The sequence below is a fragment of the Cervus canadensis genome, chromosome 2, assembly GCF_019320065.1.
Source record: "Cervus canadensis isolate Bull #8, Minnesota chromosome 2, ASM1932006v1, whole genome shotgun sequence".
NCBI lineage: Eukaryota > Metazoa > Chordata > Mammalia > Artiodactyla > Cervidae > Cervus > Cervus canadensis.
In genome coordinates this window covers 106,799,632-106,868,537 of record NC_057387.1, presented here as the reverse complement: position 1 = coordinate 106,868,537, position 68,906 = coordinate 106,799,632, and the positions used below count along the sequence as shown (strand labels likewise).

Below are 68,906 nucleotides of genomic sequence, written 5' to 3'. Positions count from 1 at the left end.
TCCAAGACCACAGTTCAAAAGCATCAATTCTTCCGCTCTCGGAGTTGAGTAGACTTGGTGTCCATAGTTGGATCTGGGCCAGTCTCCATGTGACTCACCGTCACTGCGCCCAGTCCAGAGCCCATTAGCAGTTCAGAAAGTTCTGCATTGTTTACGATTTTCCATACCAGAACTTTTTGCACAGGTTTTGGCAAAGCATTTCCCTGCTCTTTTGCCATCCTAGAGAAAAAAGGGACGCGACACACTGGGGAGTCGAAAACTGAAGGAAAACTGAAGGCGGGGAGCCAAAATCAGAGGGAATATACTAGAAACACTTTACAGTTTGGAACGATGATGCTAACTCAGAGCAAAATGAGGGCAGGGAAACCAATTATGAGGCCACTGTAGACTCCCAGGAAGGAACCAATGAAAGCCATAACCATGGAACTGAAGGTAGGGCTTCTGGTGGGGCAGGTGGTCATACTGTTTTTCTTGTCCCTGCGGATGGGGTCTGGAGCCTCCACCCCCGGGGTCTGCCTGGAAGGCTTTTTTCTTTTCCCCCACGCATTTGACAATATTAACTGGGTATCTGGGATTCCTTGCTGGCTCAGATAGTAAAGAAACTTCCTGCAATGCAGAAGACCCGGCTTCGATCCCTAGCTTGGGAAGATCCCCTGGAGAAGGAAGGGGCAACTCACTCCAGTATTCTTGCCTGAGAAATCCCACGGACAGAGGAGCCTGGCAGGCTACAGTCCATGAGGTCACAAAGACTCAGACACAACTGAGCAAATAAGCACACATGCACTCACTGGTATCTACTATGTACAGACACAGTCATGAGCACGTGGGCTGCTAACCCCTGGTCTTAAAAACAATTAAAGCTCCTGATCAGCCAACACTTACTCTGTGCTGCACGTGGCACTAGGAACTTTCCATACACGGCCTCACTTGATTTCCCCCAAATCCTGCGGAGTCTTATTTAGTCTTCCCAATAGCCTGGGAAATACCCTCACCCTAACCAGAATCAGGATACCTGGAGATGGAGCCTGGGGATCTCTATTTTAGAAATAAGATGTTCTGGAGTGTCCCATGTTTGAAGTTTACCAAGAAGGTGGATCTTGTGACCCTAACTTTAAAGATGAGGGTCTGTGCAGGGCAGAATTTGCTCAGGGGATCTCTAGTCCTGTGGGTCGCCTCACTGGACCTGCCCCTCAGAGGGGAGAAGGCAGGTGAGTCAGGAGCCTAGAAGGAGGGACAGTGTGGGGACCCCCCTCACTAATGTTCCAGGTGAGTCCGCTGTGGACTTCTCCACCCACATCCCAGGGTTTCAGGAGACAATGAGATCTTACAAGCTTTTAGTTAACAATACTCTCTTCTATCAGAGAAGGCAATGGCACCCCGCTGCAATACTCTTGCCTGGAAAATCCCATGGACGGAGGAGCCTGATGGGCTGCAGTCCATGGGGTCGCTAAGAGTCGGATGCGACTGAGCGACTTCATTTTCACTTTTCGCTTTCATGCACTGGAGGAGGAAATGGCAACCCACTCCAGTGTTCTTGCCTGGAGAATCCCAGGGACGGGGGAGCCTGGTGGGCTGCCGTCTATGGGGTCACACAGAGTCGGACACGACTGAAGCGACTTAGCAGCAGCAGCAGCAACTCTTCTATACAAGACAAACTTGAATATGGATTTAAAAGTGAAAAAGTCACTCAGTCGTATCCTGCTCTTTGCAACCCCATGGACCCTTCATTCCATGGAATCCTCCTGCCAGAATACTGGAGTGGGTAGCCTTTCCCTTCTCCAGGGGATCTTCCCCACCCAGGGATCAAATCCAGATCTCCCGAATTGCAGGCAGATTCTTTACCAGCTAAGCCATAGTGAGTTCAGTTCAGTTCCATTCAGTTATTCAGTCGTGTCCAACTCTGCAACCCCATAGACTGCAGCACACCAGGATTCCCTATCCATCACCAACTTCCAGAGTTTACTCAAACTCATGTCCGTCAAGTTAGTGATGCCATCCAACCATCTCATCCTCTGTTTTCCCCTTCTTCTCCTGCCCTCAATGTTTCCCAGCATCAGGGTCTTTTCCAGTGAGTCACTTCTTTGAATCAGGTGCACAAAGTATTGGAGTTTCAGCTTCAGTGTCAGTCCTTCCAATGAATACTCAGGACTGATTCCTTTAGGATGGATTGTTGGATCTCCTTGCAGTCCAAGGGACTCTCAAGACTCTTCTCCAACTCCACAGTTCAAAAGCATCAATGCTTTGGTGCTCAGCTTGCTTTATAGTCCAACTGTCACATCCATACATGACCACTGGAAAAACCATAGCTTTGACTCGACACACCTTTGTTGGCAAAGTAATGTCTCTGCTTTTTAATATGTTGTCTAGGTTTCTCATAACTTTTCTTTCAAGGAGCAAGCATCTTTTAATTTCATGGCTGCAGTCACCACCTGTAGTGATTTTGGAGCCCCAAAACACAAAGTCTGCCACTGTTTCCCCATCTATTTGCCAGGAAGTGATAGGACTAGATGCCATTATCTTAGTTTTCTGAATGTTAAGTTTTAAGCCAACTTTTTCACTCTCCTCTTTCACTTTCATCAAGAGGGTCTTTAGTTCTTCTCTGATTTCTGCCATAAGAGTGGTGTCATCTGTATCTGAGGTTATTGATACTTCTCCTGGCAATCTTGATTCCAGCTTGTGTTTCGTCCAGCCTGGAATTTAACACGATGTACTCTGCATAGAAGTTAAATAAGCAGGGTGACACTATACAGCCTTGACGTACTCCTTTCCCAATTTGGAACCAGTCTGCTGTTCCATGTCCAGTTTTAACTGTTGCTTCCTGACCTGCATACAGATTTCTCAAGAGGCAGGTCAGGTGGTCTGGCATTCCCATCTCTTTCAGAATTTTCCACAGTCTGTGGTGATCCACACAGTCAAAGCCTTTGGCTTAGTCAATAAAGCAGAAATAGATGTTTTTCTGGAACTCTCCTGCTTTTTCAATGATCCAGCAGATGTTGGCAATTTGATCTCTGGTTCCTCTGCCTTTTCTAAATCCAGAGTGAACAGCTGGAAGTTCATGGTTCACATACTGTTGAAACCTGGCTTGGAGAATTTTGAGCATTACTTTGCTAGCATGTGAGATGAGTGCAATTATGCAGTAGTTTGAGCATTCTTTGGGATTGCCTTTCTTAGGGATTGGAATGAAAACACCTTTTCCAGTCCTGTGGCCACTGATGAGTTTTCCAAATGTGCTGACATACTGAGTGTAGCACCTTCACAGCATCATCTTTTAGGATTTTAAATAGCTCAACTGGAATTCCATCACCTCCACTAGCTTTGTTCCTAGTGATGCTTCCTAAGGCCCACTTGACTTCGAGTTCCAGGATGTCTGACTCTAGGTGAGAGATCACACCATCATGATTATCTGGGTTGTGAACATCATTTTGTATAGTTCTTCTATGTATCCCTGCCACCTCTTCTTAATATCTTCTGCTTCTGTTAGGTCCATACCATTTTTGTCCTTGATTGTGCCCATCTTTGCATGAAACATTCCCTTGGTATCTCTAATTTTCTTGAAGAGATCACTAGTCTTTCCCATTCTGTTGTTTTCCTCTATTTCTTTGCACTGATCACTGAGGAAGGCTTTCTTATCTCTCCTTGCTATTCTTTGGAACTCTGCATTCAAGCGGGTATATCTTTCCTTTTCTCCTTTGCCTTTCACTTCTGTTCTTTTCTCAGATATTTGTAATCCTTCCTCAGACAAACATTTTGCCTTTTTGCTTCTTTTCCTTGGGATGGTCTTGATCACTGCCTCCTGTACAATGTCACGAACCTCCATTCATAGTTCTTCAGGCTCTCTATCAGATCTATTCCCTTCAATCTATTTGTCACTTCCACTGTATAATCATAAGGGATTTGATTTAGGTCATACCTGGATGGTCTAGTGGTTTCCCCTACTTTCAATTTAAATCTGAGTTTGACAATAAGGGGTTCATGATCTTAGCCACAGTCAGATTCCAGTTTTGCTTTTGCTGATTGTATAGAGCTTCTCCATCTTTGGCTGCAAATAATATAATCAATCTGATTTCGGTATTGACCATCTGGTGATGTCCATGTATAGAGTCTTCTCTTGTGTTGTTGGAAGAGGGTGTTTGCTATGATCAGTGAGTTCTCTTGGCAGAACTCTGTTAGCCTTTGCCCTGCTTCATTTGTTCTCCAAGGCCAAATTTGCCTGTTACCCCAGGTATCTCTTGACTTCCTACTTTTGCATTCCATTCCCCTAAAATGAAAAGGACATCTTTTGGGGGTGTTAGTTCTAGAAGGTCTTGTAGGTCTTCATGGAACCATTCAGCTTCTTCAGCATTACTGGTCGGGCACAGACTTGGATTACTGTGATAGTGAATTTTTTGACTTGAATTGTTTTACTTTAGATGGAAGGCCTCTGAGGGATTTCAGGCATTAACCAAAGAGAGGGAATCGTTTGGACACAGAAGACATAGTGTGAATGAAGACCATGGCTTTAGGGGAACTTCAAGTTAGGTCAGGGTCACTCGGCTGAGAAGGGATAGGGCTGGCTTCTGTCGGACTCTGAAGCCTGTATTCCTTCTTTTCTCCTGGATTATCTTGCCATTGTTCATCCAGCCACCTTTCCTAGGTTCGTAGGTGTGAACCTTGTGTCTCCTGCAAATCACTTAGGTACTGCCTGTGACACAAGGAGATGCCCTCACCCCACAAGAAATGGCCTTAGCCAGGGGCCTTCTGGTCCCTCCATAGGTGTATCTTTCACCCAACTGGTTATCTCAGTACAAGAGGTACAGGAGGAGTATCAGAGATGTAGGCATGGATGGTGGTAACAGTGACTCGGCATTAGGAATGTACTTAATGCTATTGTATGGTACACTCAAAAGTGGTTAAGATGTTGCATTTTATGTTACATGTATTTTACCAGAATAAAAAAAAAAAATTTTAAGGACTGCTAGAAAAACGGCAACAGGTGAGCCTCCTACAGGTAGGGTGGGGAGAGGGCTGTCGCTCAGCTGCACATGGTGTCTGCCTCTTGTGCCTCTGAAGGCAGCTTTATGCATGATCCCCATCAGCTCCTCCATCCCCGGGCAGGGTTGAGTAGCCCAAGGGTGGTCACCAGGGCAGGCACTCTAGAGCGTGGAAGAGACAAGAACAGATGAACTGCACTCATGAATTTGAACCTAGGAGGACTTCTCATAGAGCAGAAGATGAGAGGAAAAGGCAGCAGGGACACCAGGAAAACGTGACCCGGCTGTGCCAGAGGCTGCTGATTGCCTCCCAGCATCCATCACCCCAGTGCTGGCAAACATTTAATAACAGGGTCTTTGGGCAGATTGGGATGGTGGGGTGGGTGTGGGGTACCCAGATTTGTAGTGTCTGCCAATTTCCATGGCGTCAGTACTCCTACTAAGGCCGGTTTCAAATCATGTCAGTGAATACAGAACTGGGGGGAAATTGCATGCAGTTGGCTCCCATGAGCCTCTGTGAGCCAGCTCTAGACAGCACCGACCTCTCCCCTTCTTTCTACTAATAAGAAGCCCCTTTTGCGTTCCATCAGAGCACATGGCCACTTGGTTAGAAACTACTTTCCCAGCCTCCTTATTTTAGCTCTGGCTAGGTAGGTATGATCTGATCAGCAGTCTGTCAGCAGATGGGGGCTACTTCTCTGTACATCCTCTAAAGGAAAAAGGGTCATCCTTGCTCTTCCTTCCTGCAGGCTGGAATATGGACCTGGGGCAAGTGAGGAAACCCTGTAAAGATAGCAGGAGCAGCAAGTTGGAAGGAACCTAGACCTCTGGGCAAGCTCATGGAGCAGAACTGCCTAACAGTCCTGAGTTGGCCACTTCTGTCCACACTATTTTATGGGAGAGATTAATGTGTATCTGATTGAAGGCTTATTTGGGGGCGCTTTCCTGGTGGCCTGATGGTTAGGAATCTGTCTTGCAATGCAGGGCACACAGGTTCCATCCCTAATAGGGAAACCTAGAGCCCACATGCCTTGGGGCAACTAAGCCCATGTGCTACAAATCAGACCCAATGCAGCCAAAAATAAAAATAAATAGATATTTTTAAAAGATTTTAAAAGACTTCTATTTTGGAGTCTCTTTATTATGGCATCTTACCCTGATTGCTAATTAATACTTCACCCTAGGACTCCCTGGAATTTGATTCATTTTGCTGATATCCTTACCACATATCCCATTCTCCCTTTTAAGATGTTGCCAGTGACACTATTCACAATAGCCAAGACACAGAAGCAACCTAAATGTCCATTGACAGATGATGGATAAAGAAGACATGGTGTATATATACATACACACACACACACACACACACAAATATATATATATATTTACACAATGGAATTCTACCCAGCCACTAAAAGGAATAAAATAATGCCATTTGGAGCAACATGGATGGACCTAGAACTTCTCATACTACCTGAAGTAAATCAGACAAAGACAAATATCATATGATATTATTTAAATGTGGAATCTAAACAAATGACACAAATGAACTTATTTACGAAAAAGAAATAGAGCCACAGACATAGAAAACTAACTTATAAAACTAACTAAAAAAGGGGAAAGGAGGGATAAATTAGGAATTTGTGAGTAATGTACACACTAGTACATATAAAATAGATAAACAAGGACCTGTCTAGCACAGGGAACTGTACTAAACATTTTGTAGTAACCTATTTGGGAAAAGAATCTGAAAAAGAATATATATATCACCTTGATGTACACCTGAACCTGACCCACATTGTAAATCAACTATAATTCAACAAAAATTAAATTAGTTAATTAAAAGAAAATGTCCCAGTGAGCCTGTCTATAAGTAAAAGATTATTAGTTGGGCTTGGCTGGGCTATGCAGCAGACATCACCCTACAATCTTAATGCCTGACAACAACAAAGGTTGCTTTCTCGTGTTACATGACAGCTGCAGGGTATTTGAGGTTCTGTTTCATGTATCTTCACATTTCTGTGTCTCAGATTGAAGGAGCAGCTCCTATAGCAGTCAAGAGACAAAAGGAAATATACTATGGTTAAACCTTGCAATGGTTCTTAAAGCTTTTGCTGGGATGTGGCATAGATTACTTCTACTTACATTCCATTGGCCAAAGGAAGCCCATGGCCCAGGCTGACCCAAGGAGGCAGTAAGGTATACTATCCTCTATCCCCACAGAGAGGCATTGCAAGTCTCATTGCAATGGGCAGAGATGAACAGTCCTCTTACCTAGAGTCCAGTAAATAATCGAGAGTAGTAATACAACCTACCCCAAGAGCATAAAGTGAAAAATATGCATTTATGTCAGAGCAGGTGCTATTCTTATTCCCATTTTGCAGATGAGAAAGCTGAGGCTTAAAGAGGATAGGGGCCACACAGTCCATAGTCTTATACTGGCTCTAAGTACTGGTCATTTCTGAGAAGCTCATCTCAGTTTTTCTGCTATGAGTCACGTTGTTGTCAATAAAGCCTGGCAGAGAGTACAGAACCCCCTCTGCCTCCTATAGTCTGTTTTTGGAAACCAAGCTTAGGAGTCTGTGAAGAGCCTTCTCAAGCTCAGCAAGTAGAAAGACAGGAAAACACTGCAGACTAGAAAGTTAGGAGATTTAGGGCTAGTCTAGGGCTCTGCTACTAAATCACTGTTCAACTTCAGAAAGCTATTTAACCTCTCTGAATTTCAGTCATCTGTGCACAGAAGAGCTCAGAGTGTGTGATTATTAAAGTGAATTTGACTCTAGGATGCTAATATCTAGTTACACTCTTCCTAGTAGAACTTCAGAGGTCCCTGTTAAGAAGCCTTGATCTTTCTTTAGAAACTATCTTGGGGGCTTCCCTGGTGATCCAGTGATTGAGAGTCTACCATGCAATGTAGGGGATGCTTGTTCAATCCCTAGTCTGGGAAGATCCCATATACCACGGAGCAGTTAAGCCCCTGCTCTGCAACTACTGATCCTGTGCCCTCAAACCACAACTACTGAAGCCGGTGCACCTAGAGACTCTGCTCTGCAGCAAGAGAAGGCCATGCACGGCAACTAGAGAGTCGCCCCTGCTCCCCTCAGCTACAGAAAAGCCCACCAACCAAAAAAGACCCAGAGCAACCAAAAATAAAATAAATAAAAAAAGAAACTACCTTGAAAGACTCCCATCTATGTCATTCATTCATTTATTCTTTTATTCATCCATCCATCCATCCATTGAAGGTTTCAGGCACTCTCTGCCACGCCTGCTATTGCTGCTGCTGCTAAGTCACTTCAGTCATGTCCGACTCTGTGCAGCCCCATAGACGGCAGCCCACCAGGCTCCCCCATCCCTGGGATTCTCCAGACAAGAATACTGGAGCGGGTTGCCATTTCCTTCTCCAATGCATGAAAGTGAAAAGTGAAAATGAAGTCGCTCAGTCGTGTCCGACTCTTAGTGACCCCATGGACTGTAGCCTACCAGGCTCCTCTGTTCATGGGATTTTCCAGGCAAGAGTACTGGAGTGGGGTGCCATTGCCTCCTCCAGGCCTGGGCTCTAGGCAATGGGAGTGCAGAGACAAGTCAGATCTACCCTTTTGTGTCTGGGAGCGCAAATCTATTAGTGGAGAGAGATGGAGAAACAGGTAATGGTAAAACCTGCAGTAAATGGTCCTCATTACAAAACAGGGTGTGAAGGAGGTGTATGAAGATGCTGCACCAGGCCAGGGAGGAAGGGGCTTCCTCAGCCTGGGTGTGGTGCCAGCCATGCGGGGAGAAGAGCAGCTGAGAGGAGAACACGATGCATTCAGATGGGCCCCCCTCACCCCGGGACACACTGCTGCTGCTGCTAAGTCGCTTCAGTCGTGTCCAACTCTGTGCGACCCCATAGATGGCAGCCCAGCAGGCTCCCTCGTCCCTGGGATTCTCCAGGCAAGAACACTGGAGTGGGTTGCCATTTCCTTCTCTAGTGCATGAAAGTGAAAAGTGAAAGCAAAGTCACTCAGTCGCGACCCCACGGACTGCAGCCTACCAGGCTCCTCCGTCCATGGGATTTTCCAGGCAAGAGGACTGGAGTGGGTTGCCACTGCGGGGGAGGCATCCACCAGGCCATCAGATAGCTAGGTCTGAGGCTGAGGGAGCTGTAGGGTCAGCATGTGGACTGGGCGTCATTTCCAAGTCCCCGGGCCGGGAAGATCCCCTGAAAAAGGGAATGGCTACCCACTCCAGTATCCTTGCCTGGAAAATCTCATGGACAGAGGAGCCAGGCAGGCTACAGTCCATGGGGTTGCAGAGTCAGACACGACTGAGCGACTAACACACACAATAGCTGGTCACTGAAGCCATACAAGATTGCTGGGGTTGTTTTTCCTTTTGTACAATGTCCCGATCTCCCTGCCGCCTGACCTCACAGAGTGGCCACACACACTAGCCTTTCCCAGGGAGGGTCCTGCAGGGGATTGACCTAGGCTGGGCGTGACTGTACACGTCGGTCCTGATAGCAGCAAATGTCCAGTGCCAATTCTGTTTTACGGCCTTGTCTGATGCCGAAACACGTAGAGAGGGCACAGGACATCCTTGGTGCAGCGGGGACACAAATCAGGCAGCGCCCCGCAGGTCTTAGATTGTGTTCCGTGATGAGACACAGACGTCTGACTTGGACAGCACACGGGACAGAGAGCTATTTGCCTAAGTGGAGAAGGTAACAGTGATGAGACTGGAACAGCGATCGCTACCTTCACTGAGGGCCACGCACTATGTCAAGCACTTTATATGCATTCTGTCGTTTTAACCATGCAGTAACCTGAGGCAGGTTCTATTACTGACCTCATTTTGCAGATGAGGAAAGTGAGGCTCGGGGATCGAATGACTTGATCAGTAGGGGCAAGGACTACTCACTTAGGTAGTGGAGTCCTGACTTCAAACCCAAGTCTGTCTACCTCCAGAAAATGAGTTCTAAAGAATGGCAGACAGTAGGCCTAGGCAGCCTCTTTTGTTGGAAACAAAACAACCATCTCTCTAAATAATGTGCCTCCCTCAGGACTTGAGCAGTTCTACTATGATTTCCCTTCAAAGGGAGCAGAACACCATGGAGGGGAATCAGTTTCTCTCTCCTCTTAGAGGTGAAAAGGTCAAGGCCCAGGTCAAGGAACCTGCTAGTCAAGGCACTGACAAGCAGTCCAGCAGATCATGAAGAGGCGGTCAGAGGCAGGCCCTGCAGTGAGAGCACCAGCCCAAGTGATGTCCGAGGCAGAGCGGAGGAGGCAGCCTGAGCCTCGGCCTTGATTGACGCAGAAACTGCCTGAGGCAACGCTGGGCCTCCCGGAGATACCAAGGGTCAAGGAACCTTGTGATGGTTCTGAGCCCAGCAGTTATCCAGGCTAGGGAGGGGGCAGTACTGAGCCGGCAGAATGCGTGTCCAAATGAAATTGTCTTCTCCTTCGTCCTTGCAGTGTGGTTAGGCCCCTGGGTGTCCAGGTTATCTGTGTAACACAAAAGGAAGAAGTCATTCTCACCTCCCACCACTGCAAAGCGTCTAGGGCAGCAGTCCCCAATCTTTTTTGACCCCAGGGACTGGGTTTATGGAAGACAATTTTTCCAGGGTTGGGAGCGGGGTGGTGGTTCAGGAGATAATGTGAGCATTGGGAAGTGATGGGGAGTGGCAGATGAAGCTTTGCTGGCTTGCCCACTGTTCACCTCTGGTTGTGCAGCCCAGGGGAGTTGGGGACCCCTAATCTAGGGGGCTCGGGTCTGGGGGGATCACCGGAAGGTTAGACAAAAGCCCAGCTGTTTTCATTTATTCATCCAACCCATGAGAGCCTGCTGTGTCAGCTATGACCAGCAATGAAGCGGAGGGCAGTGGCCCTGCTCAGGTCCTGTGCTGTGGGTATTTCAGACAACAGTGGGATCCGGTAGGAGCAGCTATGAAACTGTGGATCTGAAGGATGGGTCAGCTTAACAGAGGAGTGTGGCAAAGCCTGAAGTCAGCAAGATGGCAGGGCTGCTGTGGGAGCAGACTCGTTCCTTTTTTTTCCAATGAATTAATTATTTTATTTTTTAATAAGTTTTTGGCTGCCTGGGGTCTTCGTTGCTCTGCACAGACTTTTCTCTAGACGTGACAAGCAAGCGCTACTCTTCATTGCAGGGCTCCAGCTTCTCATTGCGGTGGCTTCTCTTATTGCGGAGCTTGGATACTAGGGCACACAGGCTCAGTAGTTGTGGTATGTGGGCTTAGCTGCCCCAGGGCATGTGGAATCATCCCAGACAAGGAATCAAACCTGTGTCCCTCCCCTGCATTGGCAGATGGATTCTTAACCACTGGACCACCAGGGAAGTCTGAAACAGACTCATTCTTGAACATTGGTGAAGTGTATCCTGGGAACCAACAGAACTTGGCAGGGATGCTTGGCAGGTATCTGGAGGTATTCTGATCACTCAAAGCCCCTCTCACAAATGCACAGAGATCCCTGCCTCTCTTCCCTCTCTCTCAGCAGTTGGGTCCTGGTAGCAGGTAGAGGCATCCTTCCACCTCCCCCTTCCATCCTCTGGGACTCTGTTGCCAAGGGGGAACGAGTCCTGCATATTTGTAGAAAGTGACCACCACATCTCAAAAGGAAAATGGGAAGAAGCTCTTCCCTATAGGAAGGTTTTGGATCCCACCTTGGATAAGATTGGGAGAAAGAAGCCCCTGAAAGAGGGAAGAAGTCATCTGGGAGACAAGTTTCCTGGGATTCAGGGAGGAAAAGATGGTTCAGAAGAGGAACAATATGAGAAGAACACAGAGGCATAGTTGAAGAAGTTCTGTGTGGTGGGAGCAGAAGCGGCATCTGGTGGAGGATGGGGTTGGAGGGGAGGCCAGGGATCAGGTGATACTGCAAGACGTCACATGCAGTATCTTCCCTGCTGCTGGGAAGAGTCCGAGCTTGGCCTGAGATGACAGCCATCTAGAAGGACTTGCCACTGGAGTCATGAGATGTGTAGGAGATTGCGATGTCTGCTGACTACTGATCCACTGCTAGATGGCCTTCCAGCTTGTGCAATGCTCACACAATTTCCTAGTGCTGCAGCTATCTATCACTGTGTCACATACCAACTCCAAACAGCAACGTCCATTTTGCTCCCAGACCTGCAGTTTGGCCCCTGCTTGTTTAACTTATATGCAGAGTACATCATGAGAAATGCCAGGCTGGATGAAACACAAGCCAGAATCAAGATTTCTGGGAGCAATATTAATAGCCTTAGACATGCAGATGACACCACCCTTGTGGCAGAAAAAAAAGAGAAACTAAAGAGCCTCTTGATGAAGGTGAAAGAAGAGAGTGAAAAATCTAGCTTAAAATGCAACATTCAGAAAACTAAGATCATGGCTTCCAGTCCCATTACTTCATGGCAAATAGATGGAGAAACAGTGGAAACAGTGGCTGACTTAATTATCTTGGGTTCCAAAATCACTGGAGATGGTGACTGCAGCCACGAAATTAAAAGACGCTTGCTCCTTGGAAGAAAAGCTATAACCAACTTAGACAGCATATTAAAAAGCAGAGCCATTACTTTGCCAACAAAGGTCTGTGTAGTCAAAGCTATGGTTTTTCAGGTAGTCGTGTATGGATGTGAGAGTTGGACCATAAAGAAGACTAAGTGCCAAAGAACTGATGCTTTTGAACAGTGGTGTTAGAGAAGACTTTTGAGAATCCCTTGGACTGCAAGGAGATCGAACCAACCAGTCTTAATGGAAATCAGTCCTGAATATTCATTGGAAGTACTGATGCTGAAACTGAAGCTTGGCCACCTGATGGGAAGAGCCGAATCATTAGAAAAGACCCTGATTCTGGGAAAGATTGAAGGCAGGAGAAGAAGGGGGTGACAGAGGATGACATAGTTGGATGGCATCACTGACTGAATGGACATGAGTTTGAGAAAGCTCAGGGAGATGGTGAAGGACAGGGAAGCCTGGCGTGCTGCAGTCCATGGGGTCGCAAAGAGTCAGGCACGACTGAGCGACTGAACAACCAGTTTGGGCGGGGCGCAGTAGGAGCAGCTCCCCTGCTCCACTTGGCATTGGTGGGGACGACCGGGATCCTCCGAGGTCTCTGTCACTCACCTCTCTGGCAGTGGATGCTGGGACCTCAGTGGAGGCCATGAGTTGGAAACCTTCCCTGACCTCTCCTTGGACCTGGAATATTTCCTGTGTTGCCTGGGTTCCAGGGCTTCCCTGGTGGCTCAGTGGTACAGAAAACTGCCTGCCACTTCAGGAGACGTGATTTTGATCTCTGGGATGGGAATATCCCCTGGAGAAGGAAATGGCAACCCACTCCACTATTCTTGCCTGGAAAATTCCATGAACAGAGGAGCCTGGCAGGCTACAGTCCTTGGGGTCATAAAAGAGTCAGACATAGTCAGATGAAGAAACTAAACAAACAGCTGGGTTCCAAGGGTGAGTGTCGTCAGAGGAAGAGCCAGGCGGAAGCTTTACCAGCTTGGCCTTGGGAGTCAGATCCCAGGACTTGCTCTGCACTCTACTTGTTAGCAGCTAGACACTAAGTTCTGCCCAAGTGCAAAGGCGGAGGAATAAAATTGCACGTTGGGTTGGGAGGAGGGCCCAAAAATTGTGGACGTGTTTTTATTTTCAAAAAAACTTTTTGTTTTATATTAAGATATAACTGATTAACAATATTGTGATAGTTTTAGAAGGACAGTGAAGGGACTCAGCCTGACATATGCACGTATCCATTCTCCCCCCAACTCCCCTCCCATCCAGGCTGCCATACAACATTGAGCAGAGTTCCATGTGCTATACAATAGGTCCTTGTTGGTTATCCATTTTAAATATAGCAGTGTGTACATGGTGGACATGTTTTTAAAATACCACACCCTGGAAGTAGATTCGATTAGGTCTACATTCTAGAGACTCTAGGTGACTTGCCAAGATCACACAGCCACCAAGAAGCAGAACCAGGTTTAACTGTGTCATACTTGAACACACACAAATCAAGTGCCTGCTACTTCTAGCACATTACAGCATTTGACCCTGTCAGTAGGATATATAATAGTCATTTTTTTTTCTTTTTCTTTCTTTTTTTTATAATAGTCATTTTAAACTTAACATTTCCAAAGTTGAATTCCCAAGTTTCCTAAGCCTGTTCTCCCACAGCCTAGACATCATCCGTGATTTTCCTTTCTTCCACACCCCCACATCAAATCAATTTTTAAAAAAAAAAATATCGTTTTTATTTATTTGACCGCACTGGGTCTTTGTTGTGGTATGCAGGATCTTTAGTTGTGGCATGTGAATTTTCAGTTGTGACATGTGGGATCTAGTTCCCTGAACAGGGATGGAACCTGGACCCCCTGCATTGGGAGCTCGGAGTATCAGCCACTTGACCCCCAGGAAGTCCCTCAGTCAGTGTTTTAAGTTCTGTCTTCAAAGTACATCCAGAGTCTACCCATGTTTTTCCCCACAGAGGTCCAAGCCCACATGACCTCTCACCCGAGTTACTGCAATAGGTCTTTGCTTGTTTTTATGCTGTGGTCTCTCTCACGGAAAGCCCTAACCATTCACTAGAGCAGCCTCAGTGATTCTTCAGTAGTATAAATCAGATTACGTCACTCTTCTTCTGAAAACCTGCAATGATCCTGCGCCTCACTCAGCTTGGCCAAAGTCCTCACCTTGGCTCTCTCACTCTGTCTCCTACAAACTCTCCTGGCCTCTTCTGCCTCAGTCACCTTGGCCTCTTGGTTTTTGTTCTAAAGGGCGAGGCACACTCCCACCCCAGGGCCTTTGCATTTTCTTTCCCTTCTACCTGGAACACACCCAGGGAGCTGCATGGGTTTCAGGCTTCTGCTCAAATGTCACTTCCTTAGAGAGGTCTTCCTGGATCACCCTATTTAATGTTGCAACTCCCTGCCCATTTCTGCTTCCCTCCAATTCCCTTTTACTGTTTTATTTTTATTCCTAGAGTTCACTATTATAATACATACTATGTATTAACTTTAGAATACGTGTATTACTATGTATTTACTTCTCTCCTGCATGAAAAGTAAGCCCCATGCCGAGGGATTTTACGTGTTTTGTTCAGTGCTTATTCCCTAACTCTTAGGAAAATGCCTAGCACATAGTAGGCTATCACTTGTCAGGTGAATCAATGAAAACTACCACTGTGTTTCTGGGAACTTCTTTTTATCTTTGTAAAAGCCATGATTTGTGTGTTTTGTTGCTCTAGTAATAGAGTTTTTAATTTCATGTTATTATTTCAGCATAATCTTGTTTAATCCCACTTAATGATATGGTCTTAAATTCTATTTTGTTTTCTCTCTTCTTCCAGCTCATTTTTGATCTTCTTCTTACAAAGTTGTGGTCTTTTTTCACCCATTGCTGGAAAGACTTCGAAGTGTTTCCTTTGGTTTAGGTTCCAAGTCATGTTATCTGCTAAGAAAATAGAATGGGAGAACAGAATCTCTAGGTGGCCTAGGAAAATTGTTCTGTGTCAGGCAGAAATTTCCTACAGTGGTGACTCTTATGCAAAGTCATTAGTATTGTAGTGTTAACTTGTTACTTGTAAACGCACACACATACTCAACCTTCCAAGGTGGGTAGAGCTTGCTAGGCAAACGAAACAGCTGTTGCAAAAGCCCTTTGGTGGCAGTAGGCCTGGCCCTTCTGATGAACAGAGAGAGACTAAGAATGGCTGGAAGAGAAATAGAAGGAGGAAAAAAGAGAAAGACAGGTATGCGTGTGTGGTATTTGAGGATGGCAGAGAAGTAGGCAGGGGTCAGTTCAGGGAGGACATGTAGGTCAGAGTAAGAAATTTTTATTCTAAATATGATGGGAAGCCATGGAAGGGCTTAGGAGGAGGGTGATACGTCTGGTTTGTATTCTCAGAAACTCACTCTGGACTCTGCATGGAAAATGGGTTGCAGGTGGCAAGAGTGAAAGCAGAGAGGCAAGTCAGGATGTCATTGCCCTCCTCTAGGCGAGAGAAGATGGCCACGTGATCTAGGATCCCAGAGACGGAGATGGAGAGAAGTGGGCAGATTCAGGATGGGTTCTGATGTGGCGTCCAGAGGGCTAGCTGCTGGGGGCAAGGAGCAAAGAATCAGGAATGACTTTCAGGTTGATAGATTGATAGAATGACTTTCAGGTTGATAGATTGAGCAAGTAAGTGGATGGTGTCGTGCTATGTACTGAAACATCCCCCCTGAAATGAAGGCACTTGGAGGGGAGCTGGCTGGGGCAGGAAGAGCAGGGCAGAAAATCAGGAGCTTGTTTGGGCTCAGTTATTTCAATTGCCTGTTTGACCTCCAAGTGAAGGTGACAAAATGGCGACTGGAGACAAAAGTCTGGAGCTTGAGATAGAAGTCAGCGGTGGTGATGTAGATTTGTAAACTCACTGGCAAATAAATGATATTTTAAAACAGTGAGAATGGATGGAATCACGTAGGGAGAGAATACAGAGGAGAGACGAGAGCGTGGCGGTCTCTGGGAACAAGCCCTCATTAGACAAGTTTGAATGAGAAACGGGAGCCTGGGGAGGGCATGTCTCCCGGGACTGGGGGTCCAGTGGAGCAGACAGAGGTGATAAGTGACAACCACGTGAATTGGTGGAATATGTAAGAATTCTCCGTGATCCTTGGGAAAGAGAACTCTGTAAGAGACCAGGTTTCCAGAAATCCTGCAGACTGAGGGTTCAGTTTATCGTTGCTTGTGCATTGAAACGACATTGACCTGTCAGCCGGAGAAATAAGAGGGCCTCTGGGTCATTCCTCTTTTCATGGGCTTGTCCCTCCCACCTCCCACGAGCCTCCCAAGGGCAGGCCCTGCGTCCTTTGCCTCTGTACCCTGTGCCCCCTCAGAATAGCTGTGGTGTGAATGAGGGAATACAATGGACGTCTAACAGGCCTTGTACAGACTTTCCAAAAAGGAGACAGTCTAAATAACGAGGCCAGCAGGAGAGGGGACACTGAGCAGCTGGGGCCAGATGGCTCCTTACAGCCCAGCCTGCGAGCCCTCTTCGGGCATGAAGCAGAGGCAGGCTTTGCTGCTCCTCCCGAGCAAAGGCACATTTTGCATCCCTCTCTAGAGTGATGGAGAGACCCATTCATCCCCGAGGGGCATCCCGCAGTCTCACAACACAGACAGGGAACATACGGAGCGGGATTGCTCAGAAGTCCCCAAGGGAGGAAGATGCTGGCTTCTCCTCCTTCTGAGCTCCCACCTCGGATGCTGGTGGAGGGGGTGGACGGGTGCGGGAAGCATCCACACCAGTAGTGGGAAGGGCCCTGCAGCAGATGGGGTGGGCGGTGGGAGGAGTGGGAGGGGGTCAACCAGAGCAGGGAGGGATGGAGCTTCCACCCCCTCCAAAGCTGGCCTTTGGGTTAGTTCAGCCTGGAGTTCCTTTGGGATGGGGCGGCCTCATCAGCCATGAGAGCACAGAAGCAGAGAGAGCTGTTTAGGAGAAAGGGAAAGGCTGAAGCAGAGATGAGAGAGAACTTTCTGAAAGGTCTCTGATGGCTGTCCTTCCTGACTTCAGGCCTTCCCCAGACCCAGCTGGTTTAGGGTTCCATGAGATACCCCCATCTCCTCTCCCAAATTGTGCCTGGGGTCGTCTAAGTTGATTTCTGTTCCTGAACACAAACAGAACCTCCACGAAGACAACAAAATAGCCCAGGCCACTCTTGGCCTGGCTTCCTTCCCTCTCGCAGGAGGGCTGGTGCCACAACAAGACCACAGGGAGCTCTTCTCTGAAAGTTCTGTCCAGCTGCCCCTGGCCAGATTCCCATTTGTTCTGTGTATCAGGGAAAATACCTCCTCATCTTGAGACCCTTGTTTAGACCCTGCTGTCTGTCCTTGTGATGTTTGGAATAACAGAAAACAAGGCCATCCTTTGCTCAAGCCCGTCTGGGAATTACACCTGGAAACACCAAAGCCACAAAGGCAATAATAAGAACGAAGGAACTCACAGCTAAGCCCCAGCTGTCCCCTGGAAACCCAAAGGGGGAAGTAATAGGGCAGTCTCACCTTTTAAAGAGGAGAAAACTAAACCACCCTGGGGACTTCGGAGGGGCCACTGATCTTCCTCTGGAGAATGTTTGTGGGATGGGAAGGCACACACGCCGGGTCATTAGGACGAAAAGAGAGCATGGTGTCTGGCACATAGTACGTTCTCAACAAACGTTACTTGCTTTTATTATTTGAAGGGATTCTGAGTAGTCAAAAAAAAAAAAAAGTGGGGGGGACTCTGGGAAATAAAATACTTCTGGGTTTATATTATTTGAAGTGCTTCTCAGGATGCCTGGCATATAGGAAGGTGTAAAAAATGGTAGTTATCTGTTTAATGTTGGGACAAGAACCAAAGTGAACTCAAACAGGTCAAAGACATTGGATTTGGTGATGGTGGAGCTGTGAGTCAACTCTTTCTTCTTTTTGGTTAGAATTCTAGAGATGTTCCCTGAATGTGGTTATGTAACATAATCACCAAAAATCTGTTTATTAAAGATTATATCTGCTGATTGCTTGGGTTTGCCAGAAGTTCATCTTCCAGAAGGACAGAAAAGGAAGTGGTGGAGACAGGATGGAGGAAATGTGTGGGGGAGAGGATCTGCTGAGCGTGGGAGCAGGAGAGATGGGTGAATGGAGAGAGAAAGGAGAAAGCCTCTCCAGAAAGTGGCCCCCTGATGAGAACAAAGGCGTCTATTTTCTTTTGTTCTGTTCTAGTCTATCCTATCCTATTGTATGTCAGGTCACATTCATTCATTCCATTTGTTTACTTGCAAAACTGGTTTGTCAGTTCTCTTTTCTTCCTAGAGCACTTCTTGGGCAGCTCTGGCCAGACCACAAGATGAGATCCGGTCTGACTTCAGCCTCCTTCCATAAACTCCTCACATCCCAGCCCAGGGAAGGGGTAGTGAGATCCCTCTCCTGAGTGTGTGAGAGGTGCTGAGGGTGGCGGGAGGGGTCTTCTGGATTCCAAGAGCTTCACTTCACTTCCCATGCAGAGTGAAGGCTGCTTGTCATCACTAACACTCCATCCCCACTCGGCTCGACCGTGACCCTGGATAGGTTCCCAGCTCTGCCACCTGCCCGCTGCATGGCCCTGGAAAAACCCCCTTGTCTCTGGGTCTCGGTTTCGCCATCTGCAAAGGGAGGTATTGGACTGAATAAACTCAGAGGGCCTCTCCAGCTCCGTTGGTCTGTAAGTCTCAGAGATTTCCAAATGACTAGGATAAGAAAAGACACTGGGGCCAGGGATCCCAGATCCAACCACCACCTGGGGAATTAGGATAAAACAAGTTAATCTGGTTACTGCAACAGAGGAAAACTGAAGCAGGCCCGTTATAATAGCTCCTTTTTACCTGACTGCAAATGTTACTCTTCTCACTTTCTTTCGGCTGTGCTGGGCCTTCGTTGCAGTGCGCAGGCTTCTCTAGTTGTGGTGGGCAGGCTTAATTGTCCCACGGTAGGTGGGATCTTTAGCTTCCTGATCAGTGATCAAACCCCCTCCTCTGAACTGGAAAGCAGATTCTTAACCTGTGGACCGCCAGGGAAGTCCCCTTCTCATCTTCTAAATAGGGAAAAGCCGGGTGGGCAATCAGCAAAAGGATACAGTCTATCATTTTGAGTTCTCAGTGTCCGGTGTGTGCCTGTAAAGTCGCTTCAGTCATGTCCTACTGAGACACCGTGGAGTGTAGCCCGCCAGGCTCCTCTGTCCATGGAATTCTCCAGGCAAGAATCCTGGGGTGGGTTGCCATTTCCTCCTCCAGGGGATCTTCCTGACCCGGGGATCGAACGGGGTTCTCTGAGTTCTTCACCACTGGTGCCACCTGGGAAGCCCATATGTCCTAATGAGTGACACAGTTGGGCGTGGACCCAGGGGTCGTGGTGTTTTACAGTGATCTGTTACGTATCTCTCACTTGCTAGACCAAGAGCCCTCCAGGGGCAGAGACTGTCACATTTAGATGCAAAACAGTAAAAAAATGTTAGTGGGTTGAGGGGCCTCCTTTCCACGCCTGACTTTTGAATCAGTTGAGAAGTATGTCAAATAAAAAACTCTTATCTTTCCTACTGTAGAGCTGGTGTTGGAGACTATGTCTTAGACCTGCAGCCATAATGGCGAACACTAGTTTCATTCACCCGGTTGGAAATGGCAACCCACTTCAGTATTCTTGCCTGGAAAATCCCATGGATGGAGGAGCCTGGCAGGCTACAGTCCATAGAGTCGCAAAGAGTCGGACACGACTGAGCGACTTCACTTTCTTTCTTTACAGCCAGTGAAAGGCACATGCACCTATCCCCACTGAGGTCTGTCCTTACAGAACTTGGTACATGTAGAGGTGAACGTGTCCCCTCAAAGGGAAAGGAAAGAGGAAGGCACAGAGCTCCACACTCATGTTCTAGCCCAAATTCATCAGTAATTTAAGTTCTACTTTCTCCCTGCGGGAGGTGTGAGGGGTAAAGACCCAAGAGTCTTTCCTGATGGGTTTCTTTACATGGAAGAAGGAGTGGGTGAGGAGTGTTCGCCCCAAGCACACAGTTCTAGGCAGGTATCATGAACTCAGTATGTTTGACATAGTGCAGTGGATACTTATGTTTTTGGCTGTCCAGTACCCAGGCCTCTTTATGTTTCTTTATCTATGGTGGCACTGGGTCATTGTTGCTGCACGTGGGCCTTCTCTAGTTGCAGTGATCATGGGCTTCTCTTCATTGTGGGACACAGGCTCCTCATTGCAGTGGCTTCTCTAATGCAGGAGCTTGGACTCTAGAGCACAGGCTCAGTAGTCGGGGTGCACGGGCTTAGTCGCCCTGTGTCATGTGGAATAGTCCTGGACCAGGGATTGAACCATGTCCCTGTGTTGGAAGGTGAATTGTTAACCACTGGACCACCAGGGAAGTCCCTCGATGCTTCTTCTTAGGGAAAAGAGTTCACTCATCCATAGGGAGGTAGGGCTTGCTTCTCACTAGCAAGACAAAAAATATTAGAGGCTTGCATCTCAACCTCCCTTGAACTGTGGTGTAGGCTCATGGACTAGAATTACCAATCAGCTAAATCTGATTTTAAATCATAAGGTCAAAGTGCAAGTCACTCAATTGAGTCCAACTCTTCGCAACTATACAGTCCACGAGATTCTCCAGGCCAGAATACTGGAGTGGGTAGCTTTTCCCTTCTCCAGGGGATCTTCCCAACCCAGGGATCAAACCCAGCTTTCCTGCATTGCAGGTGAATTCTTTACCAGCTGAGCTACCAGGGAATCATAAGGTAGTGACACTAAAAAGTAAGGATGTAGCAAAATGCCTTTTTGGTAATGGGAGTGGCCCTGAGTCCGGTTCTCAAGCTCCCTTCTAAAGAGTCCATGAACTACCCCAAATCCTTTCCATAAGTTTCTTTTCTGCTTTAATCAATTAAAGTCAGTTTCTATTGCATATAATTAAAACCTGACTGGTGTAGAGGGGTATAAAAGGAGTGGATGTAGACAACAGACCCTCAGGAAAGGAAGAATCTAAGGACTGATTATTTGGGCCTGTTGGGATTAAGGGCAGTGAAAATCCAGCTTTAAAAAATTAATCAGTTAATTAATTTTTGGCAGCACTGGGACTTCGTTGCTATGCGTGGGCTTTCTCTAGTTGCAGCGAGTTGGGCTACCCTCTAATTGCAGTGTGCAGGTTCTTGAGTGTGGGGGCTTCAGTAGTTGCAGCTCATGAGCTTAGTTACCCTGCTGCAATGTGAAATTTTCCTAGACCAGGGGTCGAACCCATGTCCTCTGCATTGGCAGGCAGATTCTCAACCACTGGACCACCAGGTAAGTTTGAAAATCCAGCTTTAAGCAATGGAACTCTGACAGATCAGACATACACTGGTGAAACAGTCAGCTAAATGAAAACTAACTTCCAGTCACATGAAATGAAGTGCCTACTGAAAGCAAGGCTCTCAGAGGCTGATGGCCATTCTATAGAGCAGCATGAGGGGCAGAGAGACTTCAAGCTCATTTACTAATTACTAAGCTCAAGTGTCGGAGAAGGCAATGGCAACCCACTCCAGTACTCTTGCCTGGAAAATCCCATGGACGGAGGAGCCTGGTGGGCTGCAGTCCATGGGGTCGCTAGGAGTCGGACACAACTGAGCGACTTCACTTTCCCTTTTCACTTTCATGCATTGGAGAAGGAAATGGCAACCCATTCCAGTGTTCTTGCCTGGAGAATCCCAGGGACGGGGAAGCCTGGTGGGCTGCCGTCTGTGGGGTCGCACAGAGTCGGACACGACTGAAGTGACTTGGCACTAGCGTTCACCAGAAAGCTAAGGACTTTTAATGACCATGATTGAAAAATCTCACATTTCTTGCAGAGGCAGGAACTAGGGGAAGAGGTGTCTTCCTGGGGCCTAGCACCCCAAGTCAAACAGTGGAAAGCCAGAACTACAGCAGGTCTGTTGGAGCTGGCATCACAGAAGAGTTGCAGCTGGTGGTGGTGGTGATATGAAAGCAGAGAAGGAGGGGGAAAATCATCCCAGCTTCTCCCTTTCTCCTGCCCTCCAACCTCTTACTCCCACAGAAGTCAGAAAATATAACTTACTTATGACAGTTTACCTGTGACATGGAACAGAGGAGGGGAAGGAGAGGAAAGGATCTGAGGAACACATTCAGACATGATGCAAATGGGAGGCCATTTTTTCCTGCAGTCTGGAGATGTGTAACTACTGTCAGATTTCAGTGAATCTGGAAGGCAATTATAAAGTCAAACCCAAGAGGAGAGGCAAATAAGGGTAAAGTTTTGTTGATCTGTGTTGGCAAAGTCTAAAGAACACATGTGGAAATAGACCCTGAGAGAGCATACACTGACCAGAGATCCTTATTTCCAGAGGCTATTTTGAGTAGCCGGAAGAGTTCCAATTGTTTGCTTGGTTGATTGGCTGAGTCTTGGACCAAGTAGTATTCACTAAACAAAGTTAAGGTGTCATAAATTTGTTGGTATAAAATAGAGTTTGGAGAAGGGATAGAGAAGGGAGATTGGAATACTGAAGACATTTCCATGTTCAATATTTTCCTCCATTCATGAGCTGTATTTCTCAAATGGTTCCAGAGTGTTTGAGGCCAAAATACTGGAGTGGGTAGCCTTTCCCTTCTCCAGGGGATCTTCCCAACCCAGGGGTTGAACCCAAGTCTCCTGCATTGCAGGTGGATTCTTTACCAGCTGAGCCACCAGGGAAGCCCCAAAATACTGGAATGGGTAGCCTATCCCTTCTCTATCAGATCTTCCTGACACAGGAATCGAACTGGGGTCTCCTGCATTGCAGGCAGATTCTTTACCAACTAAGCTATCAGGGATGCCATGATAAATACGTGAGTGAGGGAAACACTGTCATTTTTGAAAAACACTGTCATGGCTATTCTCTGTAAGGCTGAGGATAGTCATTGGATGCTGTGTTAAAATGGGCTCCCTGATCTCACTAGGGCTACCAAGATCCGAGGGTGGCAGACTCTTAGCAGGAACACTAAAAGCCAGGTGGACATGGTCATCAAACAGGCCCAGGAATGGAATTCAGGTGCAAGACGAATAATAAATGCCCACGAATATCTACCTCTTGGCTTGTCCACTGACATAACTCTTTCTCCAAATACTTACACTTCAAAATAAAGCTCCCAATAAAGCTTCCACTATAACACAGTCAATCATTTAAATTGGCAATGTATTCCAATCATCTTGAAAGGATTTAGCCTAATTATCATCAGTAACTGTATTTAGATGAGATCGTTGGATGGCATCACCGACTCGATGGACATGAGTTTGGGTAGACTCTGGGAGTTGGTGATGGACAGGGAGGCCTGGCGTGCTGCGGTTCACAGGGTCGCAAAGCGTTGGAGATGACTGAGCGACTGAACTGAACTGAACTGTATTTAGTTGCATGTTCACAGTCTGGGTGATTGATGGTCACCCCTCTGACAACTGTTATTTTGTCTAAACATTCTATAATCTGAACAATAAATTGTAAAATTGACCACCCCAACACATTTATAATATGAAGGAAAGAAGAGAAAAATTAGTTTAAAATAGTTACATGATTGCATTTGATTGAATCTAAGGATCAGTTGCTGAACAGCTTGACTCACAGATAAGGAAACTGAAGCCCAGGGGGGCGGGGTGCACTGCCCAGGACAACAGCAGAGAGAGACCCTGGACCTCTGACCCCACACCGTGTTCTCACAACAGGGAAGAGAGACCTAGGTCCCACCTCCCACGAGGTGTCTTTCCTTGACCCTTGGGTCCTCAGCTCTAAGCACCTCTGAGTCTAGCTCCACCCTTGCAGCAGTTCTTCAGCTTGGAAGCACTGTGGCCCTCTGACCTTGCTTCCAGGCCCTCCTGGGTACACTGGGGGGGTGTGTATCCTGTGGGGTGTTATGAGTATTGTGTATGTATGTGTGCAGGGGGTAGGGGGATGGCGTCTGGGTTCCTCTCTGGAAATGGGAGGGGAGCAGAGACGGGAGGGTTCTGATGCTGTTTACTTGGTGGACCAGGTTTGATGCTGAGCTGGGTGGTGCTTGCTGATGCCTGGTCTCCTCCTGCCCCTTCCTCTGACTGCAGGCTGGACAGCTTCTGACTGCCTGGTGACTGAAGGCTCCTGGTTGCCTCTGATCTCCTGCTTCTTCCTGATCTTCCCTGTTGGGACTCCAGCCTGCCCCGCCTTGCTGCATGCTCCTCAGTGACCAACCTGACATGGGCCCTGGAGGTTGTGTCCCAGAGCATGGCGGAGCTCTGTCTTGCCAGTTTCACTTCTGCTCTGTGCCTGAACGCCTTCTCCCACTTCTCTGGGCTCAGGGTCCTGGCCCCGAGTCTACGTCTCCCTCAGCTTCTGCTAGGAGCTCTCAGTGGCTTGGGACAGCTCTTCTTCATAGGCTTCTATACAGATTACCTACTCCCTGATGGCAACCTAAGCTTCCTCCAGCACCTCTTTTTCTTGGGCCCTTGCCAGGATGGGAACATGGGGTTCTGGTTGCCTCCCAGTCTATGGCGGCTAAGGGTCAAGTCCAGCTGCCTTCAGAATGTGGGGGAGCTGGTTGACATATTCCCAGACCCAGTGCTTGGCCCCTCCTCTGGGGATGCCTGGCCCCCAGGGATGTTAGAGCTGTCATTCAACTGTTGGCTGAACATGGCCAGTCCTGGGGCCCTCCAGGGGCTCAAGCTGGGGACTCTGTGTCTGGACCATATGAAGGTGAAGGTAGCTGCAGGGGAGGACTGGGGCTGCAGAACCTGGACATGCTGTCTGTGATCAGCACTGACATGGCCGAGCTGCCCCCTTGCAGCTGCAGGAGCTGAATTTGGCTTCCCCTCTGGTAGGGCACACAGAGCTAGAGGCTCTGGCTTCCTGCCATGGCCTAAAGAGCCTGAGTCTTACAAGCAGTGGCCTGATTGACCTGTCACCAGGTGTCTTGGCTGCTGTGCCCAGCCTTCAGAAGCTGAACCTGAGCAAGTGCCATGCTGGGCACAAATAAGGCAGGGCAGTGTCAGGACTGCAGGCCCTGGCCTCATCCAACAAGGGCTGCATATTCTGTCTCCAGCTACCTTTTCCCCTTTGCTCCAGCTACTTCAGGGAAACCAGATAATTTGTCTGAAGGGCCAGGCATTCCAAGGCTTAAGGGAAACCAGCTAATTTGTCTGGAAAGCCAGGCATTTCACGGCTTAAGGAGGCTGAACTTGGCCAAGAATTTACTGGTAGCCCTGGGTAGGTCTTCCCTGGTGGCTCAGTGGTAAAGAATCTGCCTGCAACCCAGGAGACCTGGGTTTGATCCCTGGGTCAGGAAGATCTCCTGGAGAAAGGAGTGGCATGGCAACCCACTTCAGAGTTCTTGCCTGGAGAATACCATGGACAGAGGAGCCTGGTGAGCTACAGTCCATGGGGTCATAAAGAGTTGGACATGACTGAGCTACTAACACTTTCTGGTGAGGGCTGGTTGGCTCTGCTGCCTACACTGACTACCCTAAACCTGCTGAATATCTGAATGTTGCAGAGCCTGCCTGGGGCTTCTAGGGTCCAGCACATCTGCACACCTTGAGCCTGCAGCCCCTCTCTGGCCCTTCCAGGGTACTGTTTTCCCCGCCCATGAGCTTGACTAGCTTGGAGTTTCACGTGGTCTCAGGCAGAAAGCCTGGGAAGCTGGCTTCTAATATCTTTCCAGTCTTGGCAGATCTTGACTCTAACAGGCTGGGGACTGCAGCTGGGGGCCTGGATGGTCACCAAGGTCTTCCCTGCCCTTTGTCAATGCTCCCTGCTTGGGGAGAGCTTCAGGCACTCTGGTCCAAGGACACCCCCAGTCTTTTTCTCTGGCGGCTCCCCCAGGGTAAGGGAGGATGGACATAGCCCCAGGCCCTGCTGCATCTCAGGACTGGCTAGCCTACAGGAGCAAAAGCTGCAGGCCCCACCCAGTGTGGCTTGAGGAGTTGATGGGTGAGGCTCAAGGTGCTGCTTCTGGTCAAAGTGGGGTTGGAGACACCGTGTGCTGTTGCTTTCTGGGGCTTGGGCAGTCTCCAGGTCTTAGTGCTAGACAGGGAGACAGGCCTCCAGCCAGGTGACAGCCTCCAGGAGCAAAGTCCCCAGGTGGCCCAGTACACGTGTATTCTGAGTGTGTCCTTGGCTTGCTGGTGTACCAATGCCTGGGGTCCTGGCTTGAGTGGTCTCTCCAAACACACATGCACATGGTATCACACCAGTGAGAAGCTGGGGACTACTCCAAGAATCCTGTTTTCCCCTTTCTCTGGAGTCACTGCCCCAAGACTTTGGACTTGGAACTCTTTTGGGCAGGTCTGTCTGTTGCTTCTGCTGATCTCTTTGCCCTTCCTACAGGAAACCAGGAACTCCATTTCTAGGCCTCGTTCAGGATCTGAGAAGCTGGAAGGGTCAGGGTAAGAGGTTCCTTTATGATGTGTTTGTGTCCCCCAGCAGGCGAGACCAGAGCTGGGTGATTGGGGACTGCTGCTTACCCTGGAGGGCTGTCCTCTGATGGGCTGGGGGCTGTGCTTCTGCCTCCTGGGGGAGGATTTTGAGCCAGGCAAGGATGTGGCTGACAAGTTGGCAGAGAGCATGGCAGGTAGCCAGGTCACGTTCTATGAGCTGAGTTGCCAGGCCCTGCATACCCACGCTACTGCCTGGAGCTCCTCTCGGCTGCCTCCCTCCTGCTGGCAGCCCCCACCCCCTGGGGCTACTGCTGGTCTTCCTGGAGCCAGTCTGTCTCCTGCCACCAGCTCCCCTGCGGCTGTAGGCTGGCCTGGCTGCTCCACCCAGGAGACTACTGCATTGTGGCCCAAGGCAGACGAAAGAAAGGATGAGCTCTGGACTTGGCTGGGGAGCAGTGTGGGGCAGCCTGGGCTGGGCTAGAGTGGGAGCATGTGTGTTGGAGGATGGGAAGAGGAAAAGCAAGTCAGCCTCGCAGGGAGGTCATGGATACGTGTGGGTGCTCGAGACTGACCTTGACTTCTGGTGAGGGGCCAGGGTGCTGTGTGTGCAGGGAGAATCAACCTGTGGGTTTGAGGACACAAGCTTTGAGAAGGCTCCATCAGGGGATATGGGAGATGGCTGGTGTATGGAAGGCTCCATCAGGAGATTTGGGAGGTGCTGTATGTGATATGATCTCAACATCTCCAAATCCTCAGTAAATCTATTAAATCCATGAAATTCTTGGCTTAACTGGATGTTTTCTTTTTGATGGAAACCTACGTGAGGCAGAGAACAAAGGGGCTACAGTCGTGGAAATTGTAGCTGAGAGAGAAACTAACGTTGGGGATTGATGAAGAGTATGGGAAGGAAGGAGGGCTCTGAGCACTCATAAGCTGTGGAGTGGGGTCCAGGCCAAGTTCAACTCAATCTTCAGGGGGCAAATGGGCCCCCTTTGCCATCTGGGCTATAGAGGAATTGGCAGCCGAGGACCAAAAGGCTAGGATGCTGCCCAAGAGGCAGCACACTGATGGCCTGTTCCCTCCACACGAACATGAAGGCACAGTCATTTCTATCATCTTTGAGCCTCATAGGAATACTGGGAAGGGGAACCCGCCCCCTTGACACTCTGGGCTCCAGCCACGCTAAACAGCTTGTAGCTCTGCCATTCCTTCACTCAAGAACACCCTTTCCTCCAATTTCTTTCCTCCGGGGAGGAAAGCAAAAGTGTTAGTTGCTCATTCGAATCTGATTCTTTGCAATCCCGCGGACCACAGCCCTTCAGGCTCCTCTGTCCATGGAATTCTCCAAGCAAGAATACTGCAGTGGATAGTCATTCCCTTTTCCAGGGGATTTTCCTGGCCCTGGGATCGAACCCCAGGTCTCCATAATTGCAGGCAGATTCTTTACTGTCTGAACCATCAGGGAAGCCCCGAAGTAATCTATAAGTATCCTTTAAGATTTAGTTCAGCCATAACTGGAAATCATCTTGATCTCCCAACATAGATAAGCTGCTGCCTCTGGGTTCCCACAATTTCCTGCATTTGCCTTTCTCCGAGCACTGATCACACTGCCCTCACAGGTCTGGGAACCCCTTGAGCAGTGGTCTTCAAAGGAGGGTGCACAAGACGAGCCACTGGACCTTTGGAAGAAAGTGCTAAAATTTCTATTTCTTTTTGATCTATACGTGTCAAGATATATATAGACTTAGGTCAAGCCTAATTAATTACTCTATAGTCCATCATATAAATGTTCCATATTTTATTTATTCATCCCCTTATTATTGGACATTTACTGTCTATTATAAACCTGACTTTATACTCTCACATACCTGAATTCGAGAAAGAAGAAGAAAATATTATTACCATTTTACAACAAGGGAAGAAATAACAATCATAATTATCATTAAAAAACTTTCTGTTTTATGTTTTTGGCTATAAATAGAAATTTATTTCTCCTAGTTCTGGAGGCTGGAAGTCAAACCAAGATCAGGGTGCCAGCATGGATGGATTTGGTGAGAACCTTCTTCTAAGTTCCTGGTGTGCTGCAGTCCATGGGGTCACAAAGAGTTGGACACAACTGAACGACTGAACTGAACTTTTTTTAGGTTGAAGACTTCAGAAGAAGTCTTAAGACTTATTGTGTCAGGAGAGAGTAGCAGGAGGAAGCAACCTTAATTGTGACTTTTTAAAAAAGAAAACCTTTTTATTTTATAAGAATATAGTCAATTAACAATGTTGTGATAGTTTCAGGTGGATAGCAAAGGGATTCAGTCATACATACACATACATCCATTCATTCTCCCCCAAACTCCCCTGCTATCCAAACTGCCACATAACACTGAGCAGAGTTCTGTGCTATACAGTAGGATCTATCTTTTTTTAAATTTCACTTTATTCTGAAGTTAGACCGCCTGCATTTTAGCCATATGGCTTTAGTAATATTGTATAGTACTAGACCCTCCCTCAAAGGGTTTTGAGAGGCCAAATGACTTAATATGTATAAAGCACTGAGAGCAGGATCTAATAATGCATTGTAAATGTTCAATAAAAAGTTAGCTTTTCATTTAATTATATATTTATAACATGTGTATTACTTATAAGTAGATAAATACACATATGTTGGGAGCGTGTGCTGACAAATGTTTTGCTCATAGGAAACACTGCTCATTTCCTAATAGAACACTCAATTGGGCAAGTTAGAGATCAGGCTCTGAGGACAGGGGCTAGGTTTGATTCATCTTGGCATCCTTAGAGCCTTGTTATAGCCCCACACACAAAGGGTCTTGATAGATAATTGTGGACAGAAAAAAATGTTGGTGGAGATTGGAGCAGAGAACTGGGATCTAGTTCAGGCTCTGTTGTTATTTCCATACAACACTGGGCAGGGCACTTGTCCCCCTGGGGCCTTAGCTTTCCGCTCCTGGAACATGCCAGGCATTAATTAAGACAAAGGCTAAGGGGTAAGCAAGGAATAATTCCAGGCTGGAGTTAGGGTGAGGGGCGCCCTCTTGTGTCCTAATGGTGTTCTTCTCGCTTTGCAGCCTCGCCTCCATCCCTCCTCTTCAGGGAGGTGATCCTGAGGGGTAGGTCCTTTCCTGACCCTTGCAAAGCCACCTTTCCAGCTCCAGAGCCTCACAGTCTGAGTGTCAAATGTCTTCAGCTCTCCTAGCCCCTCACACTGCTTCACTTTCTCTCTCAACTTTCCTTATGCAGTGTGGGGCCGAGAAGAAACCTTTGGAGTCAAGTGCCCTGAAGTTCAAATCTCAGCTCGTGTTAGCTATGTGATCTTGAGCAGATCACATCATCTGTCTAAGCCCTCATTTCCTCCTTTTAAATTGGAATAAAACCCACCTCTCAGGGTTGTGGCGAGGTTTCAACAGCAAGGAGTGCTTGTAGGTTGCTGTTAGATTCACTGAGTAAAATCACATGAATTATTACTATAAACGGGCTGGAACATATTTCACAGAGGAGAAGAGCTTTGAACTGGGCCCTTAAAATTCAAATATAGATTTTTTCATAATTTTAAAAACCGCTAACATGTGTTGAGCACGTGCCATATGCCAGGTATTGTCATTTCCCCTAAGTCTCATAACTATCAGTAAAAATAATAAGAGCTAATTATTTTTAGGGCTTCCCAGGTGGTGCTGATCTCAGCGAGGCAGCAAAGAACAGGGGCATAAAACGAGATCTTAATTCCCTACCCAGGAATTGAACCTGGGTAGCCTGAATGAAAACTAGGAATCCTAGCCTAGCAAGGGCTAGAGGCTAGAAGCTAATCTTGACTGGATCTTTGCCTCCAGTGAAAAATGCATTTATCACGGAGGCAGAAACTGTAAATGCAGGTACAAAGTTTAGTATCAGAGACATAGCAGAACATGTGGGAGAGCACATAAAGAAACAGTTTGTTTAGTTGAGATAGAAGCAAGGCAGAGATGCACACCCAGAGAGTAAGGGTGTGGGCGTTCCCCCTAGTGAGGAGGAGCGCCTTAAAGAGGTGGTTAAGTCATTTATATCAGGCAGTTCTTCCCGGTCTTTGTCCTCCTTCAGGCCAGTCATCTGGTTTCTTTTTCTACAGCTGATGCACCCATCAGCCAAGATGGATCTCGAAGTGAAGGCTTCTGGCAGGAGCAAGGCTCATTGTGGCCTGGAATGAGTCCTGGAAAAGTCCTCTGACTTCTGACTCCAAGGATCCTTTCTGCACTTGTGTAGTGTCTCCCTTATCTTTTACTCGGAGGGGTCTTTGCCTCTCTTCCTCCTTGCCATGATTATTCCCTTGAGGTGTTAACAAGCGATAAAGACTGGCTCTTCATCCTGTTTCTGCTGTTACTTCCATTTCCGAGAGCAAATGGGGGGCTGCTTGTAAATTTCTCAATGGAGCCCGCCTATCTCTTATGCAAAGAGGAGGCTGGCTAATTGTAAATGTCCAACCTGGAGATTGTCTATCTCCTACCTCAGCGCTAGCAGTAAAGAACTCGTCTGCCAATGCAGGAGATTTAAGAGATGCGGGTTCAGTCCCTGGTTCAGGAAGATCCCCTGGAGGACAGCATGGCAACCCACTCCAGTATTCTTGCCTGGAGAATTCTATGGACAGAGGAGCCTGGCGGGCTACAGTACATGGGGTCTCAAAGAATCAGGTACGACTAAAGTCATGTAGCACGCATGCAGTTATTATTAAACTCCTTTGCCAGATGTGACAGGCCCTTTACATATTTTCCCCATTTATTCCTAGCAGGTAGATGACATTAGTGTAATTCCAATTTTATAGGTAAGAAAACTGAGGCATAAAGAGGTTAAATAATTTGCCCCAGGTTTCACAACTAGTGAAACCAACTACATCCTGCATATGAAAGTACGAAATGTCAGACACAAGCAGTTTGACTTCAGAGACCTTGCTTTCCCTGCATTATCTCATCTATCTTCACAATACCCTGCAATGTAAGTTCCATCACTTGCATTTTACCTACCAAAAAACTGAAGCCAAAAGAGACGCAGTCATTTGTTCAAGGCCACATAGCTGTGAAGTCACTGGGCTGGAATTTGGATCCATGTCTGACTACAAAACCCACATTCTCAAACCCATGTTAGATTGCTCTTACTCCAAAGTATTCATAACGGAACAAAGCAACTGCATTTATATTAAAATTATTCTGCTGATTATTACTCTAATAACGATTAACACTCTTCCAGCACGCAGGAAGTGCCAAGCTCCCTACTATTTACATGATAATAGCTAATATTCCCTGTGTATTATTAAGACCCCGGGTCTGAGTTAATCGTTTTATGTGTATTATCCCAGTAAGTCTCACAAAAACCCAGCGACACGGATGCTATTATTATCTTCACTTCACAGGTGAAGAAAGCGAGATTCACAATTGATCCAAAGTTACGCAGCTTAACTGTGAACTGGAAATTGAACCTACCATTGTCCAACTCTCTCCCGCCCTCCAGGTGGGTCACCTCTAGTCACCCTCTCTCCTTATTTCTTATTGTTTCTGCTTTGATCTCCCCCCGGCCTCCAGATCTTGCTCCGCGCTTCAATAGACTCCGCCCCTTCGGCTTGAATGCCCGCCCCCTGGGCGGTGCCTTTATTCCAGAGCCTGTGGAAAGGACAGGGATCACAACAGGCCCCGCCCCCATGCGTAATAGTTTCTTTCGATTTGTTCCGGTGCTGGGAACACGGAGGAGATGGTGCATCTATTGGCTGACGACACCTGCAAGACCGCAAACGAGAAGGGGGCGGGGCCAGACGCTTGCGCTCACGCGGTTCCTTCTGGGAGTTGTAGTCACAGACGCGCCATTCACGGGGTGGCGCGGTTCGGACTCCGCGTCCCAGCATTCCCTGCGCGAGTCCTGGAGCACTTCCGCCCTGTTGTGAAGTGGGTGTCTCGGTGGGTGAGTCCGGGTGGCTGGGCGGGGGCAGCTGAGACTCAAGGCTCTGGGCTGGAGGAGACTTAGGACGTGGTGGTTATCATAGGGGGTCGGGGAAGGTGAGACGGGAGAAAGAAGCTTTTATGTGGGGTGGGGAGTGAGGGACGGTCAGAGGATGAAGCGTCCGGAGATGGAAAGGGTCATAGAGGGGTCGGGGTATAAGGAGGTAGGTAGAAGGCCCTGGTAGTGAGGAGATTCTTAGAAAGCTCTGTAGGTGAGGAGGATCGGGAGAGGTTCTGAAGGTGGAAGGGTCTAGAGACCTCATAGGGAAGAAGAGAGGGTTCTGGGGCCCTGGCAAGAAGTGAGGGAAAAGGGCCTGAGCTTGAAGCCTGACCTTAAAGATAGTGTTCGAGCCTCTACCTGCTCATCTAAAACAAACATTTGATACCCCCATACACTTACTCTGATGGTCATGACCTCTGGAACCCAGAGGGTGGGGATGGCTCTTGTGTTCTGCGCTCAACCTGCACTTATTTCCTTCTGCCTGATGGAAGTGAATGTACCAACATCCTCTTTACCCAGGTGCCCTCTGATTCCCCTTGCATTCTTCCACATCCAGAGATCTTCAGATCTTTTAATTTCGTTTATGTATCGAGTATTTCCTTGTCAGGGATTTTGTTGAAACCTACACTTTGTCACCTTCACAGGTTGGACAGACATGTTGTAGCTGCTGTGATCTGTTGAACCCACAAATCAGATTAGGCCTTCTACTTAAAAACCTTCATTAACTCCCATCACCTATGGAATTAAGTCCAGATAATTTAGTCTGACATTCAAGACCCTTCATGAACTCCTTTTCCATCCTAGTCTTTGTGCTGACAAGGTTATGGCCATATCTTGGGGAGGCTGTTTGATTTTTCACCATTATACACGCTGTTCTCTCTGCTCAGAATACACGTTCCCCCCAATCTCTGCTCAGAGACTCAGTCTTTTTTTCTTTTTTCTAGAACCAAATTAAAGGTTACTTTCTTAATTTAAGTCACCCCCACACCCCAGCTCCCACAGACCTCTTTTATTGCATTTACCACATTTGATCATAATTGTCTGTGATTTTTCTGTTGTTGTTGCTTCCACTATACTGTGAGTATCTTCAGGACAGGAACAGTTTCTGCATCACCTCCATTTCCCCATTGCCCAGCCCAGAGTAGTAAGTACTTAATATAAATCAAGTAAATCAGTAAATGCTTGATGAATATGTGAATAAAGACTGTCCAGGGTGAGCATTGCTGTACCAGGCTTGAAGACTGCTACTTCCAGTGAATTTCCAGGGCTGTGAGCTTTAGTCTCCTGTCAGGGTTGTCTTTGCTGGCAGCTGGTTCAGTGCCAACAGGACTTTAAACCAGACGTGGCAAATGCCCAGAATGTGTGCTCCTTCGCCCCCTCCTGTGTCTGGCGGTCACAACTTATTGGTCACAGTACATGTTCACATGGGATGCAGAGTCCTTAGCACAGTTGACTGTAGTTGGTGCTTTAAATGAAACCTGTTTGCTGTCCCTGGTTTAAGTCCTTAAGTGTAGGCTTGGGCTGCTCTAAGCAGTAGCCTGGACAGTCAGCCAAGTGAGCTTGATAGCCTTTGGGAACTCCCAGTTTCTTTCTCTTTGGAGGTCACAGACTAGTCTTGGCCTTTCCCAGGAGACTGGGGCACATCTTCTCTTGCAGCCTGTTGTTCACTGGGACGACGCCACTCCCCATGTCTGCATGCACACTCAGGGAGCCAGGATGCCTCCCTGCTTCCCTGGGTTTGTTTATAAAGGGAGCCTGGCTCTGATGACACATCCTTCATTGCTGAGGGACTCTGTACCCTTTCTAAATCTTCCTGGCTATTGGAAGAGACCTTTGAGATCATTTAGCTGAAAGGTGGCAGGGTAACAGCCCATGCTGAATGCAGCCTACCATCACGCTCTAGTTAGTCCTCATAGTGTTTGAAACAGTTTTGAGTTGGTTGCCGACATTTCGGAATCCAGAGTTCTGGCTCCTCTGAGAAAAGCTGGAAGGCCTGTGAACATGGGCCAGTTGTGACCTGGTGCTCTGTAGTTAGCTGCAGTCGCTACTCCATCCGTGTACTCATTTACATTGCCTGACCCCATGCCATTCACATGTACAGCCACTGGTTCTAGTCTTCCTGTCCTTTGCTATGCACCGTCTTACTAGTTGGGGAGCCTGGGGCACCCGATGAGTAGGGTCTGGCTACTGCAGTCTGGATAGGCGGCCACCAAGGCCATGTGACCTGCCCAAAGTCACGCAGCTGGTAAAAGGCAGGGGTGGAGCTGGTACCCCGATCTGCTCACTCCTGCCTTCATGTTCTCTCCACTCTCCATACCGTCTTCTCAGGTGTTTGGATGACTGGCTCAGCTGTGGAATGGTTAGGAGAAGTGACTGGAGAAAATGAACCTGGGCTTAAATCTCAACTCTGCCACTTGCTGGTGGTGGAACCTCACACGAATCTTCACAGAAGCTCAGTTCCTTATGTGTAAATTGGGGATGTAGTGAAATCATACGTTACAAGGATAATTATATAGTGAAGTCAGCACAGAAGGTGAAAATCACATTTAGCCAAAAATCACAGTCAGCTTGAAAATCCTTTGCAGGGAGCCATTTCGTAGCCAACATGCTGTCATTCAGTAAGCTAACATCGCAGCCACGTTTTCTTGGTTGAACGTTAAATGAAAGAGTTAGCTTGTGTTTAGGGACCACAATGTATGAAAGACACTTTGCTCACTCTCAGTGGACAGGGAGGCTTAGGGAAGCTCAACCACCCTGGGGACCAGCGGCATCATGAATATCATCACCACATGTTCTGGAATAGACACATGGTGAATGGAACTGGTTGCGTGATTTAAATTACGTCCTTTCATTCTCGTTCTCATTCTCTTTCTTGTGTTTGTATGTAAAGTGTGTAACTTATAGATCAGTATCAGGTAACTCAACATCAATGACCCTTCAGCTGCTTGCCTGGACGATTCAGTGAGATCACGAATGTAGAACACTTTGCCCCAAGCCTGGCACCCCATGGGCACTCAGGAAATGGATGCTCTTTGAGGTCTCTGACCCCTGTGAGCCCCTGATATTTCTGGTAGTCTCAGGACTGAGGAGCACCCATGTCCATTTTTCCTCTGCCCACTCTGCCGGAAGGCTGCTTTGCTGACTGTGTTGACCTCCCTCTGTGGCTAGATTGCTGTTCATATTTAAGAGAGTAGCAGAAAAATCTTTCAGATTTTGTTCAAAACTAACATTTGCAACTTTCAAATCTTCCCAGAAGAAAAATCTGTATTATCAGACTCTCTGGGTCTGGTGGGACTACTAAGTGCCTGTTTTTGTTAGTGTTTGCTCTGTGCAGGAGCATGTGCCTTGCTTGCTTTATCAAGTCTCTCTCTCATCAGACTGTAACTTTGATGAAGGTGGAGACTGTCCTAGTCACGGTTGGTGCTGCAGCTCTCAGTGCAGTGCAAGGTTCGTAGTGGGACTCTACATGCGACTTAGTGAGTTAGTCTTCATGTGAGACAGTGATGCAAATGTGTTTGGACTAGTGCACGTTTAAGGCTGTGGTTAAAAAAGAAATTTAGTGACTTCCCTGGTGGTCCAGTGGTTGAGACTTCGTCTTCCAATGCAGGGATTGTGAGTTCAATCCCTGGTCAGGGAGCTGGGAGCCCACATGCCTTACATGCCAAAAAAAACCCCCCAAAACCCCAAAACATAAAACAGAAATAATACAGTAACAAATTCGGTAAAAGACTATAAAAATGGCCCATATTAAAAAACTTAAAAGAAGAGAAATTTCATGAAAGGTTAATTCTTTAGCTCAATATAAATTATGTATCCTCCATAGCCCATTAGGTTTTTGATGTACTTGATTTACCATTTTAATAAAAGGCAAAGCTTCCATTGGTCCTGCTATTTATCAGATGCTAGGTTGGGCACTGTGGATACAGAAATGGGTAAGGTGCAGTAGTTGCCCTAGCAATACGGTCAGATGGGACTGTCAGACAGTAACTACAGGTAACTGTTGGAACAGGGAACTACAAGAGTGTCAGGTAACACCTGTGTTAGAAGTATGTGCCAAGTGCTTTGGGAACACAGGATGAGGGGAGTTGACTTCTGGAGAGTAGGGAAGGGAGCTGGGCATGACAAGAACATGTCAAGAAACTTTTTTAATAGATGAGGGGACTTTGAGCTGGTAGCTGAAGGACAAGCAGGAGGCTGCCAGGCGATCATGAGTCCTCTTCCTAGCCACTCACTGTCTGTGGGAAAATGCTGAGAATGCCAAGTAGACCCAGCTTGGTAATGAATGGATGTGGGGGATCTTGGGAAAAGATGATAACCACGTTTCTGGCATGGGTACCTTGTTGAAAGGTGGTGCCTTTGCTCGATGGAGGGTTCCAGAAGGAGAACAGGTTTGCAGGGGAAAATGATGAATTCAATTTTTGACTCATTGAGTTGGAGGTGCTTATGAGAGTCAGGTGGAAATGCCTTGTAGGTGGTTGGACCTTGGGGTCTGGAGACAGCTTCTGGCTGGAGTTTTGTGAGTCATCAGTTTAGAGGTAGTGAAAAATGGCAAATGCGTGGGATGACCAAGGGGGAGTATAGAGTGAGGGATTTTGCAAAGAGAGCACCCAGAGAGGAAAGCTTATGGCCCAGGAAGAAAGACCTTACGGCGTGGGGGTGACATTTGGAACCTAGCTGGAGGCGAGGCTGGACTTGGGACACGTGTGGAGGGAGGAAGGCTGGGCTGGGCCAAGCGTGGCAGCCTGGATGCCCAGCTAAGACATTTAGGGCGTCCCAGAGGATTTTGTACCATGTGGTCTTGCTCTGAGGTTGCTGGCTGCTGGTTTCAGGAGCAGATTGTGGTCTAACGTCCTGCTTATGGGAAAGGGCATCTCTTAGTAGCCCTGCCCCATGCAATGCAGTGGAAGGTTTTGTGGGAGGGGAGGGGGCAGTGGGGAAGGTGAGGCTCCTAATCCTCTTGTTCATACTGCCCCTCGTCTTTCTGCCTTCAGAGCAGGGGGAACCTTTCCTCTCCCGGGAGCCCCTTGAGGACACACTACAGATGCAGGAAGACGCTGGACATGGAGGGCCCAGCTGAAGGGCGGCGTCCAGGAGAGACCATGGCCGTAGCCCTGGAAGCCCGGGCCTCCCCGCAACAAGAGCCGGAAGAACTTGTGATTGTGAAGCTGGAGGAGGACGCCTGGACGCCAGTCTCCCAGCCCAAGGAGAAGGACCACGGTCCCGTCCCTGGCCCCGAGGCTTCCCGCCAGCGCTTCAGGCAGTTCCAGTACAGGGAGGCGGCGGGGCCCCACGAGGCCTTCAGCCAGCTCTGGGCGCTCTGCTGTCACTGGCTGAGGCCGGAGATCCGCCTCAAAGAGCAGATCCTGGAGCTGCTGGTGCTGGAGCAGTTCTTGACCATCTTACCGCGGGAGGTCCAGGCCTGGGTCCAGGCCCGCCACCCCGAGAGCGGCGAGGAGGCGGTGGCCCTGGTGGAGGATTGGCAGCGAGAAGCCCGGGCCACGGGGCAGCGGGTGAGGCAAAGAGCCTGTTCTCCAAGGAGCAGGCCTGGGCGGTCACGGGGCTGCTCCAGGTGGATAATTGCCAAAACCTCAGTAGTGGTGTTATCAGTCGTCTGATGTGTTCAAACTGCTCTGTCCCGGGCACTGTTTTGAGTGCTTTCCATGTATCCACTCGTTTCATCCTTCAGCAGTTAAATGATGCAGGTACTGTCTGTCCTAGTTTTACCCATGAGGAAAATGAAGCAAGGTCATTGGATTAACGCCACTGGCCTCTAGAGAGGCAGGGTTTGAATTCAGGCAGTCTGATTCTACACCCAGCGTCTGTACCCATTGCTCTAAGCTGCCTCCCAGCACCATAATCGCAGTACATTAATTTGTATTGTGTTTTGTACTTAGAGTCTGTTTTAAGTATGTGATCTCTTTAGTTTACAGCAGGAATGTAGGTAGACAGAAATAGCATCATCATTCCCATCTTATAGATTAAACCAAGGCCCCTGAAGTCAGGTGGCTCACAAGGCTCAGTCAGTATGAAGCAGAGCCTGGACCAGAGCCTAAACCCAGATCCTTAGGTTCCAAGTTCATTGTTCTTTGTACTGTATGGCAGATGCCTTACCTGCAAACCATAGGAATTGAAGAACCTGAGTCATGAGGCTCAAATGAAATATTAACTGACATTTATTGCACATTCACTGTGCCTCAGACACTGTTCCAAGCTTTCTGTATGTATTCCTTATCTTATCAACCCAGCTACCCAGTAAGGTACCCCGTAAGGTAGGTACTGCTGACATGGCCCTTTTCAAATAGTCCAACAGACTCAGATAAGTGACCTGTCCAGATTTATAGAAATGGTAGAGCTGAGATAAGGGAAGTGAAAGTATTGTGGATTTAACATTCACAGTTTGAACAATTTGCAAGAGACCCTGAAAGCCCATGAAAATAATTTATAATTTTGCTACGACACAAATTTTGAATGCTGCTTTGAAGCTGGTTCTTGTAGAACAAGTCCTTCAGGCCACTATGGCCTGAGCCAGCCAACAAAAACCTTCATCTCAATGTTACCTTGCTGCTTCCACTTCTTATATAGTTAGTAATTCTAGTAATACTACGTTGACCACCTTTCGTTGAGGGAAATCGCAGGTTTGAGGCCACATCCCTTGTGCACAGTGGCGGTTTTCTGTCTGTCATAAGAGGTAAAGCTATATACTGATGTGAGATTAAGGGTCAGAAGGATTTAAAGTATGTGGCTCTGCTTTTTGGATTCCTTTATGAACTGAAGATATAGAAAGCATAATATTTAAAGTTAGAGAATTAAATATGAGAGAGTATACCTCATTTATGGGTTTCCCCGGTGGCACTAGTGGTAAAGAACCTGCCTGCCAATGCATTAAGAGACGCAGGTTCAGTCCCTGTGTTGTGAAGATCCCCTGGAGAAGGGCATGGAAACCCACTCCAGTATTCTTGCCTAGAGAATCCCGTGGACAGAGGAGCCTGGCAAGCTACAGTCTATAGTGTTGCAAGCAACTTAGCATGTACCCATACCTTATTTTAATTACCCCACCCTCCCAGATTATTTCTTTTAAAGAAACCAACTGTTTGTTTTAAGTGGCAGTGAACAAGTGTTTGGATGTCTTAGGGCTTCAGCGCTGGAAGATAAAGAACTTGAAATCAAGAGATGAGACTTAAATCAAGGTCTTTATAATTCATCTGTACAAATGAGAGGGTTGGACTAGACCAAAAATTCTCAAATTATACCCTTGTGAACTGAGCAAAGGTTGAACTACTTCTAAAATTGAAACAAAAAAGGTAACAGAATCTTCTCTATGTTTTTTTTTCCTGTGACTTTTATTTTCATTTTTTAACTTTTCTACCTGCTCTTGAGTACTCACAAATGTCAAAACAAATGGATAATAGCAGAGAGGCTTGTTTTTCTCCCTCAGGCACAATATATTCTAGCTCATAATCTTACATAGCAAGGTTAGTTACAGTCTCTGCAGGTAAAACTTTTCCAAGTCTTAGTAGTGGAATGAAATACATTTAACTATGCTCCTCAGAGAGAGCCACCACCTGAAAGGGTTGCTGCCTACAGGGGTCGAATGGCCTTGAAAATACTTTCCTTAAAAAAAAATCTTTCAACTTTGCTATTTTGTGATTTTTGAACTTGTTTATTCTGCCATCCGGAGAAGACAATGGCACCCCACTCCAGTACTCTTGCCTGAAAAATCCCATGGACGGAGGAGCCTGGTGGGCTGCAGAGTCGGACACGACTGAAGTGACTTAGCAGCAGCGGCAGCATTCTGTCATCACCGTCTTGCATGGTCTCTTTCCCCATCAGGTGCTTGGGCGTTAAAAAAAGGGCTATTTTTTGGACCAATTTTAGTTTCATAGTGAAATTGAATAGACAGTACAGAGTTCTTATTTATCCCCTGTCCCACACATGCACAGTCTCTGCCACTACCAGCCTCCACTACCAGACACTACAATCGCTGAACTTCGTCATCATCCAGAGTCCTTAATTCACTAACGTTCACTCTCGGCGCATGCGTGCTCAGTCGTGTCCGACTCTTTGCAACCCCATGGACTGTAGCATGCCAGGCTCCTCTGTCCATGAGATTTCCCAGGAGGAATACTTGAGTGGGTTGCTGTTTCATTCTCCAGGGGATCATCCAGACCCAGAGACTGAACTGGCACCTCCTGCATTGGCAGGCGAATTCCTTACCACTTCTCCTTCCCCCAAACCTCTGGCAGCCACAGAATCACAGATCTTTTTACTGTCTTCATAGTTATGCCTTTTCCAGAATGTCATGTAGTTGGAATCACTCAGTATATATATATATATATATATATATATATATATATATATATATATAATCTTTTCAGATTGGCTTTTTTCAGTTTGTAATGTGCATCAAGTTTCCTCCATGCCTTTTCATGGTTTGACAGCTGATTTATTTTTAGTGCTGTATAGTATTCTGTTGTCTGGATGTGCCACAGTTTATCTGCTTGCCTGCTAAAGGACCTCTTGGTTGCCTTCAAGTTTGGGAAATTATTAATAAAGCTGCTATATACATCCTTGTGCAGGTTTTTGTGTGGTACACAGGCATTTTTGATGCTTCTTTTTTTAAGTATAGTTGATTTGCAGTGTTGTGTTAATTTCTTCTGTCCAGCAAAGTGACTTAGGGGAGTGTGTGTGTGTGTGTGTGTGTATGTATATGCATCCTTTTTTATATTCTTTTCCATTATGGTTTATCATAGGATATTGAATATAGTTCCCTGTGCTATACAGGAGGACCTTGTTTATCCATTCTGTATATAATAGTTTGTATCTACTGGCCCCAGACTTCCAATCCGTCCTTCCCCTAACCTCCTCCCTTTGGCGACCACATGTCTGTTGTTTATGTCTGTGAATCTTTCTCTTTTACAGATAGGTTAATTTGTGTCACATTTTGGATTCCATATATAAGTGGTATTGTGTGGTATATGTTTTTCTCTTTCTGACAACTTCACTTAGTGTGATAATATCTAGATGCATCCATGTTGCTGCAGATGGCATTATTTTGTTCTTTTTTTATGACTGAGTAGTATTCCATTGCATCTATGAACCATATTTGATGAATTCTTAATTCACCCTTACCCCAGTGAACATCCTCCTGATTTTTTGCCTTCCCATAGGCACTTGAATCTGCTTCTTTCTGCATCTATAATGACCATTCATGGAATCAGAATCTTTGCTTAGGTTTAGCAATAGTTGGAGGAGTTAGTGCTGGGAGTGAGAATAATTGTTGGGTCTAGTAGGTAGTACTTCTGTGGATTATAAGATTGTAACTATAACAAAGTTATTTTTATCTTGAACACAAAGTTATTATTTTCTTAAAACATTGACAAGCAGGTGTTTTCTCTCTATGAACATCACAGAACATTGGTGGGTCTCCTCATTGGGAGTGGCATTTGAAGATCACAACCCATCCTAATTTATTTTCTCAGAGATAAAATTCCTCTCTGTGAGAGTGGATTTGAGTTTTCAGATTGGCCAAAAGGTTTTTGGAGTGAGTTTTTGGCAAACTCATTAATAAAGTTTGATAAAGGTGAATATTATCTTGGATAAAAAAAATAAGGTTCAAGGCATTGTATAATAGTTGCTACCTTTAACGTTAAAATGGGCAAAAGTAATATATATTTATATGGTTGCTTGTATGTAAAGAAACTCTGAAAGGCTGCAAAAGAACAGTGGTTACCTATGGTGAGGAGTTGGGGAAGATACTGGACAGGTGGAATGGAGACAGGTGGAGTTTGGGGTATTTTCGCTAAGTATATCTCTGTGTATGTTTTCTGTTTTTGAACCATGTGAGTGTTGAAAGTACCTATGGAAAAAGTTGATCAGACAATCCGCTTTGGTGGTATAAATGCTGGACTGTTTACTGAAGTCAGTCTGATGACTTTGTCATACTTTAAGCCATCTTTGTTTTTTTTTTTTTTTTTTTTAAGAGCCTGTTAACATCTGAACCGCAGTTGTAACTGTAAAGAACTTGCCCTACCCTACCAGTTATTGAACTTATGATTGGGAATTTTGGCCATCTGTGTGTAGGAACTGGAACTGTGTGCAGAAGATACGAGGTCCTCAAAGACAATGAAGGAATCTCAGGGTTGCCAGCTGCAGCCAGCAGATCACTGGCCCGAGGGACGGTCCCAGAAGCAGTGGGTGAAGAACTCGTGTCCTGACCTTCCCAAGTATCTAGACACCAAGACGGAGCCACAGCCCTTGAAAGAGAGTGGTGAGTACCAAGTCAGGGAACATCAGAGAAGAGGGCTTAGGGGTGGGACTAAGGTAGAATCCCCCAGGAGGGATGTGCAGAATTCCAGGCAAGGGATAGAATCGTGTCTGATGGACACCCTGTGAAGTAAGGAGATGAAACTCCCACTGGTGTTAGCAGGCCTCACTGTCGCTGAGTCCTGTAGCAGGTTCAGGCTGGGCCCGGGGCAGGTTGGTGAGCATAGGAGTTCAGGGCTGACATCTCTCCCGGGGCAGCTTAGCAGCCAGAAACTCTCAAAGGAAAGTGAAAGCAGGAATCCACATTAGCTACAGTGGCAGGCTCAGTGTGATCCAAGCAAGGCTTTAGGAAAGCCGGACCTGAGAGCGAGGTGATTTTTTTGGAAACCAGAACTTGGGTTTCAGAGATGCTTTCTCCTTCTCAGCTGTCCTCGCTCCCCGAGTCCCTGCTCTCCCAAAGACGGGGAGCGTCGGAGATTGGGAGGTGACTGCGGAGTCTCAGGTAAGCTACCGTTTGCTCCCCCTTGCCGTCATGACTTTCCTGTGCCCTGACCCCAGCTCCCCTCCTCTCTTTGTGGCCTGCCATCGGGTGCAGGGTGCGCGTCCTCCGCCCCTCCTGTCCCGTGTGCTGGGCCTCTGCTGGGTCGAGCTGCCCCCTGAGGTTGCCCACTGGCCTCACACAGGCTATCGCTGTGTCCATTACCCTTCCTGGGGGCTGGCGGGATTCCCAGGCTGTTTTCAAAGGTCAGTGACATTTGAGGTCCTCTGTTGTATGTTCCACAGGAAGCCCTGGGCCCTGACAGACACGCCGAGAAGGAATTCTGCACGGACCCCCCAGGAGACAGCTGTGGGAACGGCTTGTCCCTGGGTAAGGAAACTGTGCTCTCTGGATAAGATATGGCTGGGTTTGGGTACACTTAGTTCCCAAGGTGCGTTTCCTCACTCCCTAAGACTCGTAGCTCTGAGAAGTCTCTGGAATTTCAGACCCGGCAAGAAGACATGCTGTTTGTGGCCAGGGCAGGGCAAGGGTGTGGGGAGCGGATTTCTGGGCCGGCAGGCTGGCTGCCAAGAGCCTGCCTGCTCAGGGCTCATTATCCTCATTTTCTCAGTACTCACCCCCATCCTGGGGCTGTGCCCAGCCTGCCGGCCCAGAAGAAACCCAGTCTTTTCAGCATCAAACAGGGTCCATCTCTCATATCAGAGTCAAGTGAACTAAGCCCAGGAGACTGATGCGCTTAAATCAATGCAAAAGAAATATCACAGGGCTCAAAATCCTTGCAGCCCCTATGACCAGCACAGACCCTTTCTCTGTAGGCACGTCTTCACGGGAAGTCAAGCCATAATGAACATTTCCCGGCGGAGTGTAAGATCAGTGAGAGGGGAGTGAGACACCAGAGTGGAATCAGGTAGAGAGTTGGTGCCAAGTCTGACTCTGGGCAGTAAAGTGAGACACTAGGAGCTGTTGGCTACTTGCTGGGCAGTGTGTCCTTTTTACACATGATGAAAAGCATGCCCTTTTTTTTTTTTTAACAGTGATATCTGGGGAAAATAGCCTTCAAAGAACAACCTTTGGGAAATGCTGAACTAGATAATCCTTAAGCCTCTTTTAGCTCTAAACTCTTTCATCTAGTTTTCTTCAAATATTTATTTTAATTAAAGGCTTCCTTTTTGCTGGGGTCAGGAGCTCTTGGGACACTTGTCCTTTAAATCTAGCTAAGTGTTTTGAGAAACGAGGAACTTTATTTTCTCATGGTATTGGATGTCCAGAGGAGGGCGTGCTCCAACCGCAGTACAAATTGGCTTGGCAACATCACCCAGCAGGCCTGGGTTTTTTCTTTCTCTCTCCCTCACCAGCCTTTGTCTTAGCTTTATGTTAAAGCTATTTTGTGTAGGTGCAAAAGGTAGGTGCCAGTGGCATTTGAGACCTCAAGTTTTTAGCTAAGAGAAACTCAAACCAGACATACATGTGCACACACAGCCTTTCTTCCAGCCATGAAATTTATTCTGATTTGTCTTAATTTAGAGTATGTTCCCATCTGTGGACCAGTAACAGCCCCTCTTTTGTATGATGTATTTTATCACACCAACCAAAAAGCAAATAAACAAAGCAACCAAGTCATTATATTTCTGGGGAGGTTACCTCTAGTGACCTCTCCCTTTCCTTTCAGTCCTTTTAAGGGATTAGCGTGAAAATTTCTCATTAGTTTCTTGGAGTCCAATGATGTGTAAAGGACTTTTTAGACAAAATGCTTTGCTTGACAGATCATTTCTACTTAATCATGGCTCTTCTTCCTTTTATATAGGAGTTCCGGTTTTAAAACCAACCATCATCGCCCAGCAAGAGCAGGGACCAGAGTTTTGGGGTCCAAGACTTGTAAATTCTGGAAAAAAGAACCCTGCAGATTACAGCTTGGATCCTGAGCAAACAAAACCAGCTCAGGCGTTGGCCTGGAGGGACTGCAAGACCTGGGAAGAACGATGCCCGGTGCCCGTGGAGGATGTGAAAGTGTCAGGTGTGCACTGGAGCTACGAGGAGACCAAGACGTTCCTGGCAATTTTGAGTGAGTCTCCTTTTTCTGAAAAGCTCCGGACTTGTCACCAGAACCGCCAGGTGTACCGAGCCATTGCAGAACGACTGAGGGCACGGGGCTTCCTGCGGACGCTGGAGCAGTGTCGCTACAGGGTCAAAAACCTCCTGCGGAATTACCGGAAAGCCAAAAGCAGCCACCCGCCGGGGACCTGCCCCTTCTATGAGGAGCTGGAGGCCCTGGTCAAGGCTCGGACGGCCGTCAGAGCCTCAGACGGCCCAGGAGAGACTGTGGCTCTCCCCAGGCTTGGGGACAGTGACATGGAGGTGGATGAGCAGGAGGAAGGGGGCTGGGAGCCGGAGGAAATGGCAGACGACTGTAACGGTGATGACCTGGCCACCAACGAGTCCATCCAGGGGCCCGGGATCCCAGGGGGCCCAGCTCTGCTCCAGAGTCGTATTGGTAAGAACTTTGGGGCTTAGTTGGATTCAGATTCCAACCCTCCTCCCAACCAAACCTCTGCTGTAGTTCAGGACACAGGCTGCCAGTCTGGATCGATGCTGCTGGAGCAAGGTCAGCCTCGAGCCCTGATCCTCTTTGCTGTGGTCAGTTCTCCTTGTCTGAGTTTCCTTAGAGAAGCAAACACGTAAAAACAATTTTTTAAAAAAAAATTTTGATACAATTTTTGAAGGTTACTTTCCATTTACAGTTATTGCAAAATTATTGGCTCTATTACCCATGTTGTACAACACCTAATAGTTTGAGCCTGTCTTACACCCAATAGTTTGTGCCTCCTACTTCTTACCCCTATATTGCCCCTTCCCACTCTCCACTGGGTAACTGCTAGTCTGTTCTCTATACCTGTGGGTTTGCTTTTTTGTTATGTTCACTAGTCTATTGTATTTTTTAGATTCCATGTGTTAGTGATATTATACAATATTTATCTTTCTGTCTGACTTATTTCACTTATCACAATGTCCTCCAAGTCTATCCATGTTGCTGCAAATGGCAAAGTTTTGTCCTTTTTTATGGCTGAGTAGTATTCTAGTATATATAAATATGTAAATATATAAATATATATATACACACACACACACCACATCTTCTTTATCCATTCATCTGTTGATGAACACTTAGGTCATTTCCATGCCTTCACAATTGTAAATAGTGTTGTTATGAACATTGGGGTGCATGTATCTTTGCAAATTATTGTTTTTGTTTCTTTTTTGTATACATACCCAGCAGTGGGATTGCTGAGTCACTTGGTAGTTCTGTTTTTAGTTCTTTGAGACACCTTCGTACTGTTTTCCACAGTGGCTGCGTCAGTTTACATTCCCACTAACAATGTACAAGGAGTCTCTCTTTTTCACATCCTCACCAACGTTTGTTATTTGTAGACTTTTTGATACCAGCCATTCTGACAGGTATGAGGTGATATCTCATTGCTTTGTTTAGTGTTTCCGTGATGATGAGCAATATTTGAGCGTCTTTTCATGTGTTGGTCATCTGCATTTCTTCTTTAGAAAAATGTCTATTCAGTTCTTCTTGTTTTTTCTTATTTATTATTTTTGGCTGCGCTGGGTCTTCCCTGCTGTGCATGGGCTTTCTCTAGTTGTGGCAAATGGGGTCTATTCTAGTTGCGGTGCTCAGGCTGCTCATTGCAATGGCTTCTCTTGTCTCAGAGCACAGACTCTAGGTGTGTGGGCATAGTAGTTGCAGCATGCGGGCTCAGTAGTTTTCTACTCATTTTTTAACCTGAGTTATTTGCTTTTATTGATGTATGAGGTGTTCATATATGTTGGATAGTAATCCCTTATTGGTCATATCGTTTGCAGCTGTTTTCTCCCATTCAGTAGGTTGTCTTTTCATTTTGTTGATGGTTTCCTTCACCGTATGAAAAAGAAGCAAACACTTAAAACCTTAAGGGACCTTAAATAGCTAATTCAGTGTTTCTCAGAGGGTATTAATGGTAATACGGGGATGATCAGAAGTGTTAACATGAGTGAACTTTTAAATTTTATGTGCATAAGCGCATCAGCCTGTGATTTCACAAGTAGTAAATTTAGGTAAAGAAAGATACTGAGTGAAGTATTTCCCTGGCGTAGCAGAAATCAGGACAGTGTATACGTGAACAACGTATGCTGAGGAGACGCCCAGTCACTGTAAAAGTGGAAACACAGAGGCCAGACTATGAAGTGTCGCGTCTAAAGGTACACAAGGACCCGAGCTCAGGGCTCCTGCCTCCACTCTTAGCTGGGTTTCCCTTCTCCACATTTTTTCCCTGGCTGCATCCTTTACCTGCAGAGGAACTGAAAATAGATCACCTCCTTTTCCTTCTTCCACAAAAGAGGAAGGGGCATCCTCAGTTGGATTCTCTTACAAGGTTATCTGAAGGGATTCTCAGTTTGTTAAAAAGGAAGTTTATAAAGTAAGTAGAGGACATGTGTTGAATGGATGTGGAGATACAGAGAGTCTCCTGTATCTTGGTTATAGGCCTTTCCTTGATACCGTCAGCTGAAGCCAGGGGACTGGTCACCTGGTATAATACAGCTCCTTAAGTCCTCCCCTTCAGCCAAGACTCTTAAGTATTTATTTTTTACTTTTGGCCATGCCCCCCGGCATGGGGGATCTTAGTTCCCTGACCAGGAATTGAACCTGCACCCCCTGCGTTGGAAGTGTAGAGTCTTAAACACTGGACTGCCAGGGAAGTCCCAAGAAACTTAAGTGTTAATAGAATCTCTTAGAAGGAGGTGGGGGTGGGAAGCCCTGGCACAGCCTTTCGAGAAACACGGGTACACTATTAGCTGGAAACACGGGTACACTATTAGCTGGTGCCCTAGCACCTGGGTAGTCTCCCAAGTGCCTGTGTTCTAAGTGCTTAGCAGAGCAGGTGACCCTGATCCCTGATGACCTCGGCAGATCTCATCAAGTCTCTCAATTCTGAACTCTTCGCTCTTGACAGCAGGTGTGCACTGGGGCTACGAGGAGACCAAGGCCTTCCTGACCATCCTCAGTGAGTCCCCATTCTCCGAGAAGCTTCGCACCTGTCACCAGAACGGCCAGGTGTACCGGGCCATTGCAGAGCGGCTGTGCGCACAGGGCTTCCTGAGGACCCTGGAGCAGTGTCGCTACAGATTCAAAAACCTGCTTCGAAGCTACCGGAAAGCCAAGAGCAGCCACCCGCCTGGGGCCTGCCCCTTCTATGAGGAGCTGGACTCGCTGATGAGGGCTAGGACTGCGGTAGGAGACGTGGGGACCAGCAGGGAGGCAGCAGGCCTCCCTACTTCTGATGAGAGCGGTACCCAGGTTGTCAGCCAGGAGGCTTGGGACGGGATGGCAGGTGAAGATGTCATCAGACCTCCAACCCCAAGTCCTAAAACCTCAGACACTGGTAAGAATTTAGTAATTAGATTGTCCACAGAATCTGCAAGCGCGCAGAGAGTGTGGGAGCCAGGCTCATTATCTTTTCTCTGAACTGAAAAAGGGAATAGAATTGAATAAGAAAAGGATTTGTGTTTTCCTGAGATTATCCAGTCTCTGGCTTAGTGTAATTCCCCAGATGAAAAAAGCATTTGGTCTAGATTTTTACTTGGATCCATCTGGGCAATTATAGAGTTTTTTCAATCTCATATGACACAGGCCAGACTGAATATACCAGGAGCAGGAGGTGTTCCTTGTTCAGCAGTGGAATAGGGTGGTTGGCTAAGGGGACTGACAGCTGGCTGCTTGGGCTGGGCTCAGTGGTTCCTTTGGTGGAGTTACCACGTCTCAGACTGCGTTCCTAAGCTTAACAAGTCAGAAATGCATGTGTGCACCAAAACCTGATCAGTTTCATCTTGGTCACATTTATAAGATGTGAGATGTACGACACAAGTACAAATTCAGGTCAGCCAAATTCACAAGATGCAAGATTCAGATGTATAAATAGACACTAACTAATGAATGCATTTCTATCCGTTCTCCAGGTTTTGAGATGAGGCATGAGGATGAAGACCAGATTTCAGAGCAGGACCTTTTTGAAGATTTGCCTGGAGCCTTATCAAAATGCACTGCTGGGGATGATTGCTACCCTCATGATTGGGGGGAAGACAGTGAAAATGAAAATGAAGGTAAAGGACAGTGGGGAGATCCATCCCAGGAGCAGTGGGAAGAGTGTTCTTCTGAAGAGGACTTAGAAAAGCTCATCGACCACCAAGGCCTGTACCTCGCAGAGAAGCCCTACAAATGTGACATGTGCATGAAAACCTTCCTCCGGAATTCACAGTTAACCACCCACCAGCGGATACACACAGGTGAGAAGCCCTACAAATGCCTCGAGTGCGGGAAGAGCTTTAGTGACCGCTCCAACTTCAACACCCATCAGAGAATCCACACTGGAGAGAAGCCCTACGAATGCCTTGAGTGTGGGAAAAGCTTCAGTGACCTCTCCAATCTTATCACCCACCAGAGAACACACACGAAGGTAAAGCCCTATAAATGTGAGGAATGTTGGGAAAGCTTTACCCAGAGCTCAGACCTTCTGAAACATCAGGGAATCCACTTGGGAGGAAATCCTGACCACTGTCGTGAGCCTGGGGAAAACTCGGGCCAGAGCCCATCTTTCAGTTCTCACTGGAGGAACTCCACAGAGGGGACAAATCCTGAACAAGCTCCCAGTGCCAGTAAGAATGCGAATTCTCCTGGACCGCAGAGCACCCATGCAGGGGAAAAGCTGTATCAGTGTTCTGAATGTGGAAGAAGCTTCTCTAAAAGCTCCGCCCTCATCAGTCACCAAAGAATCCATACAGGAGAGAAACCGTTTGAGTGTGCTGAGTGTGGGAAAAGCTTCAGTAAGAGCTCCACGCTGGCCAACCACCAGCGGACCCACACTGGGGAGAAGCCGTACGAGTGCATGGACTGTGGGAAATGCTTTGGGGAGCGTTCCAAGCTCATCACACACCAGAGGGTGCACACAGGAGAGAAGCCCTACAAATGCCTCGAGTGCGGAAAGTTCTTCCGTGACCGCTCCAACCTCATTACCCACCAGAGGATCCACACAGGAGAAAAGCCTTACAAGTGCAGAGAGTGTGGGAAATGCTTCAACCAGAGCTCCAGTCTCATCATTCACCAGCGAATCCACACCGGGGAGAAACCCTACAAGTGTACAGAGTGTGGCAAAGATTTCAACAACAGCTCCCACTTCAGTGCCCACCGGAGAACCCATGCAGGAGGGAAGGCCTCATAGGAAGCACCGCCCCCCACACCAAAAGAGAGAGAAACCTATGTTGAAATCTTCCAAGATCCTAAGATGTATGCTAGAAAGAAGCTGTCCTAATTTTTAAGCTTGGTGTGTACCCAAGGAGGTTATCATGGTACCATCCAGGTAATTTGGAAGTGAATTACAAACTCTTAGGATCCAGATTAGAAGGCACTTTCTTTTAAGTATAATGTGTTTTTCTCCTGCAGGAAAAAACCCCACATAATCCTCAGGCTGTCCTTATATTTGCTGTCATGTGAGAGCCTTATCAGTCTTGGAGCCAGACTGGTAGCTGAGGGGATTAGAGGTAAATTGTTGGCCCTGAGCAGTGATTCGAGACCTTCCTGTGCCTTCACACCGTCCCCGTGTGCACACGCCTCATCGGTGTACATTGGCAAATTCTCACCCATGGCAGTTTTCCACTGGGGCGTAACAACCTGGGAGAATTTTGAGACCCTCCAGTGAGAGGGGACATAATTGAGAATCAGTGGCCTAGAGCAGGGGGCGAGCTTATCAAAGGGTAGAAACAACTGTGACATCATCACTAGATCATTATTAATAGTAGCAAAAAAGTAGCCGGTGTTCCCTGAGCTTTTCAGCAGGCTCTGAGCTAAGCACTTTATATGCATCATCTCATCTACTCACAGCAGCCCCAGGAGGTACTAATATTTCTCTCATTTCCCAGAAGAGAAGAGTGACTTGCTTGGGTCACACATCTGAAAATGGCAGAGACAGGATTCGGCCACATCTGCCTCTGGGGCCTGAGGTGCTCTCACCGCTACACTGAGTCCCCTTTCCCTTTGGGGCAGGTAACTCAGGTGCCAAAGCACTTTGTGGACCACGTTTTCAGTTAAAATTCCCTACAAATTCAATTTTTAACAAATATGGACATAGAGAATCCTAACCAATTGAAGGATTGGGGATGTTCAGAACCAGCAATGTGCTTTGAGCAAGTCTGAGCTCTTATTGAAGCACTTGATAAGACTTTCCATCTTCACAATAATATGGGTGAGAGATAGAGGCGAGTTGAGATTGGGAAAAGTAAGGTAGTCAAAGTGACGTCTCTTCCACTGAGCTGCTGTTTGGGCTAAGGGAATGGGGTTTTTAAGAACTTCGCTTTTTCTCAGGAGGTCAGTCCTGCCTCCCGTAAGACTCGGCTCGATCAGAGGTTAAACCGTGAGAAACCCGGGCTTCCTGGACGGCGCTTTCTCTTCCCTGTGGGTTTGCCTCCCGGCTCCCTCCCTCTTGGCATGGGAGAAGCTTTGTGCCAAGGCTGAGGCAGAAGGGGGTAAGAGGAGTCAGTGGGTATGGAGCACCGTGGAGGGGACTTTGGTCTTGATTCCAGGCTGATGGTGCAGGTTCACTCAGCCGTCTCATCCCAGGCCCAAGCGGTGCTTTCTAAATGTCGGCCTTAAAGCGCTGCCTCCCGCACCAGGAGACTGCGTCACAAAGCTTCACACAGGATGGTGTTTTTAGCTCTCAGCACTTTGACCTCCAGGCTTTCTCCTTAGGAGGGTTTTAAAGTGCTGGCCAAGGACTGTGGTTTGCAAAGGATTTTGAAGGAGGTTCCTTCTAACACCCACCTATTGATACTTTGCTGCCATGCATACTCTGGCTGTTCATGAACCTGGGAAATGCTATTAAATGAGACAGTAGATGTGAGGGACCCTCGGAGAATGGAACTCTGTTCACATGTGAGGCAGTCAGGGGGAGACGCCGATCATTCCTTGGCCCCTTTCTCAGCTTCCCGAGAACCAGCTCACCTCAGTCACTGCCTGGCCCCGCTCTTTCCGGCTTACCTTACCTGCCTCACCTTACCTCTGAGGAGCAGGGTGCATGGGTGAGCCCTGGCTTTGAACCAGCAGATGTCAGTAACTGCAACAGTAAGATGATGGGTAAGGTGCCCCCTGAGCCAAGAGAAAGGACCCCGGAGGAGGGGCAGGGACGTCCAGGGAAAGGCCTGGGGGTGTGAACTAGCATGGCTTCAGGTGGGGTGGGGTGATAGCTTCTTAGCTACTATTGAGGCTTCAAATGGGAGGCGGGAAGTGGCAGGGGTGCCGGCTGAAGGGATGCGGGGGGCAGGGTCACCGAGGACCTCGTGGCTGCGTGGAGCTGGGACGCCAGGCTGAGGGGTGCCTGGTCAGATGTGCATTGTTGAAACCGAATAGCTGGACGGAGCCTGGACGTGCCGCAGTTAGGACAGACTGTTGGAACACCATCGCGATATTCCGGTTAGACGTGAGGCTCTGAGCTCAAGCGGTGGTGACAGAGCTGAGGGCAGCAGTGGAAAGCTAGAATGCCCGGGTGGCTGTGGAGCCTGCCCTTGTTGAGGATGGACCACAGGAGCAGGTGCAGACAGGGCAGAAGAGCAGAAGGCTGATTTGGGACATTTTGCACTTGTACCTGAGGGACACCCAAGAGGCAATACACAGCAGGTCTGAAGCTGGGGGGCGGTTAGGACTAGAGAGTTACCTGTGTGCGTGGGAGGTTACATTCATGTTCAAGTCAGAGAAATGCTGGCTACAGACAGAACTTCAGGAGCACTGTGTGTGGAGGAAGATGCCCCTCAAAGGAGGTCTAGACCACTTCCCAGCCCTACCACCCTGCAAACACTGCCTCAGTCGCTGCTGAATTCTCAATGTGATTCTGAATTTTCTGGAACCTTCCCTGTGGAAGCCAGGCTGAGCTCTGTAGAAGTGAGATGGTAGCTCCCTCCCCCTCAAGTGTCACCCATTCCCCTGTTCTTGGAAGCAGACTGGTGTTTTATGTTCTCAGGGGGACAGTTTTGATGTTTGTGACCTGTGCCTCATATCTCTGAACTGTAGCTGTGAAATGGGAGGGCAGTGTGGGGCAGGAGAGAACGTGGCCCAGGGAGACCGCCTCTCCTTGTCCCTGACTCTGCCTCTGGAAGAAGTTCGCATTCGGGTGGCTCCCATGTTTGGGGCCCGCCCCATCCCTCTTCCAGGGTGCCTGGACAGCCTCCAGCAGGTCTTGGCTGCTCATATAAGCCAACAGCTGGTTTGATACACCCTGAGCCTTCTTACCTCAGATCTGCTCTTGGGAAGTAGAGTCACTCTGAGGAACAGGCGGTTTCTCAGCCTGAGTGACTGCAGGTCACACCCTGGTCGTGGGACGTGGAAGTGGTGACTGCCTCCCCGGGACAGTGTCTCCTGTGAGCTGCATCTCCTAACGTGATTTCCGTCCCCTCCACCCCAGGAAGGGCGTTGGCGCCTCAGAGGTGACTGAAAGGCACCACTGAGACGTTCATTCCACAGACCCCCCCCCTCAGCAGACAGCTTTCTTAAGGGTGGGGGCAGGGAGCGGTGGGTCCGTGCTGCTTTGGATGCCTGGTTTCTTCTTAGGCCTTGGCCCCAGCAGCTGAAGGTGCAGTCCTGGCTACCTCAGCTTTAATGTGCCCCCAGCCTCCAGCCTGAAGGAGTGTAAGGCGGCTGGGGTCCTCCCGTGCTGTAAAATGTAGCAGCAGGGACCCCCTGGGTCCCTGGGTTCTCCCTGCCTGGTCCTGTTCTGGGGCCCATGGTGGGGACGGCTCTCCACTTCAGGCTGCAGAGAAGACTTTTTAGTCAGTCTGTGGAGAAGAGTAATGCCTTTTGGGACCACGAGGTTTTGAAGTATGAATGCGGTGACATCTGGAAGGGGTGTGGGTGGCAGATGGTCTCATGCCGCCCAGGCTGCCTTGGGGCTCTGTAGCCCAGCCTTGGGGCCCAGGCCTGCGTCTCCATTCGCTCCATTCACTCTCTTCCATCTGCATGTTGACCGCTGTGTAAATGCTAACTCTCGGTTTGCCTGTGACCAGCCCTCCTTGAGTCAACTCCTGGGCCGCTGAGGCCCATGTCCACCCACTGCTGCCTTTTCTGGCCTCTTGGTCCACTGCTCAGCATGGGCGATCACGTGCACACTCAGGCTCACAGAAAGCTGCCTCCGCCACACCCCACCCAGCGAGGTGTGCACATCCAGAGGCACGCTGTCCCTTTTAAGGGCATTTTCCAGTTGGGCTGTGTCTGCCCAGTGGCCTGGGAAGTCTTTTTCTGAACAGGCTCAGAATGGATCAAGTGGAACATCCCCTGACCTCAATTCTGAGCCCACCCTCCCCTCTGGACTCCCTCTCTTAGCAGGTGCCTTCGACTCCCCCTCTTAGCAGGTGCCCGTCTTACGCCCCTGCTGCCGTCTGTCACGAGTGGTCAGTGCCGCCCGTAGTGGGAGGTTAGGAAGGCTTTGCGGGTGAGATGAGGTTCGGGTTGGGCCTTGAGGTCTTTTCCCCTGGCTGCTTCTCTGCACTCTGCTGATATCGGTATTAACTCGAGCTTACCTTTAGCACCATTTCCTCTCCCTCTGGTTTCAGGCAAATCTGGAATTACCTCCAAATGTGGTTTTCAGGGGGTCAGGTTTCTCATCTCACTGGGACCTCCCCCAGCGCCCCCTGTGTCTGGATGAAGACCTCAGTGTCCTCTGGGGCCTCGCTCCCCTGATCCCAGCTAGGAACCCCAGTGACCCCGCGTGCACCGCTGGTGGTGGGGGAGAGGGCAGAGAGTCTGAGAGCCGCTGTTTTCAGTGTGAGCTTAGGCGCCCACTTGTCAAGCTGAGAGCTGCTTTGTTCTAGGAGCTCTTTGGTTAAGTCAAGGGCAGAATCCAATTACACCATTTTATGTAAATTCGATCCACCTAGAATTGATTAGCGATCCACCTAGAATAGAGGATCCACCTAGACATCGATTTTCTAATCGAGCCATGGCTAGTGGTCCTCTTTGCACGTGAAGATGTTTCTGATCCTATTTGCCATTACCTTGCACTTCTTTCTAAAGTCATGTTTATTTTGCACATTTTCATTGTAGGAAAATACTTCATAATCTGGCCAGCCAGAGGGTAAGGGCCATGGGAGGGAGAGTGAAGAAAACCAGTCTGCCTCTAGGCTGGTTCTGGGCCAGCGGTCGGAGTCCATCTGAGCTCCAGCAAGAGTTGCTGTGGGCGGAGGTGGATGGCGCTGTGCTCACCGACCTCTTGAGAGCCTGGGGCTCCGGGAGCCCCCCTGTGGTGCCGGGCGACCAGCATGTGCCTGAGTGTGACAGAGAGGGGACGCGCTCCTCTCCTTCTGCACAGGACACGGCTTGGCTTTCGTGCTTTGGGGGATTCGTAGGCCAGAGTAACTTCTTTGTGTTTAGAGGCGGCGGAGACCAGCAGGAGGTGGGTCGTGGGGTGCCCTGGAAGGGGTGGTGAGAAACTGAAGGTGGGGGCCCGGTAGGAGCACCCTCCATGGACAGTACCCAGAAAGGGCTGTTTCAGGATCACGTGCAAAGTCCCCAGCCAGCCCCACTCCTGAAGTTGTCGGGAAGTAGATGGAGGAGGTGAGGCGACCTGAGCTGAAAGTCATGCTAGATCCATCTGGTATCCTCGGGGGAAGGGCAGACATACATGTTATCTCAGGGACCTTTCGTGAACAACTAATTTCTTAGACATTTGTGTGACTGTAGCATTAAAATGGATTACATTTTGACCACTAGGAGGCTCAGAGATTAAGGTCCAAATCTAAAGACAGAACAGGCTCTTTCAATTTTCCATTTGCTACAATATTGTAAAGTAATTAGCCTCCAATTAAAATAAATAAATTAAAAAATAAAAAAATTTCCATTTGTGCATCAAGCCCTGCTTTCATTTTATTTGACTTTGTTTTCTCGATCCTTTATTATTTTCTTCTTGTTATGTACATCTCTTAAAATTAGTCAAATCCTATTTTTGGGATTTTAGGATGAAGTGATCTTATAAATTAATAAATTATATTAATTGAACCATGAAACATGAACTCGTCTTGGGTTGTTCTGGCATCTTCCTGGCTACATCAAAAGGATGGAGCAAAGGAGGAGAGGGGAAAACCACTGAGCTCGTCAGGGGGGTTGGGGCCTGAGATCTCACATCGCTTGTATTGGACGGGCATCTTCCTTTCACCGTTCACTATGGCTCTTCGGACGTGAGTAGCTGTAGCCACCCAGCACTCATTGCCTTTTGTCCATAACCGACGGCTCCTTGGTCTGCTGGTCTTCACACGTCTACTTTGCTACGTCCTCCCGTGTCTCTGTGCTGGGGAATCTGACATATTGGGGACCTAAATAATAACAAGGTTGACGAAGCATAAGAAGAAAGGAAGGTGTTCCCGTAGGGCTGAATCTTGCCTGACTCTTCTGATGTGTTTCCCAGTTCAGGACCAGAGCGGACACGCTCCACACTTGAAAAGGAAGGGAGAGCTGGAGGGTCTTTCCGGGGATCCTTCCCGCTCCTTCCTCCGCCCACTCCCCTTCTGGTCCCATTCAGAAGATGTTGTAGCTCAAGGTTGGGGTTTCCTCTATAAGCTCTTACTCTTTCATCCTGGCTGGATGGGGTATAGGCAACTCTTTGCCTTCTAGACTCTGTTACCCGTGAATTCTGATGGTGAATTAGAGATCTGGGAGGAGTGATACCTCAGGATTGGACACGACTTCGATCAGAATCCACAGGAAACTTTCTTCCTATAGGAGTCAGAATCTCAAGTGTAGGTTTAATAGTGGTCGGAATGCACTGATGTTCTGTACATCTTGGGACAAAGATGAGATCTGGGAGAACATGAGTCATGATCTCCCTGGAGGAGAAGTCCCAGCTCTTATTTACATGTTTTCACAGAACTTCTTTTGAGCAGTTGCTCAAACAGTGACCAGAGACATAAGGCTGGCCTTCCTGGAGACAGGACAGAGACCTCAGACACTCATTATCATTCCCTTGCTGTTTGCAGGGCCTTGAGGTCCATTATCATTCCCTTGCTGTTTGCAGGGCCTTGAGGTCAGTTACAAATGTCAGGGTCCCCTAAGGCTGACCAGCCAATCCAGGCAGGGACAGGAGCTCTTTATCTATCTTGACCGCTGGCCAGGGTCAGCACAACGGAGAAGGTAATACCTGAAGAGAAACGCTACCCGAGGGGGTGCCTGTGGACTGGGCTGGCTATCTGTGGACCCCATGTCCACAGGCTGCTGGGTGCTCCTGTTGCCCAAAGGTCTGGGCTGGACCGGGAATCTGACTGGCAGAGCACCTCGTCTCCAGTTAGACAACGGGAATCACCAACTGAGGTCTGGGCATCCTTGGGGTTGAGGTCTGAAGAGCAGGCGTGTTGGATCTGATGGTTACAGGGCTCAGAGAGCTCAAGGTCAAAGGCAGGAGGAAATGGGGAAGGATGGTGAGTACCTGGGGAGAGCAGACAGACAGAAGGGACAAGGATCGAAGGGGCCGGTGGGGGAGGAAGCAGCCAAGATTGGGGAGAGGAAGGGTAAGAGGTAGAAATGGGGGTTGGGTGTCCTGTGAGTGAGGGGGCTGGCAGAACTGAAGAGGGGGGAGCAGGAATTAGAGCAGGTGGAGGGGGAGGGAAGTGGGGAAACAGGAGGCGGCTTCTTCCTGGTTCCCAAGGTAGAAATGGAGGGCTGGGCTGTTGGGGTCAATAAACTGTATCCTTCCCATATTCCATCCTCCTGTGATCCAGACTCCATGGTAACTGAGATCAAGCATTCTTGTCTGCACTGTCCGCTATGGCAGCCACCAGCTAGCTACATGTGGTGTTGAGTCCTCCAAATGTGGCTAGTCTGAACTGAGATGCACTGGGATGTGTAATATATACACCAGATTTGGAGTCCTTATATGAAAAAAATGCAAACTATCAGTAATTTTTATTTTGGTTACCTCTTGAAATGATAATATTTAGGATATACTGGGTTAAATAAAATATATTAAAAATTAATTTCACCTGTTTCTTTTTGCTTTTATAATAATATGGCTACTAGAAAAATTGAAAATGCTCACACAGCTTGCATTATATTTCCTTTTTTTTTTTTTAATTCTACTGTTGTTGGACATTTATTTCCAGGTTTTGGCTATTACGGCTTACACTGTAAACATTCTTACATGTCTTTTTGTGGACATAAGCCAATCACTTCTACTGGGGGTATATTCAACAGTGAAACTGCTGGATCATAAATATACTAACTTAGCTTTAGTAAATCCTGCCTGTTAGTTTTCCAAAATGGTTGTTCCAATTTATACTTTTATCATTACAGTGTGGACACCCCACTTTGTCCGTGTCCTCACCAGTACTTGACAATGTGGTGTTTTTAAAAAAAGTTTGTCATTTTTGTGGGAGTTTGAATGGCATCTCATCCTGTGTAGGTTTTTTTTTTTTATTTTTGGCTGGCCACTTGGCTTGCAATATCTCAGTTCTGCAACCAGAGATCAAATTCAAGCCCCAGCAGTGAAAGCGCCATGTCCTAACCACTGGACTTTCAGGGAAGTCCCTCATGGTGGTTTTCTTAAAAAAATTATTTATTTTTAATTGGAGGATAATTGCTTTACAATATTATGTTGGTTTCTGCCATCTATCAACATGAATTGCCCTAGGTATATGTATGTTCCCTCCTTGAACCTCCTTCCCACCTTCTACCCAGCCCCACCCCTCTAAGTTGGCATGGTTATAGGCCCTTTGAACTGGAAAAGAACCCTGAGAGCTTCATCTGATAGGTGAGGAAATTAAATCCTCGAGGCTTGTTCCTGGTCACCAGGCAAATGCAACAGCTCTTGGACTGGGAGCCGGGTCTGTTGATCCCTGTGAGTGCGGGGCCTTCTCCATAAGGTCAAGCTGGTCAGACACAGCCAGCCCTGCACACAGGCATGAGGTCATCCCCAGCTCATGAGAAGCACGCAAGGCACACCTGTTGCCCCCCGCCCCACCCCCATCAACCTCTTTTGCAAGCCCAGGGCCTTAAGTGGCCCCATTATTGCTCTTGTCAGGAAGGTCACTGAATGACGGACTGTATGCCCTGGATGACAGCAAGTCTGACCTCCTCAGCGGGTTGTCACTGAGCACAGCTGAGTCCGGGAACCAGGAATTCTGAAGCTGGAATAGTTTGAAGGAGAGAAGTGAAAGTCACAGTTTCAGTCTATAGGTCACATCTCAGGTTGCAAAATCTTTTCAGAGTTTATCCCATTGAAACCTACTCATGTGAAGAATTCAAGGGAAGTTATGCCCATTTTCCAGGTAAGGAAACTGAGGCTTAGAGTGGGAACTTGTCCAGAAGTCCCTGATCCAATGAATAAAGATCAAGAATAGAGATCTGTTTCAAGCAGGCTTCCTGACCCTGCTTTGGTGCAGCCAGCAACCAGGCGGTTGGAGTTCAGAGGATGGCACTGGTGGACGCCTTTCCCTTGGCCCTAATGAAGATAAAGACTCTTGGGACTTCCAGTAGGGACATTCCAATGTTGATTGACTCTTGGTCTCTGCCAGATTCAAGGGTGTGGAGGGTAGATTTCACTGGCTACCAAAGACACAAAGGCAGTGAGTTCCCATCCTGTCTGACCTGTAGACTGAAAATTGGAGCCAAAGTCCATGCAATGCTGCCCATCCTAGAGCGCGGACTAACCTGACTCAGTTCTCTTGTTCTAAAGCCTCTGCTGTGTGGGCTTCCAAGGGGGCTACTGCTCCACACTCTCTCCCGGACCTCTTCTTGCTGTCCACGGAATAAAAAATAACCACAGCTGAATCTCTGAGACTGAAGTGCTGGGGTCAGGACCGTCTGTCCCAGCCCACCTCACATCACTGATTTTATTGACCAACCTCTCATATGCCCTGGGTGGCTGCTGCTTCCTTGAGTGGACCTCTTCAGACTCCTGCCCTCCCCCCAACCTGTCCATCTAGCCCTTTAGAAATCCTGCTCTGTACTGACCTATAGCCTCCATCTCCTCACCTAACCCTTGCTGCACCGCCGACCTTGGGGAAGCCTGCCTTTCATGGAGGACTCTGTCCCTGCAGCCCTTTCAGACAGGCTCCTCACCTGCTCGCAGCCCCAGTTCCCCTCGGTGGGGAGGTGGGGCTGCAATCCTCTTTGCTGCTGACACCAGATCATCACTTCTGTTCCTTCTTAATAGAGAGGAGTCTGTGCTCAGTCATGTCCAACTCTTTATGGCCCCGTGGACTGTAGCCCACCAGGGTCCTCTGTCCATGGGATTCACCAGGCACGAATACTGGAGTGGGTTGCCATTCCCTTCTCCAAGGAATCTTTCCGACCCAGGGATCAAACCCAGGTCTCTTGCAACTCCTGCGCTGGCAGGCGGATTCTTTACCACTAGTGCAACCTGGAAAGCCCTTGTGCACGTAACCATTTTTCCTTTATGCATGTAACCATTTTTCCCTTATGCACGTGACCAATCATTAAGAGCTAATACCTGTAAAAGCTTAGATTTGTTCAGTAGCTGAGGGCCAGGCACTGGGTTAAAGACAGTGGATGATGTAGGAGATCATATTGTTATTGTGCCAAATTCACAACTTGCCTTGGGTCACACACAAAACTGGCTAAGTGGGAAAGCCCAGAGTCTAAATCCAGTAGTTTGGCTCAAGAGCCTGCACTCTTTAAAAACAAACAAACAAACAAAACCCTTCATTTTTTGGCCTCACCTTGTGGCAGGTGGGATCTTAGTTGCCCCACCAGGGATCAAACCCATGCCCTCTGCCTTGGCAGCCTGGAGTCTTAACCACTGGACTGCCAGGGAAGTCCCATGGGCTTGCGGTCTTAACCCTGAGGTCCTTTCATCTCATTCGCCCGTGTCATCCAGTAGCCTCTCCCCACCTGTGCCAGCCCCTCCATCTGGACATGCTCCTGCAGTTACTGAAGACTCCTTCCCCCAGCTGGCATCTTCCTCTGCACCCCAACTCTTGCCGTCACCCTGGGTGACCCAGACATCCCCAGGAAGGCCATGCGGGCCTTGACTTCACGGGTGCCTCCTCCACTCCAGCTCAGTCACATTTGTCCTTGAACCCACCACCTCTGATGCCATCAATCTGACTATCACATTACTAAACTCTCTCCTGAGTTCCAGTTGCGCATAACACATTGCTTGGCCTCTCCTCTGGGCTGATTTCCCCAGCCTTCCAGCCATTTCATTTTCGTCCCAGGAAAGAGTTTTGTCATCTGTCCAGTGGCTCAGGCCAGACATCTTAAGAGTCACCCTTGAATCTTCTCTCTCCTTTGCCTGTGTAACCTCAGTCCTCAAGTCCTGTGGATATATCTCCAAAAGAGGTCTGGATTCACCCATTTCTCTCCACCCCACTGCTACTGCCCTCATCATAGCTAGCATCACCCCGGCCTGGCCACCTGCAGCTGCCTCCTAACTGGTATTCCCTCTTCTGCTCTTCGTGTTCTTCAACGCAAGCTCCAGAAGTTGCATGCTTTTTTCTTACAATGTAAATCGGGTGACATGATCCCGCTTCCCATTGCAGGTGCGTGATTGGCACGGACCCCCGTCCCACAGTGTTTCTCCTGCTTTCTCATGCCTTAGCCGCTTTGGCCTCCTTTCTGTTCCCGCAACAGGCAAGCCCCTTCCACCCTGTGTGCCTGCAGTCTCCACTTCTTGGATTTCATTTCCCTCTATTCATCATGTGATTTCTAATTACCACTCATCTTTCAGATCTCAAAAAAGATCACGGAAGGGCAGTCCCTAACTCCTACCCCACATTTCCTCATGACCCTCATCCAAGTCTGTTGTTACATGTTTATTTCTCCGCGTCTGTGGTGGACACTGCCGGTTGCCTCCCCTTCCTGAAAGCACTGCAGTTTTTGTCTAGGTAACTAGTGCCTCCCATGAAGCCCACATACAGCCAGGCTTCCCCTACTCCCACTTCCAGACTCAAGCCTGCTCTATCCAAAGGTAGTCCCATTCTCCGTCTAGGAACACAATCAGCTAATCAGTGATGACATTCCCATGATGCCAGGGAATGAATGGATGATCAGAAATGGATAATCCAATTTGTGGCAGCGAGATGAAATAGTAGGTTGCTGGGGGTGGGTAGAAAATTCATTTCTGAACTTTACTACCTTGGGTCCAGGCTACTTGGAGACACAGCCACACACACAGCCTAGCTGAAGGAACCCAAAAGAAATGGAGCTGCAGATGCTGGCTAAGCCGACTACAACTCAGCCAGCAGACTTTGTGATGGGAGCCAATAGTTTTTCGTGTTAAGTTAGTTTTGAGCAGGGTTTTCTCTTCCTCACAGCTGAAAGAGATACACCTAAGGGCCTTTGGTCCCTAGTACTTTCTTTCCTTGATCCATCACATCCTTCTTGTTTTCATATCCTTTTCTACCCAGCTGAAGTGCTGTAAGTTTAGAATTTCAACTTATCCATAAACTTGCATTTCTTCCTACTATCTTTTGTTGCCTCTGCCTGGCATCACCTCAGTTATCTAAGAATCCATTAATGCAACCTTTTTATTACCTGTGTTCATGCCATTGACTTTTGCTGGAAGAAACAAAAAAAATTATCAGAAAGATAGGTACCATAATAGATTCATGGTCAATTAGGTCCTAAACAATGTTCAACACTCATACTATGAGGTTGTTCATGGCAGCAGTATGATGATAAAACATTTTATGATCAAAACATCCAATAAAGGGGAATGTGATGCAAACTATAGCAACAGCAGGTGACAGAAAACCAAGCAGCCATTTACAATGTGAAGAAAAATACACATACACAATGCATGTGAAAATGCCCACAATTAATTGCTAGCTGGTAAGAGTAATATTACAAAACTGTGGGCACAAAACATGATGAAGGATCTACAGAAAAATGTTACCATGGTAATAATCAGGTGCTGGAATTAATAGCTTTTTATGGTACTCTTTTGTGTTTTTTAATGTAATGCTCAGTGTTAATTTGTCATAGAACTTAAAATTATTTACAGGTTTTTGATCATCTAGATCAAAGATGATCTAGACTCCTTCCTGGGCTTCTAAGTCCACTGAACACTTCTTTTTGTTCTTAGACTGATTCCCATTAGAGGTGTATAGACAGGGTACTGTCACAGTTAGTTTGAAACAGCTCTTTGCCAATATTATATATGGCTAGGTTCATTTATTTCATTTGGTTTTCAATTTTGGAAATTTATTCTTTCATAGTATGAATTTGGGGGCATTTCCTTCTTTTTCTATTCTCTGGAATAATTTAGGGCTTCACCTGTGGCTCAGCTGTTAAAGAATCTGCCTGCAGTGTGGGAGAACTGGGTTTGATCCCTGGGTTGAGAAGATCCCCTGGAGAAGGGAAAGGCTACCCATTCCAGTATTCTGGCCTGGAGAATTTAATGGACTGTCCATGGGGCCACAGAGAGTAGGACATGACTGATTTATATAAGGTTATTAAGATTATATATTCTTTGAAGATTCAGTGAAATTTCTCTGTAAAATAGTGTAGACTTGATATTTTTCTCCTGATTTTTTCTTTTGAAAAGTTTCTAACAGTTAATTTACGGTGCTGATAATGATATTGTCTAACTTAATCCACAGTCTTAGTGTTTCCTTGCTTTCTGTCATGATAAGATGTCTCAGACCTAGCTTGTGCTTAACTTGCCCCAGATGTGAAATCAATAATTTCTCAAAGGAGCCCAGGTTCCTTTGAGTGAAGAATGGTATTTAGAAACCAAAAGGTGGATGTTTAGTGTGCTCATTGCTACTTGAGTGTCATTGCTTTTGGACAGAGACTGGAAACATATTCCTAGCCATTTTCTTCTCCAGGCGATCTTCCCCAACCCAAGGATTGAACCCTTCTGTGTCTCCTGCATTAGCCGGTGTCTTCTTTACCATTGAGACACCTGGGAAGCCCAGGGAATATACATGTGTTTTCAATTTCATGAATTCATGTTAATATTTCCAATTCAAATTTTTTATTATACATTTTCTAAAAAACATCTAAAAATTTATTTATATTTACTTTTTGGTTGCACTGGATCTTTGTTGCTGTGTGCGAGCTTTCTCTAGCTGCAGCGAGCAGGGGCTACTCTGATACCGTGTGCAGTCTTCCCATTGTGGTGGCTTCTTCTGTTGCAGAGCTCAGGCTCTAGGGAGTGTGGGCTTCCGTGCTTGCCGCAGATGGGCTCAGTAGTTGAGGTTCTCGAGCTTAGCCGCCACGTGGCATGCGGAATCCCCCCGGACCAGGGATTGAAACTGTGTCCCCTGTATCGGCAAGCAGATTCCCATCCGCTGTGCTACCAGGAGAGTCCTACTATACAGTTTTTATTAACCTATTTTATTACATGTTTATATCTGTTTTACATATAACATCTTGGCATTAATTAACATTAACATATCATTTGCTTTATCATAAAAATACAGAAAATTATTTCAACATTTCAATACCAGTATTACTATTAACAATAATCAAAGTAACATTTAAGATTCCTTTGCAGTCTTTCTTATGCTTAGACTAAAAATATCAAATACATCAGAGTTCTGTGTTCAAAAGTGACTTTAAAATAGCTATTTTCTCTGTGTGCTTGTGTTATCAATTTGGAAAACTCTTAGGTCACTTGTTGCTGTTTGTATTCAATTTAAGGATTTTAAAAATCTTTAAATATTTGAGCTATAAGTTTACTTGGTATAAAATTTTGAAACTCTATGAAGGGCGACGTACAGAAGATTTCTGCTTCTATTTCCCCCATTCTCCATAAGGTAATAAGGACTAATCCTTTCTGCCTTTTTTGGCAAGAAAAGCAAGTGTGTATATAAATTATTTGCCCTTTTTCTTTTATAAAAGAGGCTTTTTGCTATGGAAAAAATTAAGTATGTACAAAAGTAGAAAATGCAGTCAATGTTCAGTTTCAATAACGCTAAACTCCTGACTGTCCTTGCTTTGTGTACACTATGGGCTTCCCACGTGGCGCTGGCGGTAAAGAACTTGCTTGCCAATGCAGGAGCCATAAGAAATGTGGGTTGGAGCCCTGGGTCGGGAAGATCCCCTGGAGAAGGGCATGACACCCCACTCTAATATTCTTGCCTAGAGAATCCCATGGACAGAGGAGCCTGGTGGGCTACAGTCCACAGGGTTGCAGAGTCAGACACAACTGAAGTGACTTAGCCTACATGCCCTCCAAAGGTCACTTGGAAGCGAATCCCAAATGTCATCATTTCATTCATAAATATTTCTGTATATAGCTCCAAAAGATAATAATGCCTTTGACAATAAACATATCCACAATACTCTTATCACACCTATAATTTAAAAATTATTCATTAAATTCATAACATATTTGACTAGTGTTCATATTTCGTATGTTGTCTCAAAAATATTCAGAATAATTTGTTAGAATCAGAATTGAGATAAGGTCAGTATATTGCAACTAGGTTTAGGATTAGATCACTTTTTCTGAAGATTTTTTCAGACTCTGTATTTGCTGGAGATGCCTAACAGTATACAGAATCTGGATGTTTCTCTGTCCTCTGCATCATCTGTAAACTGGTGTTTAGATCTGGAGTTTTGATCAGATTCAGATTTAACTTTTGTGATTTTCTAGGCAAGAATACTTCTCAAGTGGAGTGAAAAAGGCAGATAATGTCTAATTGCCTTACTTTTTGTGATATTAGCAGTTACTGATGATCATTGCCAGGGTTTATTTTAATAGGGGTTTCAAAATGGTTATACTTAAATTCTATTTTTCTTCATTTTTTATAAAGAGAAACTTCCCCTCCTTAACTATGGGGTTACCCTGAAACATATTTTACACAAGAAAAGCAGAATAAATGCTTGTATTTTTCCCCTGGCATTTACTGGTTATTAAAATAATGAGTTGGCCTTTTAGTATTTTTCATAGGTGACCAATGAGTTTTTAAAAAATGTTATTATGAACTCATGGATTCAAACACATTTACTATATTTCCATTCATTGCCTTTATTGTTCTATTATCATTGTTATTATTATTGATGTTCAGATCGTCCCAGATTTGTCCAGGGGAGGCTTTTGAAGCTGACTGTTGAATTCTCTTGACATGATACAAGTAGTCTTTGGTAACTTTCTTGTTTTGGGGAGGATAAGATTTTCCATGTTCATTTTGTACATTTTCTGCCCCAGACCTGAAATCAGCTATTTCTCCAAAAAGCCTTTATTCCCTTTACTAGAAAATATTTAGAGACCATAATCTGGAGGTTAGCATGCTCATTACAGTTGGATTGTTCCTTGTTTCTAGGCCTTTTCGGTAGATAGAACTAGGAATACCTACATACACATATATATTTTAAATATAAAATACATCATGAGATCATCGTGATATTTCCAATTCAGGACTGAAAGGTTTTACTTACCGTCATCTATCTTAAACACAAATCTCCTTTCTTCCCTGAGAAAAATCCCGGTTTCCAACAACACTAACAGTAATATTCATATATTTTCCCCCATAATACACAAAACAATACCAAAATAAAGCCCCAACACTATTAACATCAATGTGACTTCTGAAAACAGTTAATTTTTTGCAGATTGTTTTGTCTTTAGTTCTATGCTGCTAGGGATGTAGAGTTAATTTACTATATTTATAAAATCATTTGAAATAGTTCCTCTCTGGTAATCATTTCAACTCTGTAAGAAGGTGTGTTTATTTCATTTTGCTTTCAGTTTGTAAATTTACTCCCCTTCTTAATATTTTATAATGTTATTTATTTATTTATTTTTGACTCTGCTGGGCCTCTCTCTAGTTGCAGTGCGCAGGCTTACCACTGCAGTGGCTTGTCTTGTTTCGAAACACAGGCTCTAGGGAGTGAGGGCTTCAGTAGTTTCAGCTCCCAGGCTCTAGGGCACAGGCTCAGGAGTTGCTATGCATAGGTTTAGTTGCTCCGCAAGCAACATGGCATGTGGGATATCTTCCTGGATCAGAGACTGAACCCATGTCTCTTGTATTGGCAGGTGGAGTCTTTACCATTGAACCATCAGGGAAACCCTCTAGTCCTCTTCTTACTATACAAAGAGTACCAAAATATACACTCTTCTGCCCTCAGTCTCTTTCATGTAGTATTTTATCTTGGGAGTCATCTCATGTTAGCTCTTGACTAGCTTCCTCGTTGTTTTCACTGTTGTATAGTACTTCACTGCGTGGATGTACCCTGGTTTACGCACTAGTGTCCTACTGATGTACACTGAGGTTGCTTCTAGTCTTTCACTTTTATAAATAGTGCTGCTGTGAGTAAGCCTGTGAATGTGTGGTTTTGTATTTGAGGAGGTATATCTTCAGAAAAAAATTCCTGCAAGTGGGATTGCTGGGTCAGAGGGTACATTATTATGAAATTTTGTTATACACTGTCAAATTCTCCTCCCTAAGAGTAGGACCAGCCATGTGTTGGGGTGTTGCCTGCACATCTTTGTAAGCGCACTGTGTTATCCAGCTTTTAGATGTTTGCAGATCTAATAGGTGAGGAACCATATCTCTGAGGAGTGAAACTGAGCATCTTTTCATATACCTGACAGCTTTGCTTATCTCCCTTTTCACTGTTTTTGACTATTTGCTTATGGTGCGTTTAGTTTTTTTTTTCTCAGTTATGAGGCATATGTTCATGAAGGTGTCACACTTGCTTTAAAAAGAACTATATTCTCTAATATTGTGTTGCACAGTTTGACACATGCTTATTGCTAACTCGGGTCCCTGCACTCTTTAATCAGTAGAACTTAATAAGAGGCCAGACTAGGAATCCAGGCAAGGCTTCACTGGGACTCATGTTGCAGTAGGAGGGAATGAAAACAAGAGGTTCCTTGCCCTAAGCAGCGTGGGTTGGTTCCTTAAATGCACTTAGGGGAGGCGTGGATCGGTGGATCAGGTTGGTAGGGGGCTGAGTGGTCCTCCCGCGCCCTTGGTGGTGCTGCGTGTGGGGATCACGGGTAGAACTCTGCTTCTGCTCCCAGCACTCAGAAGTGGCAGGTGGTTTGTGACATTCTTGTATCTTTTTTTGTATTTTTGTTTTCTACTTGTTTTTCCTAATTTGCCCCAACTGAGCATGTGTGCAGTTATTTTTAGTCCTTTGTAGTTTCTTTCTGTTCTGTTGTTCAAGAAGACTTTGGGTAAAAGCACGCCAGTGAAAGGTCCCAGGTGCCTGTCTCATAGTCACAAAACTTCCTTATGGTTATTTTGTTTAGGTCTTTTACAACCTTCCTTTTTTTCGTTACCTTGATCTATTGTGTCTTGAGAGTGATGAATTAGGGCTCCTATTGTTGGTGTGTTTCTATTTCTCTTTGCATG

At 47.0% G+C, this 68,906-nt stretch overlaps 1 protein-coding gene across 5 annotated transcripts; it reads left to right on the top strand.

Annotated features, from left to right (window-relative positions):
* Window positions 1-32,708: 32,708 nt before the first annotated feature.
* Window positions 32,709-56,497, top strand: ZSCAN20 (zinc finger and SCAN domain containing 20). Of its 5 annotated transcripts, none has more exons than XM_043461991.1 (8): window positions 32,709-32,776; window positions 37,807-38,325; window positions 42,896-43,082; window positions 43,504-43,580; window positions 43,862-43,946; window positions 45,382-46,068; window positions 48,569-48,997; window positions 49,572-56,497. In XM_043461991.1, exons 2-8 carry the CDS (start codon window positions 37,876-37,878, stop codon window positions 50,828-50,830), a joined length of 3,174 nt encoding a protein of 1,057 aa, XP_043317926.1. In that variant the 5' UTR covers window positions 32,709-32,776; window positions 37,807-37,875; the 3' UTR covers window positions 50,831-56,497. The 5 variants fall into 5 exon arrangements, with proteins under 5 accessions (XP_043317926.1, XP_043317928.1, XP_043317927.1 ...); XM_043461993.1 differs by having other exon boundaries at window positions 32,745-32,760; XM_043461992.1 differs by having other exon boundaries at window positions 32,746-32,772.
* Window positions 56,498-68,906: the final 12,409 nt, after the last annotated feature.

Coding starts and splice junctions, on each gene's coding strand:
- ZSCAN20 (XM_043461991.1), top strand. CDS start 37,876: ATGGAGGGCCCAGCTGAAGGGCGGCGTCCAGGAGAGACCATGGCCGTA. Junction 43,083..43,503: donor ACAGCCCTTGAAAGAGAGTG/GTGAGTACCAAG, acceptor TCTCCTTCTCAG/CTGTCCTCGCTCCCCGAGTC. Junction 43,581..43,861: donor AGGTGACTGCGGAGTCTCAG/GTAAGCTACCGT, acceptor TATGTTCCACAG/GAAGCCCTGGGCCCTGACAG.